Here is a 62,739-nt window from a genome sequence, read left to right as displayed (position 1 = left end):
TTCTAAAGAGTTAAAAATTATATTGGTAGAGGGTTTTCACTGTTGACTCAATGACTGCTGCCAGGCCTCCATATTCTTTATCTTTTAGGCACCTGGAAGGATGTTACTCAATGTAAGCAGGATGTAGAAAAAGATACATAGTAGTTTTGATGTTAGCAACATTAGACTTTTGAGTTAATTGCTTCTCTTTTGCTGTAAATCACTGTACTCCCTCTACTTGTTATAAGTTGCTGTATCCTTGTTGTGTAAGAATGTAACTTTATTTAGTGCTTTCTGAGAGTGGCACCAGACCTTGGGAATATCAACACAAATAAGTCTTCTGGTTGACAAACCCTTATCAGAAAAAAGGCTGTAAAATGTTAATTGGCCCTTTTGACTGGAAGATGATGTAAATTACCTAAAACTTGTGTATACAATTAGGTATGCAGAGAGAAAAGCCTGGTTTTGATAAGAGTCTGGACTGCTAACGCTGCATAACTTTGTGTTACCCATTGATCTCCATGTTTTATCAAAAGTATAAAAGGCCTTCTGAACAATAGGGGCCGGAGCCAGTTGCTGGACTGGTTTCCCCCTTGTGTCTCTCTCTCTCTTCTTTTCCCCCTTCCCCTCCCTCTGTTCTTTACTCTAATCTCAGGCTGAATTTCCATCTGGGGCGCGGAGGCTCGCCAAATCTACTTACTTGCCCTGGCTGTTAAGACCAGCACGAAAGGGAGCCTAAGGTGAGGCACCCTTAGATATTCCAGCGAGCGCCGGTGGCCCAACGTAGATGGTGCAAATTCCTTGTCTGGAATTTTATTGGTCTTCCGTGTAATCCAAGCTATTCAGCCCTCTTCCTCCACTTAATTCTCCTACTACACTATTTCTTCCTAATCTAATCTTATCTCAATCAATAAATAAGTTTTTCTCATGCCAACGCCATCCACCCTTCGAAATCCCTGGATCCACCAGGGCTGGACCCCAGGATTCCTTTCTACTTCTTACTGACCATCCCCACTGCTCACATATCAAAAGACTCATGACCTGTATGACAGACTCCAGGTTCACCCACACTACTACAAATGACTCAATTTCATTCCTTTTTATGACTAAATAAGATTCCTTGGTACATATGTACCACATCTTTACCCATTCATCTGTTGGTGGACATCTAGTTTGCTTCCTTGTCCTGGGTAAAATAGTTGCGGCAGTGAACTGTTATACAGAAAGAAGTCAGAAAGAGAAAATTAAATATCAGATATTAATGCATATATATGGAATCAAAAGATGGTACTGCTGAAACTATTTGCAGGGTAGGAAGGAATAGAGACAAAGGTGTAGAAAACAAACTTGTGGACACAGGGTGGAAGAGGAGAGGGTGGGACGAACTGAGAGTGTAGCTACCATGTGTCAAATGGTATCTGGTGCAAAGCTACTGCATAACACAAGGAGCTCAGCTTGGTGCTCTGTAATGACCTAGTTGGGTGGAATGGGGGGTGGGGGTGGGAGGGAGGCTCAAGGGGGAGAGGATATATGTATACATGTGGCTGATTCACCTCATTGTACAGCAGAAACTAACACAAAATTGTAAAGCTATTACACTCCAATTTAAAGAGAAAGAAAGAAAAAAAAAAAAAAAAAGAAGACTCATGACTTGGATCCCTGAGACTAACACTCCAGTGCTTTTACCTAAATCTCTCAATGTCTCAGTTTCCTCTTTGAAAATAAATATAGAATTTGCTTCAAATATTGTTTGAGGATGAGATTATCCATATATGTAAATTTGCTGAGAAGAGCATCTTACATGGAATTTTACACTCTACTTGTGCTTGCTGCTGTTGTCTGGGTAAATCCTCAGTCATCGCTAGACATCACTGCTTTGTGTACTTCAGATGAAAACGATCCCTTTACTGCTTATGTTATAAGGATATCAAGAAGACAAAGTTTACAGGTAAATTGTCACCAAGTATCTGGAGAGGATACTTGTCTTAAACCTAATGAATCTATAGACAGTCTCTGTCCTAGGTCCACAGGCTCCCCTAGGCATGGACTACCTTGTTCCCTGGAGACAATGGATGTGAAAGTGTCTTGGGACTTACAGGAAGGGAATTTCCACTAATTATTATTATTATACTAATATATTTCACTAATTATTATTATTAGTATACTAAAATTGGAGAAGGCAATAGCAACTCACTCCAGTATTCTTGTCTGGAAAATCCCATGGACCGAGGAGCCTGGTAGGCTATAGTCCATGGGGTCACAAAGAGTCGGACACAACTAAGCAACTTCACTTTTACTTTCATTATATATAATATAATAGTATACTATTATATTATTACTTTTCTACCACTTATCTACCATCCCTAGAACAACACCTTACCATAAAGCAGACTCTCATCAAATACATGCTAAATTAAAAATACTTTTACTTAATGTCTCATTTCTCACAAAAAGTAGCTCAGATATGTAAGATTCTTATCATTCTCTCCTTATAATAAAGACACCACTTAGAGTAAAATGAATTCTAATTTACTGCGGCAGTAGAAATCATTGGCCTCCTATACAATGTCAGGAACCTCAGTTCTTAGTTCTTCAGGCACTCTGTCTATCAGATCTAATCCCTTGAATCTATTTCTCTCTTCCACTGTATGCAAAAAAGCAAAATGGATGTCTGAGGAGGCCTTCGAAATAGCTGTGAAAAGAAGAGAAGCCAAAAGCAGAGGAGAAAAGAGAAGATATACCCATTTGAATGCAGAGTTCCAAAGAATAGCAAGGAGAGATAAGAAAGCCTTCCTCAGTGATCAATGCAAAGAAATAGAAGAAAACAATAAAATGGGAAAGAGTAGAGATCTCTTCAAGAACATTAGAGATATCAAGGGAACATTTTATGCAAAGGTGGGCACAATAAAGATAGGGACCTAACAGGAGAATATTTTAAGAAGAGGTGGCAGGAATACACAGAACTGTGCAGAAAAGATCTTCATGACCCAGATAACCATGATGAATATGTTATTTAGGTTGGTCATAACTTTCTTTCCAAGGAGTAAGTGTCTTTTAATGGTGAACAACCTAGACAGCATATTAAAAACCAGAGACATTACTTTGCCAACAAAGGTCTGCTTAGTCAAAACTATTGTTTTTCCAGTAGTTATTTATGGATGTGAGAGTTGGACTATAAAGAAAGCTGAGCGCCAAAGAATTGATGCTTTTGAAGTGTGGTGTTGGAGAAGACACTTGAGACTCCCTTGTGTTGCAAGGAGATCAAACCAGTCCATCCAAAAGGAAATCAGTCCTGAATATTCATTGGAATGGCTGATGCTGAAGCTGAAACTCCAATACTTTGTCCACCTGATGCGAAGCGCTGACTCATTTGAAAAGACCCTGATGCTGGGAAAAATTGAAGGTGGGAGGAGGAGGGGATGACAGAGGATGAGATGGTTGGATGGCATCACCAACTCGATGGACATGAGTTTGTGAAAACTCCGAGAGTTGGGATGAACAGGGAGACCTGGCGTGCTGCAGTTCATGGGGTCACAAAGAGTTGGACGTGACTGAGAGACTGAACTAAACTGAGATATCATTTAAATGAACCTGGAAGTCTCTTGTAAAAGATGACCTCAGAAGGAGAAGTTCCTTTAAGAGTGAGATGAGTGTGATTTTGTATTTGTTTCTTTATTTACCCTTGACCTGAAATTTAAATGGGAATTTCAATAAAAGGGACTTTTCTCTAGTTTTCTGCTGAACCCATAAAAGGAGAATAGCAAAGAAAACATAAGCTGTCTCTTCTGGTTTGCACAGCTGGCAGCTGGCAGTTCAATATAATAACCTGGAATAAAGGAGAAACAATGGCAAATTTTAGTAGGAAAGACTGTTTGTCTTCAAGACTCTTCAAAGTATTGTCATGGAGTTGTGTTTAGAGAAAGGATAGGAAACATTTAATAACTCTTTTGAGAAGAAGTACAATGAAGCCAGAAGCAAACATCCTTTGGCTGACATCATCCGTCAGCATGTGATGCAGTATTTACAAGTCTGAGTTTTATCTACAGAGCAGCTGGCATAAACCTCTACTGATTTCCTCAGTGGCAGTATTGCTTTCCACACAGATCGCACTGGTGGAAGATTTTTCCTTGCAGTTTTCTTTTGGCCCAGAACAACAAGGCTTTTTAACACAATGGTAAGATATTGGACGTTAGCTCCGGGATAATCAAGTTCAGTTCAGTTGCTCAGCTGTGTCTGACTCTTTGTGACTCCATGGACTGCAGCACTCCAGGCTTCCCTGTCCATCACCAACTCCCGGACCCTGCTTAAAATCATGTCCATTGCATCGCTGATGCGCAGCAAATAATGAACTGGGTATCTGATCCATCTCACTGAGTTCCAGACTAGTTCTCTTTAGATTTATTTTTAATTAGAGGATTACTTTACAGTGTTGTTTCTGCTGTACAACAACATGAATCAGCTATAAGTATACATACATCCCCTCCCTCTTTAGTCTCCCTCCCACCGCCCGCATCCCACTCTGCTGGGTCATCCCAGAGCACTGAGCTGAGCTCCCTGTGTTATACAGCAGCTTCCCACTAGCTATCTGTTTTACACACGGTAGTGTAGATATGTCAATGCTGCTCTCTCAGTTCATCTCACCCTCTTCTTCCCTGGCTATGCCCACAAGTCCGTCCTCTACATGTGCGCCCCTATGCCTGCCCTGCAAATAGGTTCATCAGTACCATTTTTCAGATTAGTTTTTAAAAAGTAAAAGGATAGGAAAAATAAAACCCTATCCTGCAAATGTAAAGAGGCTTTTTTTTTAACATGCTTTATTCAAACGCCATTAAATGTATGAAAAGAAAAACTTTAATAACATTTTAGATCCCCAAAATCTATTCATACAAGGAAACTTGTACCAGAAGTTATGTACACCTTAAATCAGATTATGCTGCTTTTTGTATTCTTTGAAAACTATAAGAATTCCATTAGAAAGTATCTGACTTCCAAATATTGAGGCCAACTCTGAGACAGCCTTCTAGATCTTCCTACATATTTCACAATCAGCTACTATCTCTAAAGCAAAAGTTCCCAGCACACGTCTCACATTTCCTGCTGCTACCGGGCTCCTGACCTGTTTCCTGTTGATAAGTTTTTAAGAGCGGTTCAATATCCTCAGGAAAAGAAATAGCTCATTGTGTACCCTGGGGAACTCAGATCTACCAGGAAAGGTCATGTTCCTCATTTGACTTTTCCCTGCAATTTCTTCAGAATTGCTTAAATGCACAAGAATCTAGAAAAAAAAAAAAAGTCCTCTTGTGTTAGAAAACCCATTCACAGGGTGCTACCTCTCTGATTTTTGACAGAAAATTGTTCTCAGAAAGTCATATTTTCAAATTCATGTTATGATTATTTCCTATTCTTAAAATTAAAAAAAAAGAGAGAAAGCTTATGGAAAGAATAATGTGTCATATTTATTTCTGTCCTTTTAAAATATTTTACTCACTTTGTGATCAGTATTGTGGATTTTGTTAGGCTGAGAAGAAATCGAGGAAAGGGTTGGAGAAGAATCAGCTCAAGAATTAGTAGAATTAGTTTCATATGGAATTCTCCAGGCCAGAATACTGTAGTGGGTAACCATTCCCTTCTCCAGGGGATCTTCCCAACCCTGGGATCAAACCCAGGTCTCCTGCATTGCAGGCAGATTCTTTACCAGCTGATCCAAAAGGGAAGCCCTTTAATCTATTAATGAATGTTAAATGAAAGCTATTCAGTGAATTAAAGTCATAATTGTAGCAACACACACAATTCTTGACTTCCCTGGTGGCTCATATGGTAAAGAATCTGCCTGCAAAGCAGGACACCTGGGTTGGATCACTGGGTTGAGAAGTTCCCCTGGAAAAGGGAATGGCAACCACTCCATTATTCTTCTCTGGAGAATTCAACGGAGAGAGGAGCCTGCTGGGCTAAGGTCCATGGGGTCGCAACAAGTCAGACACAACTGAGCTGAGTGACTAACACACTTTCAGTAAAGATTCAACAATATTTTCTAGCTCATAGAATCAGTGAAGATTTAACAGGTTTTTCTATCTTATATAATACACATTTTATTAAACAAATTGGTCGCTTTGTGCATTTTATGCTAGAAGTTTGGAAAATGCAGAGGAATAAAGTGTGGTTTGTTTTTTTCCAAAAATAAATAAATAAATACTATTATTTTTTTCTTCCTCCTCATCCAAAATGACACTTCCCCTTAGGTTGCAGATTTGGAGAGAAAACACTGTTCATTACCCACTAACCAGGCAGTTAGGCCCACTAAAGCAATGACATTTAGAGACACTTGTCATCTATGCTGAAGTAGTCTGTAATTGTGTAAGATGCCAGGGGTCAAAACCAAATATGTGCTAATTTTACTCAGTTCACAAAATCACTTGACTCTCTCATGAGGCAAGGCTTAAATAATACTTAATTGCTTAACTAAAAGCTTAATCCCCGTCTCTTGTTATGTGCTCATTATATTAACCATGTTCATTAAACATCTGTACTTGTCATAGAAAATATTTTGTAATATCCACAGGTCCCCAGTGTAGAGGTCTCTCTGCAATTTGTTCACGAAAGAAGGTTGTTTTTTTCTTGCTTTCACTCATCTATTTTTAAAAATTAAATCCCTTCCTTGCTTTGCAACATATTTTTAATATCCCTTACATTATATATTACAATGTAGATTATGAAACTAATTTCACATGTACCTCATTTCATCTAACAGTAACACCCTGAGAAAACTGTAAATATGCTCACTTTATGCCTAATGAAATAAGCTTTGTGAAGTAAAGGGATTTGTCTGATAATAAATTACAATAAGGGGTCTTTAACTTCCATTTTATGACCACAAATATAGTTCTTTCTGCACGACAGAATAAATTAATGCACAATTTGTTCAACAATGAAGAAATTTCCTAGCTAACCAATGGAAAACTGAAGGGAAAATTCATAAGAAAGAAATCTACAAGCAACGATTGGTAAGTGGCACAGTATTATGGGAATAAACACAACCATCTTCTCTTTATTGTGTATTTGCTAATTTTATGTCATTTCATCATGAGATAGATGTTTATGGAAAATAAAAGTGAAACATCCCAGCTTCCACTGTTGAAAAACAAAGAATGATAACAGATTATCCCTTCTAGTGTTAAACCCCTAAAATTGAATTCTCTCTAATCCAGTGAAGTCAGTGTGTCGTTGCCGGGAGCCACCATGGGAGATCCCACCCGTGGCAAAGGTCATGAGGAAGAGGCCTGACGGGCAAAGGCGAGATCAGGCCTTGAGGGACCCCCCTTCTCGAGCATCTACCTCCAAACCAGAATCTGTCTGTTTTACTATTTCATGACTTTCACCAACTCCTCTGACGTTAACAGGGAGCTATCCCCGACCACCTTTCTCTGGAGAAAATCAACTTAGGGCTCTAGCTAATAAGTCTCGTAGACATGAGAGGAATATTTCAAATCAAACCCCCTCTGTTAGCATTCTAGCTTGTCAGACAGGTTTATCCAGACTCTTGCAGCTACACATATGATTGTTCACAGCCTCCCAACTGTGAGAGACACGGGAAGCCTAAAACATAGAGCCTTTCAAAGAGTTAAAAGTTATTAGAGTAGTGCTGGTGTAGGATTTCATTACTGGGCCAATGCTTGCTGCCAAGTTCCCATATCCCTTATCCACTGTGCACCTGGGAGTGCATTAGTTAACATAGTTGGAATGTAAGAAAAACAAGTGTAGCCTTGGAATTAACCACATCAGACTTTTGAGCTAATTGGTTCTTTCTTGTAACTCACTGCACCTTTGCTCCTTGAGAAATGTAACTCTGTTTAACATTTTCTGAGGCTGACATAGATTAGAAATATAAAGAAAAAAACATTTCAAGGGAAAATAAGTTTTCTGGTTGAAAGCCTTTATCAAAAGAGGGTCATAAAATGTCCACAGGCCTCCAAGGCCAGAAGATAATGTACACAACATTGTCTATGGGAAAGGTTTGCAGAAAAAATCCTGGTTTCGATAAAGACAAAACAGATGTAATGTTTGGGCTGACTCTGTATGACTTTGCATCTTTCATTTCCCTCTATGTACAAGTTAAGGTATTAAAGTCCTTTTTGAAAATAAAATAACGGGCCTCACTTGAAGAAGCTTGGTCACCCAGTGTCTTTTTTTTTTTTTTTTTCCTTTTTTTGGGTTGATCCCTTGGAGCATAGAAGCTCCCTGCATTCACTTATCTGCCTGGGTTTCTAAGACCTGAACGGGAAGGCGTTCTTCATCTTCACTCCCTCGGGAGACCAGGAGGGCACCTGTGGCCTCCGTGAACAGAGCATGCTCCTTGTCTCAGGGCTTTATTGGCTTTCTATGTAAACCAAGGAATATCAGCCTCTTTTCTCTCTGCTATTTTCTTATCTACAACATTCTTTCTTTATCTCTCTCTAAATCATTCTCTTCTCCGATGCCGTTTCTCCTTCAGGTTCCCCTGGATCCTGCAGGGGCTGGACCCCGGCATGTCATGATGGTGTTATTTGGAATTTCTGATACATGTGTGCATATTGTTATTCTGAGCAGGGGACACCTGCACAAGAAGCCAGCTGTGTATATAGATGTCACAGTGTCCCTTTCATTTGCCACGATCTGATTAGATAACTTACCCTATCACAATTCAGTTGACTCATCCTTAACCATATGCTGAAGACATACGCATAACTAAGAAGATTTAAAATTTAGAATGTTAAAACTATCCTCCTGAAGAAATCATGCCTCTCCCAGACTTCTTAGTTTCCTCAAATAATGAAATAATCAGTACTATTACAAAAGCAAATACAAACTCTCAATAAGACACATGTAACCACAACACTGACTGCTATCATATTTTGTGGAAGAGCACCTTGAAGTTGAGTTTTTCCCTAAATCATAAGTCCATTCTAAAATCTCCAACACTTTCCATTATTTATATTTATTATTATTAAATCTTCAGTACCTGGGGGAGTACACGACTTCACGACTAAACCACAACAACACCTGGAAGGTATAACAGGGACTAAATGGACAGAAATAGGAACTGGACCCACACGAGGCCAGGTGCGCATAAAGAGTCTAGAGTTGTGTTCTGCAGAGCAGAAGCTTCCAGTTCTCTGAAGGGGGCCTGCAGTTGTGGTTGTAGGTGGAGAACCGTTCACCTCCACCTCCGACTCAGAGGCTCATGGAGACTCTGCACTTTCACTGTGGCTGCGGCTTTTTCACAAGCGCATCGTCTCAGCTCTCTGCAGTCCTTGGAAAAAGCCTTCCCATTGAGGATGGTCACACAGTCCCTGCTTCTCAGGCTGGTCAAATCTATCATAAGCTCAAACCTCAAAAAAGAAAGAAAAAAGTTATTTTATCATAGTTTATTTCTAAAATAAAGAAAGTACATAGGGAGGGTCCTAAGCTAGGTAAAGTTATAGAATAGACACCCAAAATGAGTTTACTGAGAAGATGAGGTCACCAGCCTCTTTCCTCTCAGCCCCTCAACTTCCACATACATTCCAGGGGCATCAGGTCACTCAAAACAAGAAAAACTATTTCTGACTAAAATTAAAATACATGTTGTCATCCAACTTATCATATGATTTTACTGCCATCTGAAAAATTATCTATCTCAGTTTACTTAACTGTAGAATAAAAAATAATCACATTGAATATGTACTCTCTCCTGGAAAAATAAATCTTATATAGGTATATAGGGGTTTCCCTGGCAGCTCAGATGGTAAGAAATCTGCATGCCATGCAGGAAACCCGGGTTTGATACCTAGGTTGGGAAGATCCCCTAAAGAAGGGAATGGCAGCCCACTCCAGAATTCCTGCCTGAACAATTCCATGGACAGAGGAGCCTGGGGGGGGCTACAGTCCATGGGGTTGCAAAGAGTCAAACATGACTGAGTGACTAACACTTTTCACTATAGTTATGCAGAAAGATGTCTGCTCAAACATGGCTTTAAATTGTTATTTATTTTTTTTAATTGTTGTATATTTTTAATTAATTTTTATTGGAGTAAAGTTGCTTTACAATGTGTGTTAGTTTCTACTGTACAACAAAGTGAATCAGCTATGCATGTGTGCATGCTAAGTCACTTCAGTCATGTCCGACTCTTTGCAACCCCATGGACTGTAGCCTGCCAGGCTCTGCTGTCCATAGGGATTTTCCAGGCAAGAAGACTGGAGTGGGTTGCCATGCCCTCCTCTAGGGGATCTTCCCAGCCCAGGAATCAAACCCACATGTCTTACATCTCCTGCATTGGCAGGTATGTTCTTTACCCACTGAGCCACCTGGGAAGCCCAAATCAGCTATATGCATACATATATCCTTTCTTTTTGGATTTCCTTCTCATTTAAGTCATCACAGAGCACTGAGTAGAGTTCCCTGTGCTATACAGCAGGTTCTCATTAGTTATCTATTTTATACATTAGTATCAGTAGTGTATATATGTCAATCCTAAACTCCCAATTCATCCCAATTCACACCTCCCATTCCCCCTTGATATCCATATATTTGTTTTCTATGTCTGTGTGTCTATTTCTGCTTTGCAAATAAGATCATCGGTACCATTTTTTTTAGATACCACATATATGCATTGACATATGATATTTGTAATATATTTTGATGATATAGATATTACACTTACCAATCTCAAAGAATATACCATACTCATTCCTATCTAAAGGCACATATAAGTTAAACTAATTTTTGATAATATAATTGTTTATATTGTAAATCCTCAGAGACTGTATTTTGAAAAAGTGCTCCCCATTTCATTGCAAGAAAACCAAGAGATCTAAGGTTTTGCTTTATCTCTAGGTATTGACAAGTTGTAGAGTTGTGTGACCTTACACAGGTCACAATTACAACCTGGGCTTCAGTTTATTCATCTATAGCAGAGCTTCCTCTTTCTCTTGCTCTTTTTTGCTCTCTGTCAATGAATCCCATTTGGTCTCTCTCACTGATTTATGAGCCATTCTGACAGTAAGGACTATATTCTGTATGTATCTTTGATATCCTCCTACACAGTATCTTGTCACTCAAGAAAAATCTATTAAATGCTTTTCCCATGTAACGTGCTAAAGGCTTACAGTTCGGAGGAGTAAGGGGTTCCATCCATCCACAGCCAGGCCTTGCCGCTGCCGTTGCGGGATAGCCCTGTCCAATAAGAGTAGAAAAACTCAGAGTAGCTCTGAGGCATGGCAAACTCCTGTGAAAGGCACACAAGAAAACCTTTAGCTTTAGAGATGTTATATGGGCTGGCTTGCATTTTAATACAGGAACAACACATGAGTCCTGCCCACATAACTAATAGGACATTTACAAAAAATGGTGTGCATCCTGAAGTCAGCTAATTTGCTCAGTTCAGTTCAGTTCAGTCGCTCAGTGTGTCCGATTCTTTGCGACCCCATGAATCGCAGTACGCCAGGCCTCCCTGTCCAAGTTAAAGAATTATTTTGCCTTAGTAAGCATGGACTGAATACTGATGTGCTAAAACCAAGAAACACATCAGCCAAGATTTAGAAATGATCCACTATTTTCAAGTCACAGGATTAAATAAGATTGATATAAAAAAATGTGGGAGACAGATTTGGAGACATTTGGGAAATGGAAGAATCTGGAAGGAAAAGTGCAGGAATGTGAAGAATCTTCACAAATATATGTGACAGGGACCGACCAGGAAGGAGAAAAGAATAATGCAAAAAAAAAAAAAAAGGTAAAAGAGGAATTTATAAGGATGATTTATGTCTCAGATGAAGAAGAAAAATGTTTCATATATTTGTACATACATTTTTGTGTATTTATATATAGAATTCCTTTTCTACTGTCCATATTGATTATTTCCCTCTATCTATTCTCAGTCTCATCTATATCTATTCTCATTCTTTAAAATGAAATTTATCTAAATCTATTATAATTATACATTTTTATGTCCTCTTTTCCATAATACTATGAATTCCTTAAGGACATACACTTCATTTTATTTATTTTCACATTCTTAACCCCTCAGATAATTAATGTCACATAATGGTTCAATAAAAGTTTATCACAAATATAAATGAAGCTATTGTTAAGCAACAGTCATAAAACAGGCATATCAAAGGAACTGTAGCTGAAAATATTATCACCAAATAAATCGTGACCCCTTCATGTTAAAAGTTCTATAAATAAATCATACGAAAGTGATTTAAATATATATAAATATACAAAGTACATGAGAGAAAATTTCTATATATCTTTCATAATAATATTTCCACCCACTGAATATAGTGTTCTTCAGTGGTATATCTGAATCCTCAGTATATGCTGGAGGTGGAGAAAACAAAGAGAATAAGAAAAATTAACAGAGTTTATGCCAGGTTACACTGGCTTGGCCAAATAAACTACCTCATTTTCTGCCTAAACTAAGCCATCAAGAAAGGATGAAAAAGATTATTTTAGTAGATGAGAGAGACTGCAGAGTTTCATCCATCACAGATTTCAAGAAGTGGAAAGGAATTAAGATGCAACTAGAAAGATGTTCTTCCCCGATGGCTCAGCGGGTAAAGAATCCGCCTGCAATGCAGGAGGAGACCCGGGTTCAATCCCTGGGTCGGGAAGATCCCCTAGAGAAGGATATGGCAACCCATTCCAGGCTTCTTGCCTAGAAAATCCCATGGGCAGAGGAGCCTGGCGGGCTACAGTCATTGGGGCTGCAAAGAGTTGGACACGACTGAGCATGATGCACAAAGACAAGTTTACAGAAAGATGTTAAGAGTTTGCAGACTTAGTTGAGTATTAATTTTAATTAAATAACTCTGTTGATAAACTACTCTGTGCCATGACCCCTGCTGAAACAATGATAGATAAATAATGGTCATACTGCTTGAGGAATTTAATTCAAAGTCAATAACAAATGTAAGAGAAAAGGGAACAACCACAGCATTTTAATAGTGAATTTGAATTGTATGTACCTATCAATAAATGCCAATTTTATTTTCATATTTTCCTTGACCACTCTATGTTAGGGTTATAAACTTCCAGAAAGCAAGGTATTTATTTGCAGATTATGATTTAATTACATGGTTTTCAATCAAAAGTTTCGCCACTTTCACAGAAAGACAGGAAGTGCTATTTTCGTTCCTCTGATATGGCACCATTATTGCTCCCTTCTTACATAAGCCAAAAGAGCTCAAGAAATTGAGACATTCTTTATTTGAGTCCTGACTGATGGTGAATTTGAAAGGCTTTCTTTCATGTTTCTAAGGGGTGGATATTTGTGGAGATCGTTCTACAAATGATGACCACAAGGGATCACTCAAAGCAATAAAAATAAGATTAAGCCTTCATTACAATAAATGAGAGAGTCTGTGGACCTTGATTGCTTAGAATCTTTTTATTAAATTAATTTTTATTGGAGTATAGTTGATTTACAATATTGTGTTAGTTTCAGGTGTACAGCAAAGTGAATTAGTTATATATATATATATCCACTTTTTTTTAGATTCTTTTCCCATATAGGTCATTACAGAGTACTGAATAGAGTTCCCTGTGCTACAGAGGGATTTTTATATATAACAGTGTGTATATGTTATTTATTTTATATATAACGGTATGTATATGTCAATCCCAATACCTCTTTCTGAGACTACTTCAAACACTCACCAAGCCTCAGGACCTTACCAGCACTTCCTGTGTGTTTATCTTCAGCATAGTCGAGTTCTCAGCAATGCAGAAATATTCACAGCCCTGCCAACTCTTACTTTCTTTATAGAATTGGTAGCATTTGTCCCCATGCCATTTCCATTTTTCTGGGCAAGGGCTACATCTGTGTTCTTGAAAAGAAACCACATTTAGTAAGTTATTTTCTACCCTGTCTTCCTTCTCTCAAAATCACATCATATTTGATGACCCAAGAAACAATTGACTCTTTCTCTCTCTTAGATATTTAATTGCCCAGGCAATGATAATTACAAATGTTTACCGAATACCCACTGTACGCCAGGAATTATAGTTGGGTTTACAGCAGGAACAAAAACAATACAGTGGGAGTTAGAACAGACATGATCTGCTTTCATGGGCAATGGACTGTAGTTATAAGTGGTTAAAACTTCAAATTTCTTGCCCTGTGTAATTCAGCACAAAAAACTATATTCAATTTCATAAAGAACCTTTTCATCTGTTCAGAAACTCAATATGCATTGGATTGGAGAAACCATTGGCGTTTCTATAATTTTCTTCCCCAATATCCTCTTATACAGTAGTACAAGGATTTTTTAACGAAATATATAGCAATAGGACATGGATTATTTTCTCACTCAAATATAAGTAAATAAAATTTTAGAAAAAGACCACATAAATACTAAGCCAAGCATGAATTAAACCAGCAAATCTCCATGAGTCCAAAGTTAAGACGGACATCAAATTCAGAGAAGCAAGTGCACAGACCAAGGGTGAGATGGACAGAGTGGGTAGTGAATATAAATGCAAGAACTAGGCTCTCAGAGCCATGGTCTAACACCTATGTGGGCACATGGTCCTGGGCCTTTAAGAGTTGGGTATCTGAAACCAGGTCCCTTGTGGGTATGCAGTGAGATGAAAATTCCATCATTTCACAAAAATATCTTTATTTTAAAAGCAATCCAACGTCAAAATGTTGACATCTTAAAGTCTGAGGTCAACACGCAAATGGTTATTATATTCTTGTTTGTATTTTTCTATTTGAAATATTTCATAAGGTAATCCTGTATTTTATTTACTTGCATTATTTTGGTTATCCAAAGTTAATTGTACTTATTATTTAAAAATGTCTGAACTTGATGAATCCCGTCCTGTATTGTAGACACAGTTGAACTACATGATCTTGATAACTGGGAATGACCTGGCTGTTCAAACCCTTTATTAAGTTTGCCAGATGACTTGCTGAATAATACATGTTTCCCAGGTACACTGATGGGAGAATCAGCTCTGTATGGACAGATGTGCTGAGAACAGAGAGAAGCTCAGTGATCAGGACTCACCTCCAGTTTTGTTGTAGAGCTCACGGCAGAGCTTCTCAGCCACGTGATGCAGAGTTTCTGCAAGTTTCCTGTTTTGGCTTCGAAGAGATTGCAGCTGTCGGGAGAGATTCCCCAATTTTTCCTCTTTTTGCAAAATGCTGTCTTGCTGAGTGTTAGAGAGCTGGTAGAACTGAAAAACTAAACCAAATTACCAAGTGAGGCTGGACAGCATATTTCTTCACTTTTATTTCTATTGTCTACACCTGGGGAAAACAAAACAGTACGTTGTTTGAGATCCCAGGCTCGGAGATCTCATATTGCCTACATTCAAGTTTGGGCTCTAGTCTATAATAAATTGCATATCTGAAAATGTAGAGTTACAATAACTGTTCCCAGCTTCAGGGATAAATTCCTTAAACATATTTACTGTTCAATAAATCTTTCTGTGTATACTGTCAAACCATTATTCAACCTAAAAGTATAAATCATTTATCTATTAATCATTATATTGAGTATTGTCAATATATCATATATTTTTTATCCCATTCATAGTAATATTATCATTTCTATATTTCATAGCTTTGTAAACTGGGTTCAGTGAGAACAAGTAATTTTCTCAATATGACTAGGCTAGAAAATTTCAACTTAGCTTTAAATTCCAAGTTTCTAAATCTAGGTAGAAACATCTCCATGAATCATGAGAGTCACTTTATATCACTGAAAAGAATATTGCCTGCAAAACAACAGTTATATCAAAATTGGGGATCCATGGTAGAAACATTAAGATAACCTTTGAAAATTTTTTTTTTAATTTAAGATTACAAACAAGTTCTAAAATTTCCTATAAAAATACAATTTGTGACATTAAAACCTGCTTTTACTGTTAACAATTTTCTTCAACTGTTCAGGACACATTGTTAAAGGGTCCCATCTGTTGAAATAAATTTATCCTCTTTCTTTTTTGAGTTTTAAACTTAATTCTTACTAGTTTGAAAATTAAAGACTTTTACACAGGAATTCTTCTTTATTTGATTTCCACAAGTCTCTCCAAAATGATTCTATAACTTCTTGGACTTCTTTATTACAATAGTGTGTGTGTGTGTGTGTGTGTGTGTGTGAGTGTGACTGTGTATTAGTCACTCAGTCGTGTCTGACTCTTTGCAACTCCATGGATTGTAGCCTGCCAAGCTCCTCTGTCCTTGGAATTTTCCAGGAAAGAATACCGAAATATTCTTGGAAATAGGTTGCCATTCCCTTCTCCAGAGGATCTTCCCGACCCAGGGACCAAACCCAGGTCTCTGGCATTGCAGGCAGATTTTTTACTATCTGAGTCACCAGGGAAGCACCCCCTCCTTTTAAAAATAATATTTAATATTAAATATTATAGTGATTAAAGACTTGGTCTATTCTCTGTACCTTGAGGAGGTTGGATATAAATTAAATCTTTCCCTCTGCATGGCCCACTGAGCCATAAATGCCAGAAACAAAAATCACTGTAGCTATAGTCTTTTGTGAAATGGAAAAGAGCTGATGTGTATATACAGTAAAAATTGCTGATGTTAAACATTGATGTGAGTGAGTGAGTGAGTGAAGTCGCTCAGTTGTGTCCGACTCTTTGCAACCCCGTGGACTGTAGCCCACCAAGCTCCTCTGTACATGGGATTCTCCAAGCAAGAATATTGGAGTGGGTTATCATTTCCTTCTCCAGGGGATCTTTCCAACCCAGGGATTGAACCCAGGTCTCCCGCATTGCAGGCAGACGCTTTAACCTCTGAGCCACCAGGGAAGCCCAGACAAAAACCTTCTTATCTCAAACAGAATGTAAACATTTAGCTGGAAAGTGATTGTCGTATTTTAATGCTTCTTCCACTATACGCATCATTTACAGGGTTTCATCCGAATAAGGACTTATTCACAGGCTCCAGAATCAAAGTTAAAAAAATAATAAGTATTTCTCATCCTAGACAAACCTTGAAACCAGGATCCTCCCCCAAGTCAGAGTGCGGACTTACACACAAGCCCCAGAGCTGCCAGGCCAATCAGCAGCACCAAACAGAGAGTCAGCAGGATCAGGGCCACTGGACGCCAAGCAGAAGAAGGACGCTGGTGCTCTGCAAAGACAGGGAACAGAAGCAAAGACAAGGTTTCACTTTTTCTTCCCCTTAGATCTACATCAGTAGCAAGGGAGTAAGAGGAGTTGGTTCTAACAGGTTTCAGGGTCTAGATACCATTCCCTTGGTCCTGGGAAATAGTAACAAGGGTCCAGGCCAGGCCTGACTTAATCTCTGCTAGATTCTTTCATAAATCCCGCTCACTTCTACCTTCCTCCTCTACTCAGTCCTACTTTGCATTGAATCAATTTATGCATTACTGTTAACCTTCTTTTTGTCAAAATTAAAGTTGCAAAAGACTCTCATAAAAATGCCTTAACAAAGAACAATTTTTCACATCATCAGAAAAGAAGTAATGCGTTGTTACTTTTTGCAAAACACTCCCTTTCCCAGTTCGGAAAAGCAAATTGCCTATCAGTAGTGGGGCACTGTTGGTAAATAATCCTCCTGCCAATGCAAGAAAAGTGGAAATGGCATCCTACTCCAGTGTTCTTCCTTGGAAAATGCCATGGGCTGAGAAGCCAGGCAGGCTACAGTCTTTAGGGCAGCAAAGAGTCAGACACAACTGAGCTACTGGACACAGGCACGCACAATGAGAAGTTATTGTTTTACTGTTTCATTTTGGAATTTCTTTGTTGAAAGTCCTTATTTTTCTTGTTCATTCATTTGATTTTATAGCTCCAAAAATAGATGATAAATGCAACATGATCATCAGTTTTTCAATGACGGGTTTAAGTAATCTCAACCTTGTACCCATTAAGGAATGTAAACAAAACAAAACTAGCCAGCATCTTTTCCTTGCCTACAGCCCACAAGCATGCCTTCTGGTGATTGCATAGGTTCTGCTGAGTCAGGGATAAGCTCATCACCTTGTGAGGTCAGCTATCAATCTGAATAACCAGCAATATCTGACCAGGAAGACCCACAGTCAGATCCAAGTATCCTCTAGCATTGTGATAAAAATGAAAGGGGAGTTAAACTCTCAAACCCTGGTTTCTTCGTGACCTGTGAGTTTCACTTCATTGGGAATTCAAATTAGGTTCAAAATCGGAAAGATTAAAGACATATAAATTCATTTCCTCTTTAGCAAAGCCCCCTGCATGATAAATTTCAGATACAGAGATTTGTACTATGCATTATTTCCAAATGGGGAATGATAACTATTAATAGTAAAGATAGTACAGAAGTAGAAAATACGATCAATATCCTCTTAGACTTACCACCAAACAGGGAAAATAAGTAAAAATCAGAATCCAGACATTGAAATATTTTGAAATGCGAATCTTATTTTAATTGTATGATCATATCTTTTCACAAAAACTTTCAATGGTGTGCATTATTTTCAGGACAAAATCCATTATCACTTTTCCTAAAGATAGAATGCCCACTTTTAAAAAGTGGGCATTTTATTATTGTACTTCTCAACTTAAAAACTGCCAGTAGGGAAATTCCCTGGTGGTCCAGTGGTTAAGAATCTGTCTGCCAATGCAGAGGACACGGGTTTGATTCCCTGTCCAGGAAGATCCCACGTAAGTGGGGCAACTAGGCCTGAGAGTGTGGCAACTACTGAAGCCTGGCATGCCCTAGGGAGCCTCTGCTCTGCAGCAAGAGAGGCTACCACAGTGAAAAGCCCATGCACCACAACTAGAGAGTGGCCCCTGTTCAGTTCAACCAGAGAAAGCCAACACCCAGCAATGAAGACCCAGCACAGCCAAGATAAATAAAAATTTTTAAAAAACCAACACCTGCCAATAGCTTTATTGCACTTAGAATAAAATTATACAAGCATCTTTTTCATCTGGAGCCTATCTAGGTCTCTCATCCATTTCTGAACTATCCTCTTCTCACTCAAACAGTCTAGTCACAGTGACCTTCTGTTTATCCTTGATCCAAACCACTGTGTCCCTGTCTTAGTACCTTTGTATTAGCTCTGTTTATACTCCTGCATTAATCAATCCTCAGGTGGGTTACTAATAGCCTACCTGCAATCCAGCTTCCCATTTAAATGGTGCATCCTTGTAAGATGTCATTGGGAGTTCATCTCTAGCACATCATCCCATTATGTATGTATGTCAAAAAAAAAGAAAAAAGATTACTAAGTGATATTCCATCACCTTTCTTTGCTTTTGTCTATTTCCTCTGCTTGAATGTACGTTACATTAAAACAGTGATCTTGTCGGGACTTCCCTGGTGGTCCAATGGTTAAGAATCCACCTTGCAGTACAGGGCACACAGGTTTGATCCCTGGTCAGGGAACTAGGATCCCACATGCTACAGAGCAACTAAGCCTGGGGGCTGCAACTCCTGAGTCTGCATGCCACAACCAGAGGGTCCGTGCACTGCAGTGTAAGATCCTACATGATGCCTGGGTGCCACAACTAATACTTGAAGCATCCAAATAAATAAGATAATACAAGTAATAAAAACAATGATCTTGTCTTTCTTGTTCATCAGTGTATTTCCAGCACTGAAAATAGTGTCTGGCCTCATAAGGCCTGAATACATATTTGAGGGCTTCCCTCATAGCTCAGTCGGTAAAGAATCTGTCTGCAGTGCAGGAGACCCAGGTTCAATCCCTGGGTCAGGAAGATCCCCTGGAGAAGGAAATGGTAACCCACTCCAGTTTTCTTGCCTAGAGAATCCCTGGATAGAAGAGCCTAGCAGGCTACAGTCCCTGGGGTCGCAAGAGTCGGACATGACTTAGCGATGAAACCACCACCACCATATATTTGACGCAGCAAATGCATGAAGGATGAAATTATGAAAAACTAATATTATCTAAACTATTTAATTTTTACAGAGGCACAGAGCATCATCTAACATTAAGCTTTACAGGTTGATTTTTTCTTTTTTTAATCTATTGACTTTTCAGCAAGACTTCTGTCAGCAGAGGGCAGACTCAGCTAAATTCATCTCCTGGCCAAACTGGTTTCTAGACACTGACTTAAGTGACATGCTGAAGCATAAGCAGATAGAGCAGTGACTTGCTTTCTCCTCTGTTTCTTTCAAGTGGCTGGTCTATCAGGTTTGGTCTAAATTTTTCTGGAAATTGCTAGCTACTCATGACAGCATCCTTAAGCATATCTCAAATAAGCAGAGCCTGAAAGAGTAAGATCAGAGATACAGCTTAAGCTAAACATCCTCCTGCAAACCCTGTCTCTTTAAAGTTCTATATAGCCTATGTAGCTCAAGAAAATTAACCAGATGGATGTTTCTAGATTCCAGAGGCAAGTATATATGTAGACCCACCACCATGGTAGCTTTATTTTTCTCTCTTATCTGTTCAGTTTAGTCATGTCCAACCCTTTGTGACCCCATGGACTGCAGCACGCCAGGCTTTCCTACTATCAAATATATTATATATCCTACTTACTTGGGATAGCGGGGAGGAACTGTAGGAGAAGAACTTACCCAGCACTAGGAAACCAGACTTCCATGATGGTGAGACTATAGTATTGAAAGTTTTACTTATTCCTTTTCTTTGAAGTTATTTTTCCTCTAGGTATGTTTTTTCTCTAACTGTGAATTTAATTTTCCCAAGTTTTGTTCCAAGCACCCTGATTATAATGAAGTCTCTCTCTCTTGGGCCACTCCCACCTTAAAATAAGAAAAATAAGCTGCCTGGAGGTGCGTCGGTTTAGCTTGGCTTTATTTTTTGGAAGACAACTCTGATGCTGTCTCCTGAGGCTTGTTTAGAAAAAGGTGCGGTCAGGCCAAGGAATGATACCAAACATCCCTAGGAATAATAAGATATATATAGGAAAAAACCCACCTCTTTCCTGTAACCTCTTACTATAATATGCTATAAAAGACTGTAGTGCTAAGGTCAAGTTTTGAATACTTTTTAAAGGCCTTTGAAATAAGAAGGGTGCTAAAAGCTTGAAAAGACACAAAGAATTTAAATAATTTGTATAAAGTCACATTGCAAAATGGGCTTCCCAGGTGGCTCAGTGATAAAGAACCCGCCTGACAATGCATAAGATGCAGTTTCACTCCCTGGGTTGGGAAGATCCCCTGGAGAAGGAAATGTCAACCCATTCCAGTATTCTTGCCTGGGAAATGCCATGGACAGAGGAGCTTGATGGGCTACAGTCCATGAGGTCACAAAAGCCAGACATGACTTAAAAACTAAACAACAATTTATATGTCCAATAGAGTTTCGTTTCTGAAATATGTTTCAAAAATAACATTACTGTATTGGTGTTTTTCTTTCTGGCTTACTTCACTCTGTATAATCGGCTCCAGTTTCATCCATCTCATTAGAACTGATTCAAATGTATTCTTTTTAATGGCTGAGTAATACTCCATTGTGTATATGTACCACAGCTTTCTTATCCATTCATCTGCTGATGCACATCTAGGTTGTTTCCATGTCCTGGCTATTATACTAACACATATATATGGAATTCAGAAAGATGGCAATGACGACCCTGTATGCAAGACAGCAAAAGAGACACAGATGTGTAGAGCGGACTTTTGGACTCAGAGGGAGAGGGAGAGGGTGGGATGATTTGGGAGAATGGCATTGAAACATGTATACTATCATGTAAGAAACGAATCTCCAGTTTATGTCCGATGCAGGATACAGCATGCTTGGGGCTGGTGCATGGGGATGACCCAGAGAGATGTTATAGGGAGGGAGGTGGGAGGGGGGTTCATCTTTGGGAACGCATGTACACCCGTGGTGGATTCATGTCAATGTATGGCAAAACCAATATGGTATTGTAAAGTAAAATAAAGTAAAAATTAAAATTTAAAAAAAAATAACATTACTATTAATGATAATTGCTAACATTTCTTGAGTTACTGAGATAAATACTGTATAGGAATTAATATCATCCATCCTTACAACTACTTTATGAGGTAGATACTATTATCATCTCAGTATTACGGATAAGCAGCTGAGTCCTAGAGAAGTTAGTAAGGCAATTAATTAGTTAGAAGTTAGTAAGGCAAGGATACACAGCTACTGATAATAGTACTTATTGAGTGTTATATATGTTTTAGTATTTCATTTGAATCTCCCAATAATTATTCAAGAGGGCACTACTTTAAACTTTTATTTGGATAAGAAAACTGCAGTGCCCAAGAACTGCTTAATTTTCTTACAGTTGCACAGCTAGTAAATGATGGAGCCAGATATGCTATCCAAGCATTCATTCTAGAGCTGAATATTTTTTAAAGGTGATTTTATTTTGTTATTTATTTATTTATAGGCCGAGCAGCATGTGTGATCCTAGTTCCCTGACCAGGGGTTGACCCTGTGTCCCCTAGAACTGGAAGCACAGAGTCCTAACCACTGGATCACCAGGTAAGTCCTGGACCTGAATATTTTAAATCATTTCCCAATCCTCTCAACAAATCCCACATTAATATTTTCCTTTATAAGGGAGCTCCATATGGAATTATAGAAGCACTAGCATTTCACCACTTGTAACTTTTCACATCTGTGTTGTGAATATCTTAATAAGAGCCACCTTAAATTCATATATTCTCTACTCTACCGCCAAGGTGAACTTACTAAATTTAAGTCTCCCTTAAGGTTAAAATGGGCTTCCCTGGTGGCTCAGAGGTTAAAGCGTCAGCCTGCAATGCGGGAGACCTGGGTTTGATCCCTGGGTTGGGAAGATCCCCTGGTGAAGGAAATGGCAACCCACTCCAGTATTCTTGCCCGGAGAATCCCATGGACGGAGGAGCTTGGTGGGCTACAGTCCACGAGGTCGCAAAGAGTCGGACACAACTGAGCAACTTCACTTTCACTTTCACTAAGGTTAAAATGTTCCTCAGCTATAAAAGGTCCTGCATAGAAGCATTCCCTCCTACTCTTCAGCCTCAGTTTCCCCAACCCCTCCCTCATCACTCCTTCCCTTTGAGGACCATACATTCTTCAGACCAACAGTCTACCCTGCCATCCTGTTTGACTTTGCTAATGATTCCCACAATTGTCTGGATCTAAATTCCAATCTGACATCAACGCCTCATCTCTTCTCTTTGTAGTTCTGTCTTCCTTCTTTTATCCACGAATATACTGCACCAAGCTAGCTCTTATCTCTGTGCTTTTATCTCTGCACATGTGGTCGTCACTCTGGAAAGACCACCCAGAGCCAGAGTTGCTTTTCCTGGAAAACCTGAACTTAGACTTACAGACTAGATCAAATGTCACCTCGTTCAAAGATACCCACATGTGTAAACACTGTCAGTAACTTATTCATTCCTCTTTGCTTCCATGACTTCCTACATATGTTCAATAGCAGTACATGACATACTCTTCTAATCAGCAATTAAGATCATTCCTTCCACTTCTCCAAGCACCTAAAAGTAGAGCCTCCCCTGTGCCTACCATAATGTTTGACTTTTAGTAGGCATGAATTAAAGATGTATTGAAACAATTAGAAGTGGTTTATGCCATGACTCTTTTTCTATACAGTTTTTTCTTTTATTTATGTTATCATGGAGCTCTTTGCTTTTTGGGGGGGAGGGAGGCTGCAGAGCATATGGGATCTTAGTTCCTCAAGCAGGGATGGAACCCAAGCACCCTGCATTGGAAGAGCAGAGTCTTAACCACTGGACTGCCAGAGAGGTTCCTCTGCCATGTCTCTGTGCTGTGGTTCAGGAAATGAAGCTAAAAATCTTGGAAAAATTCAAAAATGTTATAATTAATATGAGTAAGGGAAAAATGGAACTTGGATTTAAGGTTCTCTTCTTACTATCATTTTCCCCTTAAACACAAATACAGTTTCATATTTTTTGATAAGGCTATATTTAGACAGGAAATCTGACCCATAGTTATTTCATTCTTTGTCTCTGGTACGTTATTACTGCAAAGTGCTATAGTTGCAACTCTTTCCAATCTATAATTGAGTTAGAATCTCCTACACTGTAAAAAATAATTTTAGAAAGCACTCATACAACCCCACAACACATTGGCTCTAACATTCTACCTTTTCTCTTTACAGCCAGGCTCCTCAAAAAAGAAGACAGAAAGGTGGAGGGAAAAGGAATGAAGAGAAATTTATTTATTTATTTATTTATTTATTTATTTTGTATTTTTAAAATTAATTTATTGTGTCAAAGTACAATACTCACATTGTTTACAGAGTGAACAGGCTTGTTACGAAAAAACTTGCCCCTCCAATTCTGCTTCCCCACGTTTCACATTCCTCTCTACCACGAGGCAAACACTTTCACATGTTGTTGGATATTCTGTTGTGGTTATTCTACATATGGACACCCTGTCCACCCAAACCACATACATGCACTTCCCATCCACTCACTCTTCCATTCTTTCAGTAAGGCTTTGTAGTATTCAAAAATCTCAAGCGTTCCACATGCAGCATTTAAACAATTGTAACTATATAAATGTTTGCTACACTTGAGTAATGCGGTATACTGTAATTATTTTTTCTTTGCGTGCATACCTTTCTTTTGCTGATAGTAATTCTTTTTAGGTACTTTTCACAAATTCTCATCCTGTTGAAATCTCTTATTAACACATTGGATATTCTATCAATTTCATCTTTTGGAGATAACTTTCTTTCCCAGGGACTCCTAACCCACTAAAATTTAGATAGTGTCTTAAAATCTGCAATCCTTCTAGGATTGCATCTTGGGATTTCCTTCATCTCTTTTTTGTGTTGAAGCCTCTGTTTCTTTAGTAATGAGACTTTTTCTTTATTTCCTCTCTCATATTAGTGGATCATATCCTTCAGTAGTTTCCTGAGAAAGAAAGGATGAGTGGTCAATTTTTTGAGACTTGCATACTCTAAAATGTATTTATTCCTCCTCCACACTAAATTAACTGTTTGGATTGGTAGTTTGCTGGGTACAAATTCAGATGGCAAATCATTTTCCCTTACAATTTAAAGACGTTGCTCTGTTGCCTCATAGTTTCTGCTGTTGTTAATGAAAAAGACAAAATATCATCATTATTTTAATTATGTATTTTCTTTCTTAACTACTAGTTCCTTGCAAATCCCTGCTATGAAAAATGACCAATAATCCATTTTGCTTCCTATTTCTAATAAATTGTTTTTAACCTTCCTCTTGCTTGAACTCTCTGCCATATTGTTTATTATTTTTAAAATTTGCTCTTTATTACCATTGGCTTTTCCATTTCTCTCAAAGTTAGTGTCTCTTGGCTTCCTAGAAGCCTCTCTCTCCTGCTCCACATCCATTACTGCCTATCACTCATTGTTAGTGGGTCCTACTGGGCCTCTTTCTCAGCCTGCCCTTCAATTATATTCCCCAAGATTCTCTCCTTGGCATTCTTCTCCTGTGTTTTGTCTTACTTTGTTTTCATTTTACATTCCTCAGTGATCTCACTCAGAAAGTTTAATCCCTACCTGCTGCTGCTGCTGCTAAGTCACTTCAGTCGTGTCCAACTCTGTGTGACCCCATAGATGGCAGCCCACCAGGCTCCCCCATCCCCGGGATTCTCCAGGCAAGAACACTGGAGTGGGTTGCCATTGCCTTCTCCAATGCATGAAAGTGAAAATTGAAAGTGAAGTCGCTCAGTCGTGTCTGACTCTTAGCAACCCCATGGACTATAGCCTACCAGGCTCCTCTGTCCATGGGATTCTCCAGGCAAAAGTTCTGGAGCAGGTTGCCATTGCCTTCTCCGTAATCCCTACCTATAAGCCATCAATTCTCACGTGTGTTGGGTTGGCCAAAATGTTTCAGTTTTCCTGTAACATCTTATGGAAGAACTCAAATGACCCCATTTTTGGCCAAGCCTGTGGGCTTCCCCTGTGTCTCATCTGGGAAAGAATCCAAGAGCCCCTGGAGAAGGGAAAGGCTACCCACTCCCATGTGCTGGCCTGGAGAATTCCATGGACTATATAGTCCATGGGGTCACAAAGAGTCGGATACGACTGATCGACTTTCACTTCACTTCATACATTTAGCTCAGAATCATTACCTCAGACCCACATGAGATATATACAAGTGCCTTTAGGCAACTCCAACTGCTTGTGCCTTCTCTTACAAGCATGTCACACTCACACTGAATCCATCATCTTCCCCAGTCCTTCTGTAGCTTTCTTAGTTGATGGGAGCACCATCTACATGACGTCAGATGAAACTCAGTCAACCTATGCTCGCCTCCTCCTTGCCTTCCCCCTTTGTAACCGGTCACCAATACTTTAAACACTCACTTGTCAATATCTTTCATATCTAATTCCTCTTCCTCATTCCCACACTACTTTAGCTCAGGATCTTCTTACCTCATGCTCAGACTAAAGTAAAGGCTTGGTATTAGCTCATTCAGCTTCATAGTCCTTCAAAACATCCCCCTCCAACTCTACCCTTCAGCCATAATATATTTCATTCTCCGTAATAAGTTACATAAGACTTATTATGGCTTTCCTCTTATGTATCTGGCTGCCTGTAGCAACCCCAGCCCCTTATACCCTCCCATTTCTGTTTCCATGTCACAAGAAACATCTTAAAGTTAAGTCCACTCAATGGTCACTCCCTCTTTCAAATCTTTCCTGATCTCTACCCTTACCAGACAGAAAGGACCAATTCCTCTAGGAGAGCATGCCCCATCACAGCACTGAATCACACATGCTGTTCACTTAACAACTTTCTTATTCTTTAAATTTCCTCATAAGCAGGGATCATATCATATTTGAAATTATATCCTCAGTATTTTGCAACATGCCTGGCATGGCACGGACCTCAAGCATAAGTTTAAGGAAAGGAGGTCTGAAAGCATTGTCTTTCATTTCTATTTTGTATCCTTTGAATTATTTGGCATGTTTTAAACACAAATGTAAATTTTATATCAAAAATTAAAAACTAGAAAATAAGTGAATGTGGATACTTTATTTTTATTCATTCTAAAGAAAATATTAAATTTTCCCAGGCATAATTGTCTCACAATCTTAAATTGAATCTGAATCTTCTGCATTGCTGAAAAACTCCCAGAGTAGTTGTTGCTATTATTTTTAGCAGCAAAATGATATCAGATCTGTTTTTCTAATAAATAATGAGGCTTTTATTGTGACATTTCTCTAAATACTTGCATTATCATGAGATGGAAACAAAATATCAGACATGCAGGGTAAGACAACTATTATCAGATGTTTGCCTTCAAGACATTTTGACCTCCACTCCTCCTGCTCCAATTGCCATTCTTACAAAAAGGTTGCCAGATGTTTTAGCTGGTGTTTTATCCTGCTCCACCCATCTCTCCACCCTCTAACCTCAGCAGAACTTACTGGTACACCCTGTTCCTGATCATGCTGATCACTGAGGTTTGTGCAAATTCCCAGTTCTAGTCAAAGGTGAAAATGAAGCTGTATACAAGCTACTTGAAACCACAGTCTTGAGAGCTGACTCTTCACAGGATTTGTTGGAGGAACATACCATATCCTATTACACATATCCAGTGGCTACAGAATCTGACATCTCAAAGTTATCGGTTTGTTTCATATCAAGGAGGCTGAAAATTTCCAGGATCTAGGACCAGAAACTAGATACATTAGTATAAATAAATCAATGAATAAAATCTAAAAAGCTGCCACAAGAATCCCAGGTGGCACAGTGGTAAACAAACCACCTACCAAGGCAGGAGACATGGGTTCAAACCCTCCGTCAGGAAGATCCCTTAGGAGAAGGAAATGGCAACCCACTCTAGTATTCTTGCCTGGAAAATCCCATAGACAGAAGAGCCTGGCAGGCTAGAGTCCAAGGGGCTGGCAAAGGAGTCGGGTACAACTGAGCGGCTAAATAACACCCTGTGGTATTAGAACCTATTCCCGTTTCTACTACAGTTTGAGATCTTTTTACCAAAATGCAGGTCACATTTCTGCCTTGGATTGTCTGAGTTTTCTAGGAAATAGAATCCTTCTTCTCTGGACTGAGAAAAATATATATGGATAAATGTGTGCATCCTAAACTGCTTCAGTTGTGTCTGACTTTGTGTGACTGCATGGACTGTAGCCTGCCAGGCTCCTCTGTCCATGGGAATCTCCTAGCAAGGACACTGAAGTGAGTTGCCATTTCCTTCTCCAAGTGATCTTCCTGACCCAGGGGATCGAACCCACGTCTTACGTCTCCTGCATTGGTAGGCAGGTTCTTTACCACTAGAGCCACGTGGGAAGCCCATATGTATATATAGTTATGTATAAATGCAAATATAAATATCTATATATACATTATGTGAAAAAGTGAACTATCAGAAATAGCATAAGATATGACTAAAATTACTTTCACATTTTAATCCAATTATTTCAATAATATTCTAGGAGTCAAGAGAACAAAAGGGAATGAGATGGGATGCAATTGCAACAGCAGCCATTATTTATACCACCAAATCATGGAATTTCAGAGGTGAAGGGATGCTAGAAAGCATTTGTTTTGATCCCCTCTCATTTCACAGATAATAAAACCAAACCCCTGATGTTGGCATGACTCTCCCTACGCCTCACAACTTCAAGAAGCAGAATTATTACAATAAACTATCAGGGTTGCCATATCTGCTTGGAAACGCCTCTCTAAAGTCATGAGTTCAAAACTAGCAGAAAGGTAGCCTTTATCAATCTAAATTTCCAGATCAGATCACAGATGGTAACTAAAACAGCATTGGATCTGAACACAGGAAGGAGAAAAGACGTTGTTCTAACTGTCCATTCACTCTCACGTTTGCCTGTGTGCTACACAAAATGGTAAAATTAACACACCCTCAAATGCAAACCACTCTGCCAGAAACAGGCTCTTAGAAAAATCTCTGTACATACACTGAGTTTAATTTTTTCACGTGATCATATATGTGGCATACAAGTTGTAGAAAAGTGCACAGATATGCATCCTTGTAAATCACAGAAACATTTTCTCTCTTTCCTCCACTTCGTACCCTCCTAGGCTAGGAAGCTGGTACCCTAGCTCATCTCCTGCATTTCTCAAGGGTCTGACCACCTTGGACTACGGGTACCTGTATGGCCAAGCTCTGGCCGCTGGGATGTAGCAGAGGCTTGAGAATGCAGGCTCATCGTGGTGTCTCCATCAGCATCCAGCATGTCCCGCGTGCTGCTGTACTTGGCCAGCATCTGGATTCCTGCACGGGTGACCGTGGGCTGTGGCTGGATTTCCCCGAGTGAGGCAGTTCAGAGACCGAGGCACTGAAAGGCATGCCTAAGGTCCTCCTCCCTGAGCAAGTAGTAGGGGAAGCCTCCGACTCCAGTTCCTGCCACGAGAGGCCCGGCCCCTGTCCTATGAACTTGAACCCTGATTGCCAAATCCGTCAGGCCGAGGGGAAACAGCGTGTGTTTTCTATTTGGGCGGTCTCCGTCTGAACAATCATCCAAGGGGTTGCCCTTCTCGGCTCTCTTTTGTTTATTTGTTAGTACTTCCTGTGTAACTACAACCTAAAAAGACGGCAAGAATTTACAATCGCCAGAAGGAAGGTTCCCAGCAATAATCCCAGAGGGACTTCACAAGGCTCTTATCCATCACACACTCCCTGAGTTACTCAGATCTAGTTTAGTCGGCCTGTGCTTTTGTGAAAGGAAATTATTGGACTGGCCTCTTCCTTTCTCTGAGGGCATAAGGTAAAGCAGGGTCCCCAACCTGCTGTCAGATCAGCCTTGGCATTAGGTTAGAAATAAAGTACACACCTGGTCTTAGATCCCTGGATATGTTCCAGTATCTCCCAGTTTATTGTCTATGGGAACTTGAATAGAATTTGTATCATACCGTTGTGTAAAAATTACATAAATCTTAATTATGCTGAATTGGTTCATAGTGTTTTTCAGGTTTACTATATCCTTCTACTTCTCTGTATATTCATGCTATTAATTTTTGAGAGTTTGATATTGAAACTCCAACTAAAAATCTTAATTTATCTACTTAAAAATAATTGCGATATATGACCTTGTTTTATATTTTCCAACTCTCCTGTAAATGTGTTATCATATTTTCATAATTTAGAAAAGAAAAAAGAAAGAAAATAGTAAAATGATTTTAAAAAATAAATAAAGTGCACAATAAACATAATGCACTTGAATCAGCCTGAAACTACTCCTTGCACCCCTGGTTCATGGAAAAATTATCTTCCACAAAATTGGTCTCTGGTGCCAAAAAGGTTAGTGTGGGAACCAGTGTGTACATGGAAAATGGGGAGACTTCACCCTATAGGCTTTACATGGTAAAGCATCAAATACAGCAAATGTCAGCCTAGGAGGGTCCTTTCGTTGCTGTTTTAGTCGCTGTTGCATCCCCACAGACTGTAGCCCACCAGGCTCCTCTGTCCACAGGATTTCCCAAGGAAGAATATTGGAATAGGTTGCCATTTCCTTCTCCAGAGGATCTTCTTGGCCCAGAGATCAAATGCGTGTCTCCTGTACTGGCAGGCAGATTCTTTACCATCTGAGCCACCAAAGAAGTCCTATGAATTTAATGTGGCACTAATCTCAAAACTTCTCCTTCCAATTCTGCTTTTCAGGGTTAGCGTTAGAGAAAAAAGATGGAGATTGACTTCCACTTAAATTGGAAAGTGGAAGTCTTCCACTTTCATTTTACAAAAAGGGAGATTTAAGTCCAGTAAGATGAAGCGATTACTCTAAAGACACATCGCTGGTGAGTTTTAAAAATACTCTGTTGTAGTAGTCAATTCAGTGATCTTTCTTCATAGCATACAGTGAAAGTGAAAGTTGCTCAGTCCTGTCCGACTCTTTGCAACCCAATGGACTTATACAGTCCGTGGAATTCTCTAGGTCATAATACTGAAGTGGGTAGCCTTTCCCTTCTCCCGGGGATCTTCCCAAACCAGGGATCAAACCCAGGTCTCCCACACTGCAGGTGGATTCTTTACCAGCTGAGCCACAAGGGAAGCCCTTATATATACTATATGGACTCAATTAAAGATTTCATTATATAATTACACATTTGGTACCTGATGATCTTGAACATTCACATATTTTACTGGAAGTCAGAAATTTTATGTCTATTACTACCTAGGACTTTAGAAAGCCAGGTAACCTTTTTTTTTTTTTTTTTTTTTTGCCTAAATTTACTAAGCTGAGAAGGAAACAAGAAGATTGGTTTAGATAATATCCAAATTGTTTCCCCAAATAAGTACAATAGAATTACATTATTCTACCAATGCTTTTCTGTATTTGGGGGAAATAACTTGGTTAAATCAAACATACTAAATGCAGAGGAGAGTGGAAGACAATTGGGCTGGGACAGCCAGGAAACATATCTCGTGAATTCATTATGTGTCTCCAGCTGTGTATTGTTCATCAAGTTATTTTAAATTGAACAAATCTAAAGAGAACTTTCCCTTGCATAATGCCCTGTAAGAAGCAGAAAATGAAAAAATTATTTGGCCATTTGAATTGGACAAATGTAAATATTAGAAAATGTTACAAAAGAAAAGACACTAAAAAAAAATGGAAGGGAGAGGTAATTGAAGCTACATATGAAAATCAAGCAAGAAGACAGAATATCAGAAATAGTTGCAGTTGAGATGTTACAGTTTAGGAGATGCTGATAATTATGATTCTAATGAAATAGTCATTAGAATTATTTCCTGAACTTCAGTTATTCAAAGGCTTCACTGGTGACTCAGACAGTAAAGAATGTGCCTGCAATGCAGGAGGCCCAGGTTCAATTCTTGGGTTGGGAAGATCCCCCTAAAGAAGGGAATGGCAATCTACTCCAGTAGTCTTGCCTGGAGAATTCCACTGACAGAGGAGCCTGGTGGGCTACAGTCCACAGTGTTGCAAAGACTGAGCGACTAACACGAATTAGTTATTCAAGGAGATCCTTAATAATTTTACCAAATAACCTACATTAATTAACATTTTTACTACTTGTCCTCAAATGCTTAATATTTTTCAGCCATGACAAAGATTCTTACTTCATTGTAGGTTCTATTCTCAGATTCTGAGGCACAACAGTGGAAAACAAAACTCTGTACTTTTAGAGCCTACATTATATGGAGGAAGTCAGATGCTATACAAGAAAGATAGTAAGTAATATCGAATATAGAATATATTACACTATGATTATGGAAAAATACAGAAAGTGAGGAAGATTAAGAACATACAGGGACTTCTCTGGTGTTCCAGTGGCTGAAACCATGTGCTTCCAATGCAGGGGATCTGGGTCCCATTCCTGGTCAGTTTCCCACATGCCTCAATGAAGACTTGAGAGCCACAACTAAGACCCAGCATAGCCAAAATAAATAAATGTTAAAAAGAAAATAAAATGTGCCAGAAAGGAGTTGGAAATTTTCAATAAGGTAGTGAGAATCATCCTCATTGAAAGAACCCACAGAAATCTAGGGTAAGAATAGTTCAGGTAAAGGGACCAGGAATCTCAAAGACCCCGAGAGGCAAGCATGCTGGCTGTGACTGAGTAACTGTAAGGAAACCATTGTCATAAAGCGAATGACTGATGAGAAGAGACCCTCGGCTTGAAGGAATAAAACTTTTTAGAGTAATACTCAGCTATTTTTATTTAATATTTTTGATGCATTAAATATTCAGTCTCTGGGTAAAAATAAAATCTATATATAAGACAAAAGACATAAGAAGACATGGCCACCTAAGCTCAATAAAGGTTTAATAGCAAAGAACATCAGATTATTCTTGCCTGGAGAATTCCATGGACAGAGGAATCTGTCAGACTACAGTCCATGGGGTTGCAAAAAATCAGATATGACTGAGAAACTAACACCCTCCTTTCAATCAAGATTATGGCATCCTATACTGGCCAGCAATTGTCTTGGTCAATATACAAAAGGTCTTTAGTTTTTTGGTTAGATTTTTTCTTTTTTTTAACTCAGATATGTGGGAAGTCAAGGAGAGTTTTAGTAGAGGGCTGGTATGACTTGTTTAAACTGAAACTCCAATATTTTGGCCACCTGATGCGAAGAGCCCACTTATTAGAAAACATCCCTGCTGGGAAAGATTGCAGGCAAAAGAAAAGGATGATTGGATGGCATCACTAACTCAATGGACATGAGTTTGAGCAAATTCTGGGAGATGGTGAAGGACACGGAGGCCAGGCGTGCTGCAGTCTATGGGATCATGAAGAGTCAGACACAACTTAGTGACTGAACAACTGCTTTGTAGGTGCTAGAAGACTACTTGGAAAATTATTGCAATAACTCAGGCAAGAGGAGATGGTGATCCTTGAAGAGGTAAGTGTTTTCTGGAGCATGATCATTCCTCATCTTGAATTACCCTTGAGACATAAGGTCTACTAGCTGCTCTTTTCACTTTTCTGTCACTTGGAAAAGCATAGATGTTTTCTGTTCATTCTCATGCACGATTCCACGTTGGCTGTAATAGTAACAAGAAATGTAAGGCATATTTTAGACAGCCTAGTTCTTGTTAAAATCATGCTTTCAGTTTTCACTTATAGGTTACAAGTACAGCTGAACATTCAGCATCCAAAATTGTTTTCTTTGATTATCGTGATTTCTTCAACTCATGCGCTCCATTTTAAGGACACAGGAGAAAAAATTAAACCAAAAACAAAATTAAAATACATGGCATCTTTTCAAAGTCCCACTTTATGCCTTAATTTAACTCAGCTTTAATAACCTTTCCATTTTCACATTTCTTTCCAGATAGTGACAACCCCAGTTAGTGTATTAGAAAAGTAATAGTCACTTCGTGAAAATTTTTTCTCCTTCTCTTAGATTTTTAAATATTTAAGATCTACAATTTATTCTTCAGCACAAAACTACCTACTATACTACTTCCTCCCCAGTGCCAAATTCATCGTCATTTTGGGGGAAAAGGCAAACAATAATAGTGTTAATTATACATGGCACATAATTTAAATGCCAAAGATTCTTTAATTAACATTTTTAGTAAAGTGAAATCGCATAACAGTAATGACTTTAAAGTGAAAAATTCAGTGAACTTGACACAGTTTCTGTTCACATATTAATAAACACTAGAATATCTCTCTAGTAATTATGGAAATCCCCACTGGAAATATAAATAACACCAATGGGAAAGTTTAAAAGAAAATAAGAGACAAATCATCATATGAGGAAACTTATTTATGTTCCAATAATACCTTTTACAGTAATTTCTGAGAAATTGCTGAAAACTGCAAAATAGTCATCATAAAAATAATAAAATGTTTTGCATTACAAAACATTAATACCTTAGCCAATAGGACAGGTTACTTTTTTATATTTATTAATCAGATCTTTTTTTGATTGATAGTATTTAAAAAGAGAAATCTTTCTTACCAAAGCAGATTCCCTACAGTTTCACATTATACAAGATTCTTTTAGAGATATGGCAGACATGTTATCTTGGTTATTGAATTAAGGAAAAAAAGATGCAACTAATGGTTTTTATGATGCTTTTGGTCATAATCATGACCATAGAGATGAATAAAATAATAAAATGGCTCTGATTTTAGTAAAGCTTTTTTTTTCCATTTTTTCATTTAGCTATTCAAAATCTATTTCTATCTGTGTCTGATACACTGCTAAAAGTGGGCGAAAAGTAGTGGAAACACATCACATGAACTCCAGTGGCACTTTTTAGGACAAAATACAACTCTGGTATAGTCAGATATTAAGATCTCCTGAAACACCAAGAATTCACAGCTAATCCCAGATAAACACAATGGCAGAATGAAAATTCTCCCTTTGATAGAATGAAAATTCAAGGTCAGGTGTTCTGACTCCATTTCAAGGACTCTGATAAATAGAACACAATACAGATTACCGGATAGACTTGGGGGGTATGGAAATCACAGCCAGCCTTCCGTCCTGTTTCTCAGCTGAGATTGAAGTTGGCTGAGCTCTCTTGAAATTTTTTTCAGCAATTATTTTGACCTCAAATATGTCTCTTTTCTGTTTGGATTTATACCCTCCTTAGTATCTTACATACATCTCTCTGCTCCTCCACCATTATATTGACAACTTCTTCTCACAAATACTGTATGAATGCACACTACAAAGTTGGTCGTAAATGTCTGACACATGGATCCATGCACAGTTGTGAGACGAGTCTTTTTCAGTAACTGTACTTCTGATTTGAAACCTGTTAAAATAAAATGCAATGTGATAATTAGTACAAGCATAGGGAATAATATTAATATCTACTGTCTCCACATACTGGCATAGTTGGTAAGGATATTGGTGAAAAAGAGTTTCTGAAGTGCATATTATTGAAAAAAAAAGAATTTAAATTCAAATTTTCCAAATGGTAGCATAACAACCTTCACTATTAAGGCATAAAAAGGACTCAAAATTGTTTTAAGAAATACTACTAGTTGAAAATAAAATTAAATACAACTCTGACAAAAAAGAAAAATCATTTAATACTTTATAATATTAAATTATAATACATAATAATTCTTTACTTATCTTTCAACCTTTTACCTAGAGGTGTACTTATTACTTACTTCTTGGAAGGAAAGTTATGACTAACCTAGACAGCATATTCAAAAGCAGAGACATTACTTTGCCAACAAAGGTCCATCTAGTCAAGGCTATGGTTTTTTCAGTGGTCATGTATGGATGTGAGAGTTGGACTGTGAGTAAAGCTGAGCACCGAAGAATTGATGCTTTTGAACTGTGGTGTTGGAGAAGACTCTTGAGAGTCCCTTGGACTGCAAGGAGATCCATCCAGTCCATTCTAAAGGAGATCAGTCCTGAGTATTCTTTGGAAGGAATGATGCTAAAGCTGAAACTCCAATACTTTGGCCATCTCATGCGAAGAGTTGACTCATTGGAAAAGACTCTGATGCTGGGAGGGATTGGGGGCAGGAGGAGAAGGGGATGACAGAGGATGAGATGGCTGGATGGCATGACCAACTCAATGGACATGAGTTTGAGTGAACTCCGGGAGTTGGTGATGGACAGGGAGGCCTGGCGTGCTGTGATTCATGGGGTCGCAAAGAGTCGGACACGACTGAGCGACTGAACTGAACTGATACTTATTAAATAAAGTAGCAGTTTAGTAAAATATTATTGGGTATATTTAGTGAGTAGACCAAGTAGAAGAGTTCTTGCTAACGGTGACTGAGAACTAAGTGAAGAATCACAGATATCAAGACCATTGAAAAGCAATTCAAACAACTTTCTATATTTTAAAAAATATTTATTATTTTATTTATTTGGCTTCTCTGAGTCTTAGTTGTGGCATACAGTATCTTTGGTTGCAACATGTGAAATCTTAGTTGAGACATATCTAGTTCTCTGACCAGGAATTGAACCTGGGCCTCCTGCACTGGGAATGTAGAGTCTTAGCTACTGGACCACCAGAAAAGTCCCAAACAACCGTATATTTTTTAATGCATCCTGAAGGTTGTATTGTATTCCAATATAATGATAGACAATGAGAATTGGCCTTCCCTGGTGGCTGAGAGGGCAAAGTGTCTGCCCACAATGCAGGAGACCTGGGTTTGATCCCTGGGTTGAGAAGATCCCCTGGAAATGGAAATGTCAACCCACTTCAGTACTCTTGCCTGGAAAATGCCATGAAAGGAAGAACCTGGTAGGCTACAGTTCCTGGGATTGCAAAGAGTCCTGAACGACTAAGCAACTTCACTTATGAGAATTACCATGAGTAAATAGAAGCATGGCTCTGTTCTATTTGCCCTTAGTTTCCTAAAGGAGGAGTGTTAGTTATTTAGTCAAGCTCAAAGGGCATTACTGAGCCTCAGTGTAAAAGCTAAGGTCTGGTACTCTTCATCCCGTACATCTGTCTCTTCTTGGTCCTGAGGATGGAGGAATGAGAGAATTCTTCTGTTGAAATAATTAGGCCAAGGTCATGAAACAGATTTGATCCAGCCTCAGGGAAAATTCTGGCCAGTGTTCTTCTCCAAAATATCTTTTTGACATCTAAGAGATTTTGGAGAATGTACAAAGCCAGATTAAAATGACTGTCACCGATGAATAGTTACACATCAAAATGTTAGTTTGGACCTACTCTTACGACTTTAGGGAGTCCACTTGTCAGTTTTTAAAATAGCAAACGAAAACTCAACACAAACAAGTGCTATAGAAAAATAAGTTATATATTTTGTCAAGATCGTTCATTAATAAATTCAATGTGCTTGGCCAAAATGAGATAGTTCAGTGGTATAAAATCAAAGTGTGATCATACTCAGCAGTTTGTACTATTCACACCCAATAGTGCTTGCCAGAAGCAAATGAAAAGCCACTCTGTAAAATTCAAATTAATTCTACAAAAGTTTAATATATGTTAAGTGCATTAACAACAACAACAACAAAACAATTCAGGCATAGACAAAAACAAATAAATAAATGAATAAAAATTAGAAGAAAAATGCGACTTCCCCAGTGGTCCAGTGGCTAAGCCTCCACACTCTCAATACAAGGAGCCCAGGTTTGATTCCTGTTTGAGAAACTAGACCCCACATGCTGCAACTAAGTGTTCGCATGCATACTGTAACTAAAAAGAACTCGCATGTCACAACGAAGATCCCACCCAATCAAATAAATAAATGTTTTTAATTAGAAGAAAAAGATAACAGAAACAGATACACGAGTGTAAAACACTAGGTTATCAAACACAAATATTAAAGCAACTATACAGTGTATTCTAGGAGTTAAAAGACAATACTGAGAATGTTTTGGAAAAGCTAAGAATTATAAATTGCAACTGGATAGATTTGAGAAATTATAAAACTTAAACATTTATTAAACAAAGTTAAAAGCTTAATTAGGGCTTTTAACAGCAGTTTAACTGAAGAAGAGGAAAAAGAATGAAACTGAAAGATGTATGACAGGTAAATAGGTTAAAGAAAAAAGACAAAACTATAGGAAAAAGTAAATGAGACATATAGGATATTGTGAATGGGTCTATAATACATTTAATTGGAATTATAGAAGGAGGGTAGAAAGTCAGGAAAGAGCAACATTTGAAGCAAGTATGGCTGAAAACTTCAAAGCTGAAAAAAGACATAAAACTTATATTGCTTTCAAATAATTGACCTTTCAAAAACAACAATAAAAATAGAATACATTATAATAATATCTTTGAATGCCTAACAGAAAAAGGCTACAGATTTCTAATTTTATACTCAAAATATTTTTTAGAAAAGTTGAAATAAAGAGTTTTAGACAAGCGCAGAGAATTCAACTGTAAAACTTCAACTCTAAAGGAAATACGAAAATGTATTCTTCAGATTTAAAAAAATGATTCAAAATGGAAGGTAGGAGAGGCAGAGAGGAATAAGAAGCAATGAAAACCATGAATCTGTGGGGAAAATCTAATAAAATGCATAGATCTCTATTGTTTTCTAGGGCTATCTTTTTACTGATTCCGAGACGCCATCAATTGTTGGTTGGTTGCCATTTATTTAATTTAATACTGTGAAATAAATGCATCTGAAATGAGAATTTAGCAGAAAACCTAGCAGAAGCTGGAAAACAAAGGACTATTTTGGTGCAGGATTAAATGGAAAATAAAACTGCCAAACAGAAAAAAGAGTAACAAATGAAATGTGCATTTCTCAATCTTGCCACCAGGTGGAGTGTTGTTGCCAGTGTTAGTCACTCAGTTGTGTTTGCCTGCCACTCGCCGGACTGTAGCCCACCAGGATCCTCTGTCCATGGAATTTCCCAAGCAAGAATACTGGAGTGGATTGCCATTTCCTTCTGCAGAGGAGCTTCCACACCCAGGGATCGAACCCGGGTCTCCTGCACTGCATGTAGGTTCTTTACCATCTGAGCCACCAGGGAAGGTGGAAGGTGGGAGGAAAAAATTATGTCCCCAGGATGCTGAACCACAGGCTGCTTACGCATACAATTTCTCTATCTGAACCCATGATAAAAAGCATGTGCCAGACACTGTGCCAAGTGATTTTACTTTTATCTCAAAGTCTTTAGAGGTAGGAATTATTTTTATTCTCCTTTACAGATTTGGAAAGGGGTGGGGGGGGGGGCACAGATAAGATTAAGCAACTTATCCAGTTCCACACAGTGAAAGGACCAGACTTAGGCTGAAAACTGACTTCAAAGCCCTGCTCTTAACCACAGATTTATACTGAGTGAGTGCTCCTTCCTGGGAATCTTCAAACACATGCCCTCCTGGTAAGAAAGCTGAGGGACCACTTGTGTTGATATCTTGAAGTGACCACTCAGCACTTTTTGACCTGTAAGTCCTCCTCTATCCTCTTGTTTTACTTTTTTTTTTTCCTGGCTCGGTGTCTCTTCCCATCACGGTGTCTCTTTTTCTCTCTCTTCCTTATTATGGCCAACAGACTGGATCCTTAACTGTGTGACATGCTCTTACCTCTCTAAGAGAAGGTATGAATCTTTGTCTCTCCGGATACTTACAAGTTAGACAAGGTGGAGCCATCCTCCCAGAGCCATGGTTCGTCTGTCCGATGGCGAGAAAGCCCTATCCAAAATGAATGATCAGGCTGGGAAGACACTCGCCTTGATATAAACTCCTGTAAGGAAACATAGATACAAGTCAAGGAGAGAGAAAGAGAGACAGTGAAGGACAGAGATGATAGAGACAGAGAAGATACAGAGAAAGACTGTTAGGAGATTTTGAGAGACAGAGATTGAATCACCTTGATGGAGGATGCGTGCATATACTGGCATCAGCCTAGATAGACGTGCCAATTCTTGAATGCCAGCCACTGTCTCCAAAAGCGTATCTCATTTTTTCAGAGTCCTTATCGTTTAATTTTCCAACAAAGAATAGATCCTTCTTTTACGTATAGCTGTCCAGCTTTCCCAGAACGACTTATTAAAAGATTGTCTTTTCTGCATTGTATATTCTTGGCTCTTTTGTCATAGATTAGGTGACCATAGGTGCATGGGTTTACTTCTGGGCTTTTATCCTATTCCATTGATCTATATTTCTACTTTGGTGCCAGCACCATACTATCTTCATGACTGTATAGTCTGAAGTCCGGAAGCCTGATTCCTCCTGCTCTTTTTTTCTCCTCAAGATTGCTTTGGCTATTTGGAGTCTTTTGTATTTCCATGAGAAGGGCTTCCCTGGTGGCTCAGATGGTTAAGCGTCCGTCTACAAAGTGGGAGACCCGGGTTCGATCCCCAGGTCGGGAAGATCCCCTGGAGAAGGAAATGGCAATCCACTCCAGTACTATTGCCTGGAAAATCCCATGGACAGAGGAGCCTGGTGGGCTACAGCCCATGGGGTCTCAAAGAGTCAGACACGACTGATTCCATTGATCTATATTTCTACTTTGGTGCCAGCACCGTACTATCTTGATGACTGTATAGTCTGAAGTCAGGAAGCCTGATTTCTCCTGCTCTGTTTTTTTTCAAGATTGCTTTGGCTATTTGGAGTCTTTTTGTATTTCCATACTAATTGAAAAAATCTTCTAATTTTGTGAAAAATGCCATTTGTAATTTAATAGGAAAATTTCATTGAATCTGTAGATTGTGTTGGGTAGTATAGTTATGTTCACAGTACTAGTCTTCCAACTCAAGAACATGGTGTGTCTTTCCATCTGTTTGTGTCATCTTTGATTTCTTTCATCAGTATCTTATAGTTTTCTGAGTACAGGTTTTTTTGCCTCCATCAGTTCAGTTCAGTTCAGTCGCTCAGTCGTGTCCGACTCTTTGTGACCTCATGGACTGCAGTACGCCAGGCCTCCCTGTGCATCACCAACTCCCGGAGTTCACTCAGACTCACATCCATCGAGTCAGTGATGCCATCTATCCATCTCATCCTCTGTCGTTCCCTTCTCTTCCTGCCTTCAATCTTTCCCAACATCAGGGTCTTTTCAAATGACTCAGCTCTTCGCATCAGGTGGCCAAAGTATTGGAGTTTCAGCTTTGACACCAGTCCTTCCAATGAACACCCAGGACTGATTTCCTTTAGGATGGACTGGTTGGATCTCCTTGTAGTCCAAGGGACTCTCAAGAGTCTTCTCCAACACCACAGTTCAAAAGCATCAAATCTTCTGCACTTTCTTTGCCTCCATAAGTTAGGTTTATTCTGAGGTATTATCCTTTCTATTGCAATGGTAAGTGAAATTAGAACACTGCCTAACTCTATACATAAAAATAAACTCAAAATGGATTAAAAACTTAAATGTAAGGCTGAACACTGTAAATCTTAGAAAGAAGCATAAGCAGAACACTCTTTGACATAAACAGCAGCAGGATTTTTTTGGACTCACCTTCTAGAGTAATGAAAATAAAAACATATGAAAACAGATAACAAATGAGACCTAATTAAACTTAAAGCTTTTGTACCACAAAGGAAGCCACAAGCCAAACAAAAAAATAGTCCTTAGAATGGGAGAAAATATTTGCAAACAAAACAACTGACAAGGGATTGATCTTCAAAATATACAAACAGCTCATGCAACTCAGTATCAAAACAACAGACAACAAAATAAAATGGGCAGAAGACCTAGAGAGACATCTCTCCAAAGAAGACATACAAATGGCCAACAAATCCATGTAAAGATGTTCAACATCACTAACTATTAGACAAATGCAATTCAAAACACACTGAAGCATCACCAGTCAGAGGTGACACCAGTCAGAAGGGCCATCATCAAAAAACTACAAACAATAAATTCTAGAGAGGTTGTGGAGAGAATGGAACCCTCCTACACTATTGGTAGGAATGTAAATTGGTACAGCCACTATGGAGAACAGTATGGAAGTTTCTCAAAAAACTAGAAGTACCATGTGACCCAGCAATACCAATGCTGGACATACACTCAGAAAAAAACAGTGATTCGAAATGACTCATGCACCTCAGTGTTCTTTGCAGCACTATTTGGGGTAGCCAGGATATAATCGCAACCTAAATTTCCATCAACAGAGAAATAGATAAAGAAGACTGGTACATAAAAACAACGGAATGTCACTCAGCTATAAAGATGAATGAAATAGTGCTACTGGCAGAGACATGGATGGACTTAGAGACGGACTGTCATACACCATGAAGTAAGTCAGAAAGAGATAAATAAATATCATGTAATGTTGCTTTATATGGGGAATCTGGGAAAAGTGATACAGATGAACTTATGTGCAAAGAAGAAATAGAGACATAGACATAGAGGACACATTTAAGAACACCAAGGCAGAAAGGAGAGAGGGATGAATTGGGAGATTGGGATTGATATATAAATATATACTTGTGTTCAATGCTCGTGCTCAGTCACCCGGTCCTGTCTGACTCTTTGCCACCCTATGGACTGTAGCTTGCTGAGCTCCTCTGTCCATGGGATTCTCCAGGCACGAATACTGGAGTGGGTTGCCATGCCCTTCTCCAGGGGATCTTCCCAACCCAGGGAACCCAGGTCTCCTGCATCTTCGGCATCACAGGCAGATTCTTTACCACTGAGCCACCAGGGGAGTCCCATACATACAAGCCTATGTATAAAAGAGATAACTAATGAGAACCTACCGTAGAGCACAGGGAACTCTACTCAACCCTCTGTGGTGATCTAAACGGGAAGGAAATCTTAATAAAAGGGGACTCAGTTTGTTTTATAGCAGAAACTAACACAGCATCCTAAAGCGACTATACTCCAATAAAATTTAATATAAATAAATAAATAAATACTTGATGTCAAAATTGTTCTTCCTGCATCCAATCTACCAGAATAAATCCAAGAACGACAGAGTCTGCAGGCCGTGTTCATGGATGACAGGCTACTATCATCTCCACAATTTTAATTGAAAATATAAGTTTATATAGCCTTTGTCAAGAAATGCTTCGCAGAGTTAGATGACTAGGTTAAAACAGTTTGGTTCCACTGCACGTTTTATGAATAAGTAATCTACAGGTTAATGATCATATTTGAATTATTGACAAATATAACTCAACAACGTGGCAATTATAGCGAAGTCTAAAAGCCAGACAGACTTCCAGTCCCATGCCCCCTTTTTTTTTTTTTTGCCATACATCTACTTCCATTAATTTTTATGTCAACCACAACTGTGGGGAAAACAAAACAGAAACACAAAAATTGCGAGCAGTAAAAGTAAGTATAGAAGTTGTAGGCTGTTCAGATTATAAGGTAGAATAGTCCCTGGCTATTAACTCCTCATAGCTCATCTGAGTTCTATCCTTCAGGCAAGATGCATTGCAAGTTGCTCTTTTTCTGTGCAATTTTTACGTCTACAGGAATTTCTCTCTCTGAATTTCTATGGCATTTGGTGCCAATACAAGATATTTAACTTATAACAGCTGTTGAGTCGTTTCTATTTTCTTAAAAATTATTTGAGCATGGCTAGAGGTTTACTTTTAAACCTCTTGTCTTTCCAGGTATCTTGCAAGGAATAAATTATTTACAAGTGTATATTATCATAGCTTGATAATTATGGCGATAAGGGGAAGAACCTTCTATTTCACCACAGGGAGTTCAGCATTGGGAACGCATGTACACCTGTGGTGGATTCATGTCAATGTATGGCAAAACCAATACAGTATTGTAAAGTAAAATAATAATAATAATAATTAATAAATAAATAAAACCTAAAATTCAAACCCACAAAAATGAGTGTGGCTTGATTAGTAGAGTCAACTTGGAGTTCTGTTTAAAGGATTTATTTTAAAGTGTAATGTACTGGAGTGGGTTGTCATTTCCTTCCCAACCCAGAGATTGAATCTGGGTCTCCTGCACTGCAGGTGAATTCTTTGTCAACTGAGCTAGCAGGAAAATCCAAAATGTGTTCATATTTTAATTAAAAAGAAAAGCTTGTATTATATGCTTTACTCAATATATGCTATTACTATAATTATAGAGAATATGTAAAATTACTTTCTTTTAGGGAAAATAGTTATCTGGAACCTACCTCTACTTTTCTGCTCAGTATAGATCACAGATACTATAACCAAAATCTACACTTACCAACTCTTTTGAGCTGTCTATCTTCAGAAGATTAGAGCCCAGTTGAAAGCATCGTCTTTTACTTGCATCCCAGGAATCTAATAGTGTGTTAAATAGATAACAGCTATCTTCACGTGTGATCCAGTTAGGGGGACAAGTGCTAGAGAAAACTCCTGGAAATAAAAGATAAATACAATGAGGTTCATACTATGAATGGTACTTCAGTACCATTCATCCTAAGGACATAATAATCAATAAACTGCCATGAATATCATTTTCAATTCAAATTGTATAGATATGACTTTACAGAAGGGATCATACTAAACCCCTTATTCATCTACTGCTAAAAAATAACTGAGTGACTACAGTGTTTTAGACTATCAACTCTCCTTTCTTTCTTGTCTTGTCTTCCATGCCTTTACTGTCAGCTCAGAACTCCTTTTCTCCATGATAACTCTCAAAATAAATCAATGCAATATCAGTCATTGAGATATACAATCATTTCATGTTGACTTATTTTACAAGTGTGACATCTATTTCAGAATGCAATTCATCATATAAGAAAAGTATAAGAGCACTCATTCACGTTACAGAGTAATGTGATAAAGACAGTGAAGAGGTATGTGTTCAGAGATGGAAAATTGAAGTCCAAATATTGGGATTAAAGTCTACTGTATACAAAATGGTAATTAAATCGATTAATTTACATGATTAAAGAAAAACAAGCTTAACTGGTTTTCAGAAACATATTTATTAGGTTTATAGATATTAAACATATCAATGAACCTTTAAATTCTTAGCAACATTTTCCCTTCTTTCCTTTTTCTATTCTTTTTTTTTTTTTTTTTACCTTTTCTGGTGTCCTATTTCCTATCTTAACTATATCACTTTAAAATGTCTTTTCCCTATCATGTGAGAACCCATTCTGTTCCTTCAAATCAAATTACACAAACCTCTAAAAGCTTAAATATGTGAAAAATTAGTGATTTGAAAAAAATCCAACTAAGTTGGAGATTCAACTAAGTTCATAAGGTATTTATGCTATCACTTTGCAATCTGGATCTCCTGCATTGCAGGCAGATACTTTATTATCTGAGCCCCTAGGGAAGCCCTTGTATATTACAGAGGACTTATTTTACTGAGATAATATTGCTGTGGGCTTTATTTGAATGTAGCATCACCACATGCAAAAGTACTTTCTTCATCCCCTGCTCCAAGCCTTAGTACCAAAAGTTAACCCTTCTGAATCAAGGATCTTATTAATCCTTGACTCTGCCCTTGCCTGTGGTCGTGAGAGCCTTGGTAGGTATCACACTATCTTCTAAAGATGATTGTGTGGGTTGACTCTGGTTGTCTTTATCTCTTGATGGAAAGCTGTCACTCTTCAACAGGTTGTTCCCTGAACTGGATCTCCAAATACCTTCATATACCAACAACAATAGTAATGACAGAAGAAAAAAAAAGTCATTTTTACTATGTTTGAGAATTAAAATCCAAAAACTTACATTTTTGTTGGAATTTAAAGGGATGTATTCTTGATTAGTGAGAAACAGATAATACATTGCTGATGGAGAGGCAGAGATAGATGGTAGATAGATAGGTGATAGCTTGAATAGATGGAAAAAGAAATAACTTCCATAAAGAAGATTTAATACAAAAGATAAAAATGAAGTAGATAGGAGGATGGGGGAAAGGAAGAGGCAAGTGGAATATAGTCCTTTAGTACCACGATGGATTTGAAATAGTAATAAATCTTCTTTATTATATTATTTTAAAAATGAGAGTTCCTTGAGAATCTGCCAGGTGCCTATATCACAGAATGTATTCAATAAACACATGACTACTTAAGAAATCTTTCATACTTTCATATGCCCTTCTCAAAGGCACAATAATACTTTATCCAAAATGGAATTCATGAACAATAAAATCTAAGGAAACGTATTCATCTATTACAAAATAACTACTCAGAATTTCATAAGTGCTTTGAGTATTTCCTGATATTATCCAAAGGAGTTTAAAGATCAGGTGTAAAACAATTTCCTTAAATCATGAGATGCAAAAAATGGCTTAAATTCTTTAGGGAATTTATCTCTTAGGAAAATAAGCACCAAGTGCACTTCCCTCACCTCCACTGGTTTCCTTTCATTAAATTTATCCTAGGAATTCCACAGCTTTGAAACCAGCTATGCAAGGAGATCTTGTAGATAAGAGTATGAGTTATCAAGACAGATCGCCTGCATTTCTAATCACGGTCCTAATGTTAACTAGTTTATGACCCTAGAAATAAAGTTAGAACTCATAACATCAATTCAAAGGGTTGGTATTCAGATCCAGCTAGATTATGTTATACTCTTAAAAGAGTGCCTGGGGGACTTCCCTGGTAGTCCAGTGGTTAAGACTTCACTTTACTGTGTAGAGGGTATGAGTTCTATCCCTTGTCTGGGAACTAAGATCCCACAGGCCTTAGGGCCAAAAAATCAAAACATAAAACAGAAGTAACATTATAATAAATTGAATAAAGAAGTTAAAAATGGTCCACATTAAAAAAAAAAAAAAAACTTTCCTTAAAAGCATGCCTGAAACATTATAAATGCTTATTAAATGTCTGTTGTTGTTCATCTTCCCCACCAATACTTACCCAAGGTACTCAGGACCACAGTTATCACCAGCAGCACTGAGCATAAAATGCCCAGAGTCACAGCAATCAGACGCCAACGAGAGGATGCAGCACAAAGCCCTAGAAAGCCAAAGGGAGCAGAAAGGGAATCAAGAAACAGGATGGTAAATCACTGAGCACGCCAGTTTGCAGTTCATCCAAATCTGATACCCAGATAACCTACTCGTCTAGGGTTAGTCTGAATTTTCCTCCCTCTTTAGTGTACTTCTTCTGGGTCAGCAACTGTACTTTGAGCACAGTGCCTTGAGAGCTATGCACTCCTAATTTCAGCTCCACATTGATATCTTTAGGTCTTGACATTACCAGGATTCCCATCCAATCTTAGAAGAGACAGCTTAATGCAGCAGAAATAACACTGGGTAGGAAGGGTAATCTTCCTCTTTCACTTATTTCTTGTCTGTCACTGGGCAAATTACTTCCTCCATTTTTCCATTTCTCTTTGTGAACAATTAGGGTAATGATGCATCGAAGAGTGATTGTGAGGATCAACAGAAGTAAAAGCACCTGGTTTAGAAACTACTAGCACATGATAGGCAACTCACAGTTTGTCCACACACACCTATAAACACACACACGCCTTCCTATCTCTTGCTTAACCATGTTTTTCCATTCTTCCCCAAAAGGTTGCCCAAGAAAACAAAACTGTGTGACAAGAGGAAAATAATTGCACAATGGGAATGACCAGAAAGCAGAAGAGAGCAGATGTTGATGTCAAAACCTGTGAATAATCTCTTTCTTGATAACAGGAAACTCACTTTATATTAATATCACCACATCAAGACCGAGAATCAGCAATAGGAGCATGTCAGAAAACTGTCAAATAGAAGACTTGTGGAGGAGATTAAATTGCTCACTCAGTGAAGAGAGAAATGTTTTAACACCCTTCTTCAGATTTCACTTTTTTTACATAATGTCTAAGATTCATGTCCTGATAATGGAATCTTTTATCTAACACATATATATTTCTTCACTGTTATAGAAAAAACTTTTTGTTTAAAATTTTTTTTCCAAATCAATCTCATGATAAACATAAAAAAGTCAGATTTGGGATTCTAAACCATATGACTTCTTTTATTTTGAATTAAACTTTTTATTTTGTATTGGAGTATGGCTTCCCTGGTGGCTCAGTGGTAAGTAGTCTGCCTGCAATGCAGGAGCCATGGGAGGCATGAGTTCGATCTCTGGGCGGGGATTATTCTTGTCTGGGAAATCGGTGGGATTTATTCTTGTCTGGGAAATCCCATGGACAGAGGAGCTTGGTGGGCTACAGTCCATGAGGTTGCAAAGACTCAAATACCACTAAGCACAAAAAAATGAAGTATATTGAAATATAGTCAGTTAACAATGTTGCGATATTTCATGTGGACAGCAAAGAGACTCAGCGATACCTACACATGTATCCACTCTCCCTTGAACTCCCTCTAGTCCAGGCTTCCACATAACGTTGAACAGCATTCCCTGTGCTATACAGTAGGTTCTTATTATCTAAACCCTGATTTCTGACCTCCCTTTGGCCTTTTCCACAAAATCCTGTTGTTTTTCCTGTCTTCTTTCTTTTGTTTTCTAACTCCAATATCCTGATGTTGTCCATCTGCACTTCTTTAGGTTTCCTTAACCTTCATTCTACAATTTACTTTTTTCTGTCAAACAAGTCACTCTTATTGAAATTTCTTCATCTTTGCATTTCATCACATTTATCACCAACTCCTTACTTTTGAAGTGTCTGTCTCTATAGAACAGAGAAAGTGTGAGTATTTTTTCTATCATCATAATAATTAACTTCAATGCAGTTGATCCTTGAACAACACAGGGTTTAAGGGCACTGGTCCTCCCCACACTATACCTTATAGTTGGCCTTCTATATCTACAGTTTCTCCATATCCACAGTTTGACATCCATGGATTCAACCAACTACAGATCGTCTAGTAGTGTGCTATTTACTTTTGAAAAACATTCATGTATAAGCGGATCTGTGCAGTTCAAACCCATGTTATCCAAAGATCAACCGTGCTAGTGATTAGCCATTGAATGGTTGCCCAGAGAACAGTCTTAGTCCTCATTCAAATTATCTTCAGTGACTTCTGAAAACCTTTAAAAATATGTTAATAAAAGCCTGGAAAACCAGAAGTCTGTCCAGTTTTTTCCACTTCTACTTTTAGTTATAAGAGTGTGAATGTTGAAGTCAGAAAGAAAAAGATATACCTTTCTCTGAGACTACAGATCTCCTGGTGATGCTGCGAGAGCTGAAGTCTAATTGAGTATATCCATCTTCATCCAAATTTTCTACCGAAGATTGGTATTCCATTGTTCTACTGAGTTCCTGAATTGACACAGCATCTGAGAGCTTTCTTCTCTCTCCTAAGACAACTGCCTGTGGACAAAAGAGGATCTGTGAGTCAAGTCATGTGGGAGACGCATTTACTAGGCTTAAACAAGTTGAGCTAAAGTAGTCCAACCAGATACCCAAAAGCAGGAAATGAAAAACTATACTGTGGTAATTTCCCATTGGTACCTTTAGATTCTGTTTCAGAGACTGATGACTCTTCAGAAAATTATAAGGTAGGACTTTCCTAGTGGCTCAGTGGTAAAGAATTGACCTGCCAATGCAGGAGACATGGGTTTGATCCCTGATCCAGGAAGATTCCATATGCTGAGGAGCAACCAAGCCCACCCATCATAACTGTTGAACCTGTGCTCTAGAGCCTGTGCTCAGCCACAAGGGAAGCACTGCAATGAGAAGCCCGCACACAGCAACTAGAGAGTTGTCTCTGCTCTCTGCAACTAGAGAAAAGTCTGTGCAGCCATGAAGACCCAGTGTAGCCAAAAAAAAAAAAAAATTAAACTAAATTTTTAATTATTTAAAAAATTATAATGCAACAAAATAGATAGATCTTTGTTTCAGATCAAACATAAGAAAAATAAACAAATTAATGTTTTATGCTGCTTTCACTATTCTCACATCTGAATTGGACATCATTAAAGGATTTGACCTATGTAAACCTAACTTATATGCAGAGGACAGCATGAGAAACGCTGGACTGGAAGAAACACAAGCTGGAATCAAGATTGCCAGGAGAAATATCAATAACCTCAGATATGCAGATGACACCACCGTTATGGCAGAAAGTGAAGAGGAACTAAAAAGTCTCTTGATGAAAGTGAAAGAGGAGAGTGAAAAAGTTGGCTTAAAACTCAACATTCAGAAAACGAAGATCATGGCATCTGGTCCCATCACTTCATGGGAAATAGATGGGGAAACAGTGGAAACAGTGTCAGACTTTATTTTTGGGGGCTCCTAAATCACTGCACATGGCGATTGCAGCCATGAAATTAAAAGACGCTTACTCCTTGGAAGAAAAGTTATGACCAACCTAGATAGCATATTCAAAAGCAGAGACATTACTTTGCCAACTAAGGTCCGTCTAGTCAATGCTATGGTTTTTCCATTGGTCATGTATGGATGTGAGAGTTGGACTGTGAAGAAGGCTGAGTGCCGAAGAATTGATGCTTTTGAACTGTGGTGTTGGAGAAGACTCTTGAGAGTCCCTTGGAGATCCAAGGGATCTAACCAGTCCATTCTGCAGGAGATCAGCCCTGGGATTTCTTTGGAGGGAATGATGCTAAAGCTGAAACTCCAGTACTTTGGCCACCTCATGTGAACAGTTGACTCATTGGAAAAGACTCTGATGCTGGGAGGGACTAGGGGCAGGAGGAGAAGGGGACGGCCGAGGATGAGATGGCTGGATGGCATCACGGACTCGATGGACGTGAGTCTGAGTGAACTCCGGGAGTTGGTGATGGACAGGGAGGCCTGGCGTGCTGCGATTCACGGGGTCACAAAGAGTCAGACACGACTAAGCGAGTGAACTGAACTGAACTGAACTGAAACCTAAAACAATTTTAGTTCCTTGAGTTCACTAATACTGTGTTATAACCATTCATTCATTCATTCATGCACCGGCTCTATCAATAAACTTTTATCAGATGCCCATATTTTAAATTGACAGTAGCTGGGGGGCAAAAGGATCAATGATACCTGTGAAGAAGCTCACTGAGTAATAGAGCAAACCCACAGATGGGTGTACGGAGGATACCACAGATGGGTGTATGGAGGATGCCATAAGGAGGTACATTGTTGTAACAACAGAGAGAGGAAGCAAATCTCTTCAGCGCTGGTCAGAGGTTAATGATACAAAGTAGAAAATTACTTATTCAATAACGAGCTTAATACTATCCATTGCACATGTGTTCTTATATAATTTCAGTTTTCCAATAAGTCTAGGAGGTAGGCACCTATAAATTAGTACTATTTTCTTTTTTTAAAAGCATAGTTGATTTACAATGTTGTGTTAGTTTATCATTTACAACAACTCAGTTATATATATATAAGATATGCATATAATATATATTATTTTCATAATATTTTCCATTACGGTTTATTACAAGATATTGAACATACTTCCCTGATCTATACTGTCAGACCTTGTTGTTTAGTCTTCTTTTCAAAACTGAGACATAGAAATTTTATGACAAAACTGAGACATAGAAATTTTAGTCCCTTGTATAGTTTTAAGAAGCTAATAAAAATATTGATGCAAGGAATCAAACCAAACTTTACTCTTACTGTAAAACTCATGATCTTTCCTGTTATGCTACACTGCCTCCTTAACCATTCTGTACACTTTTATTGCAAGTGACTGACAGCTTATGGAGAATTCAGGAAATGAAATATTGTGTTACATGCTTAATGTTTCCTCTTTTCCAATTTCCACAGAAATGCCCAAGTTAATGAGATATGGAAAACACTTGTCATTGCTAGAAACTAGAGAGGTACCATCTGTTCACAAGAGTTGGAAGCAGGCAGAAAGAAGCAGACATCTGGTTGTTATCAAAGATAAAGCCAGACTTCATTAAAGCAGTTGGGACAGTAATTTTTTCAGTAGCACAGTTGCAAACAGAAAAGAGGGCCCAGAATAAACTGAACTCAACTTCCCCAAAACAGAAGACAAGAGACTTTTTAAAGGCTGGAGTGTGCTACGGAACAGGCTCTGAGGGTTAATCCATGTGACTAGACCATTCAGATTTGTTAATTGCTGCTTCTTCAGAAGAGAAACAGACTTCCCTTTTTGACAGGAGACAGTGGTTGGTGTCGAAGCAAGGTGGTGTCCCTACCCAAGTTAGACACTTTCCTCCCTCCCATGGGGACTGGGTGTGTCATCTCCCTAAACTTCCTGGATATTTGCTTTCAGAGATGGCTGTAACAACCCCGAAGAATGTTTTAGGTGGTAGATTTACATCTCAAAGGGCAGAGAGAGGACTTTAATTGCAGGATTTCTGAAGTAACTGCTCTGTGAGGGATTTCAGGGGTCTATCTGTTTATCACCAAGTTTTAACTGGAGCAAGTAGTAAATTCTCCTGGAAACATCGAGTTTTCTCAGGCAGGCATTTTAAAGGGACCTGGGATCATTCCAGGACACAGTATTAAACTGCTGGAAACCAAGTCAGAGTCTGTCAAATTCCTTAGTGCAGATGTTTGGATAGAATTGTTCTATTCCAAGAGTTCTACAGTTCTCATCAATACATAGCAAAATAGAAGAGAGGTTAATGGGAAAAGAAAAAAGAGAGACATTTCTCCCTCATACCTACTTGCCATGAAAGTTTTATTAACTTTTCACAGACACATTGCGAAGTAGTGGGATGGAGCTAATCTCAACCTCCAGCTCCATGATGCAGCCCTTGAGAAAACAGAGGAGAGCTGGAGAACAGAGGATTTTTCTGAATGAATAAATTGGTTCAAAGAAGAAAGTTCAGTTAACTAAGTAGAGCCAGAGCATGGAAATGAGGAGAGACTCTTCTAGACAGTAACAAAAAGATTTTGCTATTGATTCCGACACCCGCCCCCCATGCCGCACATGCACACTCAATGGGAGAATCTTTACAGATTACTTCTAGATTCTGTAACTGGTACTCTGTTCAATCACAATCCCACAAAAACAACTGGCTTTCTAAATTGTCAAAGAAAATTTTCCATAAATGTAAACATTAGTCTTTTCGTTTGTCTGGGACTGAAACAATTAAACAGTGAATATACAAATCATTGACAAATTAGGAAACAACAATCCCTCATCATTTTAAAAGGCAGAAGGGGAAATTCCCTGGCAGTTCAGTGGTTAGTATTCAGAGCTTTCACTGCCATGGCCCGGGTTCAGTCCCTGATAGGTTAGCTAAGATCCTGCAGGCTGCAAGTCATGGCCAAATTAAAAAAAAAAAAAAAAAAGAGCAGGAGAGAGTAAGAGTTTGCATGTGCTGTGTGTGTTTTAGTGGCTCAGTCGAGTCCGACTCTCAGCCGTGCACTCCTCCGGGGATTTTCCCAAACGAGCGATCAAACACAGGTCTCGCACATTGCAGGCAGATTCACCATGTCTGAGCCACAGGGAAGTCTGAGTGTTTGCATATTCAGAGAAAAATACCCCTGGTCCCCTGGTTAAACTTTAATGTAAGAAACAGGTTAAACATTAATGTAACAAAGCGCCTAACCAATAAACAAACAAAACCCAGCAAATAACAAAAATCTTAGTGAGAGTTAATGAAAAACTGTATTTCTACACCAAGTTTTTTCTTCGAAGAAAAATGAAAAATCTGAGAAAAGTTCTTAGAAGTGAAAAAATATATATTTTATAAAATAAAAAGACAATTAATTGAATCGAGTCAAATTGAAAACTGCACCAAGAAAACAACATACATTCAGTACAGCTGAGTTAGCCTGGGAATGGCAACCCACTCCAGTATTCTTGCCTGGAGAAGCCCATGGACAGAGGAGCCTGGCTGACTACAGTCCATGGGGTTGCACAGAATTGGACACAACTGAATCGACTTAGCAAGCACGAGAGTTCTCTCATTTCTACATATGTTAAACTGTTGTTAACCCTAGTGTTTGCTCACAGAACTAAATCTCGAAAATAATAACCTTCCTAAATAAATACCTATTTTGATAGGTTTACCAGAATGAGTGTTACATCAGGAAAAGGAAACATAGATCCTGAGGCATAAGTCCAACGTGACTTTTTGGAAATTTTATATAAATAAATGAGTAAAGAGAAATAAATATATAAATATGTAGAAATAAATGTTATATAGAAAACAAGATTATTAAAAATAAACTAGGCATTCACTTAAGAACCATTGTAGAAGAAGAAAATATGTCTTCAGGACACATTTCAAATAACTTACCTATCACAAATTTAAAAAAAAAAATCCTCAAATTTCACCTCTAGTTTGAATGCAAACTTGGGTCTCCTTCTTCCTTTCCTTCCTCCATTCATAGTAATTAAACATGAGCTGAGCATTTACCATATTTTCAGTAACCAGGATACAAAGAATCATAAGCCCCAGTCTCCATCCTAACTGGTTTCAGATTATATCTGGAGGGTGAAGACCTAAAAAGAAGTTACTTAAATTAGTTAAGAATCCTCTGGTTTGGGCAGACCATAAAAATCACTTAACTTTATTCACAACACTCTTTCCAGTGTTAAATTTATGCTTACTTAAATAACATAGAATGCTTTCTAGATTCCTTAAATTTTTCAATTGAGGCAAAATTCTTTTTTTTTTTCAATTGGTATACGATTGCTTTACAATGCTGTGTTAGTTTCTGCTGTACAACAAAGTGAATCTGCTATATGTATACATATATCTCCTCCCTGAAACAGAAGAAGACCCTGTGGTCCTTGTTTCGCATGTCTTCAGCCTGCCTCTTGTCTGTGGAAAAACTTTAGCCAGAATAAGTTTAATAAGAATAAGTTTAATCAGAGAAGTGAAAACACGCAGAAACAAAGGAAAACAAAGAGACCAAACAATAATAGTTCAGTCTGTGAGCAAAGTCAAGGACTTTTAGTTCCTTTTCAAGGACTATAGATAATATTCTGAGCCATATCCTGTGAGCTATCATATATAATAAATCCTGAAACTCCCACCACGTGAAGAAGTTAACTACATAATGATTGGACTGTAACCATGACATAAGCTTCCACAGTTCCTAGAACTGGCCTCAAGGAAATGGGAACAAACCTAAAACAACCAAGATGATGCTGGGCAGACTACCAATTGCCAGTTTCAAGACTGGTCTGTCTGAGCTGACTGTGCCGTTTCTGCATGTAGCCCCCTCCCTTGGGTGGGGGTGGGAGGAAGACTTCTAGACAGACGTCTGTCTCACCACTCCTCACTCCTCCACCCACAATTGCTGGCATCCAAAATTAAGCAAACTTTCCTTTCCCCCAAACTGACCTCTTTATTAGCTTTTGGCTAGCAAGCAACCAGACTCTACTTTTGGTTACAAATTTGTTGATTAAAACGTTGTAAATAGACACTCAGAGGAAACTAATCTTGTGTTTCCCCTGGAAACAATGGTTCTTCAGTATTCTCTGTGGCTCTATACAACATAACAACCATGAATAATAAGAACTGTGTAGATAAATAGACAAACGGAAAGCTAAAATTCAACTGTTATCACCATAATTGTTTAAAACTTTGGACAACAAAAGACATTTTCAGGGAATAGTTTATCACTGACGTTGTTTAGTGTTGCTGATACATGATAATTATAAAAAGCAAAGTGACTTCTAGAAAATGTTATTATTTTAGTTCTCCTCAGACCATTGACCACCTCCTTATTGCCTGCTGAACACTCATTGGCTTTATCTTCTCTGTTCAATAAGGGTCTAAATAATCTGATGTCTGACTATCTTTTTAACTTCATGCCTTAGCTGTCTCCCCCTCATTAACCATGGTCTTGAAATACTGGCTTAAAAAAAAAAATAAGTATAGTTGATTTGCAATGCTATGTAAATTTCAGATGTATAGCAAAATGATTCATATATATGTGTGTGTGTGTGTGTGTGTATGTATATATTTGGTTTTTTATTCTTTTCCATTACAGATTATTACAATATATTGAATATAGTTCCCTGTGCTTTACAAAGTCCTTGTTGTTTATCTATTTTATATATGATAGTATGGATCTTTTAATCTCATATTCCCAATTTGTCCTTCCTCTATCCCTTCCCCTTTGGAAACCATAAGTTATTTTTCTATGCCCATGAGTCTGTTTCTGTTTTGTAAATGAATTCGCCTGTGGTATTTTTTAGATTCTACATGCGAGTGATCACAAAAACACATCAAGGTCAGGGACTTTGCACATATATGTTGGCTGAACTGCTTTGCCTTGAGAACATTGCATGGTGAGGGTTTTCTTGATAATGAAGCAGAATACAGCCAGAGCGCCTTCCTTTCACTCTTAATCACAACATATAGCTTTTCTTTTTCTCTTCAAAATACTTACTGATGTTGAATATATCTCGTCTGTTTATACTTAGACTCTCCACGTCCAGATGTTTGTAAGTCGCATGACTTAGGATTTTGTTTGTTTTGTTTTGGCCACACCACACAGCATGTGATCTTAGTTCCCTGACCAGGGATTAAAACCTCATTCCCTGCATTGGAAGGCAGAGGGAGTCTTAACCACCAGACCACTGGAGAAGCCCCCATGAATTAGAAATGTGCTTGTCTCATTCATACATATAGCCCAAGAAACTAGACTTGTTTCTGATTCCCTGTAGGTTATCAATAAATATATGTATAAAAGATTACGAAGGGGAGGGTGGGACAAATTGGGAACATAGCACTGATATATATATATATATTTATATGTAAAACCACATGTAAGATGGCTAATGGGAGGCTGCTGTATAGCACGGGGAGCTCAGCTCAGTGCTCTGTGATGACCTTAAAGGGTCGGGGGTGGGGGGTAGGGGCGTTCCAAGAGGGAGGGGATAGATATATACATATTGCTGATTCATTTCATTGTACAGCAGAAACTAACACAACATTGTAAAGCAATTATACTCCAGTAAAAAAAGATTATAAGTAAACAAATACTTTAAAAATAATAAAACATGTACAAACATATATAAGGGCCTTCATATACTATAGTCTAAAACTACCTATATAAACCCCCCAAAAATAAGCATTCTGTCTTCATCTGTGTTCTGTGTCCATTTTCTAAGCCAGCATCTTAACGGTCCTGTCTACTGGGGGAAATAGATAAGAAAGCTAGCAATTATGATTCTTACGAACTAAGAGCTAAGCTATTGGTGATTCCAATTTCTAATCCCAATCACAATCAAGTTGTCTTTAAATTGCCTTTGGAGAGCAAGGAAAAACTAAGTATGAGGGGTGTTATTTTCAAATGGGAGGTTTTTCTTGTATGTGTGTTTGCTTGTGCGTTTTAGGATACATATGGCATTGTCTCTTTTTTTCTACCCACTGTGGCTCTTCTTTCTCCACTGTATTTGTTTTTGTTAATGGGCCATTAATGTTTTGGTTAGCTATGTTTACTATATTTTCTTTTTTCCCTATACCTTTAAACTCAGTATCATCTTTAACAAGAAGAGAAATATAGCAAAATATGATTTAGTACAAGTCAAATAGGAAAGTGTCTAGACTGCCCCAGTACCGCTACAAACAGAACATCTCTGATTTTACTGTTTAATATTTGGAAAGTTAATATATAGTTTTATCTAGAAAAAAAAGCAATTGAACTCATCAAATATTTGGAAGTTCTTCATCTGTTATATGGGCTTTCCAGGTGGCTCAGTGGTAAAGAATGCAGGGGGTACAGGAGACGCGGTTTCAATCCCTGGGTCTGGAATTTCCCCTGGAAGAGAAAATGGCAACCCACACCACCACACCAGTATTCTTGCCTGGGAAACCCCCATGGACAAAGGACAAACTGTGGCAGGCTATAGTACATGGAATCGCAAGAGTTAGACAGGACTGAGCGACTGAACGCACACACATCCAGTGTATTCCACTCATTTTTTTTTTTTTTTAAGAGGGGAGGCCACCTGAGATAGGGCAACTGAATTTCAGAGGGGAAAACAATCTCCAAGTTTGGGCAGAACTACCAGATTCAAAGTCTGCATTCCATCTAATGAATTAATCATCTTACCTTGTTGCTTTTTAGGTACCCTTAGTTACAGGGTAACTAAAAAATGAAAATAGATTCCATGTGGTGTATGATCTGAACTGCGTCAATATGAATCGATCAAAAAAATTTAGCAAAATCAGGCAGGGTGCATGAGGTGATGGTGCCCTCTGCTGCTTTGTATTATGAATTTCAAGGCAGGTTAGGGGAAGCTAACGTTTTACTCATTTGTGAGTGAAATTGAATTTTTGCAGGCTGCATTGGATTCCTAACAAAAATGTAACTTTTCAAAAAAAAATGTGGCTTTCAGTCTGCTTAAAGTCATCCATATTTCTTTATTCCTAAGAAGTTATGGCTTTGGGATTTATTCTATTGTGAGCAGTCACCCCATGGACTATAGAGTCCATGGAATTCTCCAGTCCAGAATACTCGAGTGGGTAACCTTTCCCTTCTTCAGGGGATCTTCCCAATCCAGGGATCAAACTCAGGTCTTCCTCATTGCAGGTGGATTCTTTACCAGCTGAGCCACAAGGGAAGACCCAGTAATTACCAGATATGTTTATTGTATATTTAATTTTCAATGCCTGACAATGTGTTAGTCCCTGGAGGGCAGGAAGGTTGTCTTGTTCACTACAAATTCCCAGCATGTAAAGTAGTGCTTCATATATTAAGAGAATAAAACTGTATATACGTAGCTATTTTTATTTTCTTCCTACACACTAGATTATAAACATCCTGGGAATAAGCTCTCTCTATATTAATTACTACCTACTCTGTTAGCACTAAAGAAAGAAGACATATGAATGAGACTTGTTAAATGAATAAATTCTCACCCACAAGTGAGAATAATTTCTAATCGACAGCTCTTTGTCACAGTAAATTAGAATAACTCAGGGAAAGCAAAACAGCCTGAAACTATTATTCAGATGTTTAGGTCACTTAGGTATATAAGCAGGTATTTTGAAGTTATATATTAGGCATCCTACTTCATTTCTAATATATAACCCACATGCTTAATAAGATAGGCATAATATTAAAGCTGTTCACTTAATTTTTTTAATGTTTGGGGTTTGTTATAAATAAATAAAAGACAGTGCTGTTGAAGAGTATCCCAGAAAAGAATTTAATAAACACAAATAGTTTGATGCTTATGAATATATTCAGGTAGATTCCTGCTGTCAGCCTTATAGGATGCTTTAGTAAACTTAAATTATTTATGTTCTCTAAAAGGAAAATTATAAATTATCTATCAGTTGTGCTCTTTCTTAATGGAGTAAAAAACTAGGGAAGAGCTGAGTTATGTTCACTGGAGTATAACTTGGACCCATTAAGTTTAAATGGGTTCTACAAATGTCCAGTTTAATAATTGTCAAAGTCCCTGAGATTTTCTTATGGTCCATGTAAGTCAAATGCCTAACACTCTTACTTAAAATTCTGAGTTATCCCAACTGTGTATATGCTTAGGACCATGTACTTCTGTCTCATTTTAAAAATTTGCTTCCAGGAAATGAGTGGTTCGCTAATTTTCTGGTTTATGGCATCCTTCACAGATTAATACCTTGCACACCACTGGAATGAGTCTGGCTGATCATGGGGGCTGAGTTTGAGGGGATTTTGGAAGTAAATAGAGGTGCAAAGAAGGTACATTTGGAGACATAAGGTATAAAGATTAGATGTTTTATTTTAATCATTTATTTTAAAAAATATTTGTTTATTTATTTGGCTCTGCCCTGGTCTTAAGTATAGCATGTGGGATCTAGTTCCCTGATTAGGGATCAAACCTGAGCCCCCTGCATCGGAAATGTGGAGTCTTAGCCACACCAGGGAAGTCCCAGGATTAAATACTTTAAATTTGCTCATTTTACTTGTTAAAATTTAAAAACTTGAACAACAGAGCTAGGAAAGCATATATATTCTGCTCATCTCTCCAAACCAGAACAGTCTAACTCTGTGAAATACTCTAAGGTAATTCTATATTTGAAATTATGTTCATTTATATGCCATCTATTCCCATTAACCCAAATGCCCTGTAAGCCCTAATAACTCAGAAAATCTCTACAAATAAGAAACAGAAGAACTGTTAAACAGTACTCATTATGGTTCAGGAAACAAATGCCAAGTCAAGAGAAGATCCACAGGACACTATTTCAACAACAACAACAACAACAAATAATTCTAAGCAATGTTTATAAACACAGTTAAACCTAAGTTAAGAAGTTATTTGGTCAATTTACTGTATGAGATTAAGAACCTCTACCAAAAATAGAAACACTTGTAGGAGCCTATTAAAACAACAACAACACTAATAGTATAAATAGTTAACATTTCTTGAACTCTAACCAAATCCTAGGCACTGTATGAGTTATTACATAAACATTATTTCATTAAATCCTCACATATCTATGAACTATTAGAGAATTTATGAGCTACTGGAGTTATTCCTATTTTTCAGTTAAGGAAAAGATGCTAAATAACTTTCCTTATATAGCAAAGATATATTTTTTAAAAAAGGGATTTGAAATCAGGTAGTCCAAATTTAGAGTGCATTCCTTTGATGAAAAATAAACATGGCGTAAACATAAAGTTATTTACATCAGGAATCAGCAAGCTTTTCCAACAAAGGGCAACAGAGTAAATATTTCAGACTCTGTGAATCACTTACAGTCTGTTGCATAATTATTTTTGTGTTTTTTTTTACACTTTGTATTTTGTATTAGGGTATAACTAACAATGATGTGATAATCTCAGGTGAACAGTGAAGAGACTCAGCTATATATACATGTATCCATTTTCTGCCAAACACCCTTCTCATCCAGGCTGCCACAAAACATATTTGTTTTAATAAAACTTAAAAAAATGTAAAAACCAGTCTTAACCCTCAGGGCATACCCAAATAAACTGCGGGCCAAGGCTGTAGTTGTAGCCCTAATTTAAATAATGACAAAGATAGGAACATGTATATGTTTGGGATTAAGAAGCAGTAATTAAAGTGAGAGACATATCCCCAAAATAGATCAGATTAGGGCAATTTCCTCCAAATCTAAAGTTTAGGAAGACAAGTTGCCAATGTCTGGAGGAATTGGAGACAGAAATAGTAGAAGTGACTGAACATTGACTCATATGCCCTGTCAGCTTGGCTAAAGAAGATAGCTCTGTCATCAGCTTTGAAATTTCTATACCAGACACAGAGGCAAGAAATTCATCTTCCAATCTTGACCATATCCCCCCACCCCCACCCCCCGGCCCCCGAAGATCCTTTCAGCTCAACATGTTTTTGTTCAAAGATACCAGTAGTTCCAACAGAAAGAGAAACTAAAGTCCCTACTTAGGAAATCCTTCTCTTGGACATTTGCCTAAAGCCAAATGGAATAACAAATACTATGCCAACTATAAGTTGGCACTTGCCATTTACCTCAACAAGGTTTAAATCATGAACCACTGCAGCCGCTGACCTTCAACACCCCCTGAAAGGAATTCAGAGTGGAGATCCAGAATAAGGCACTCTGTGTTCTGGGTGAAACTAGCAGAACAGGGCAGGAGAAGATTTTATGACTCCAATTCTTGCATCTCCTTGTATTTAGAACAACACTAAAATCATTAATGGTGACATCTGTTCTTCATGACTAGCAGCAAGCATCTGCCATAATGTGTGCTTGACTGCACGCACTCCTCTTCTCTAAAATCATGCATAACATTGATCTTCACTCCCCACCTCTTTGAAGCAATTTCTCAGAGCTGCCCGAACTGCTGCCTCCTAGGCTATAGTCCTCATTTTGCCCCAAATAGAACTTAAGTCTCAACTCTCATGTTGTGCAATTTTTTTCAGTGGACAGCAGGATTTACCTTCCAACCTGATAACAAACACAACAGACAAAACGCATGATCAGCAGTTTTTAAAACATTGGATATCAAATGACAAAGAAGGACGGTGATCCATAAGAGATGGAAACAAACAAGGTGAGTACCAGGACTGGCCAGTTTATCATGTTCATAGAGTTTGCAGGCCACACACAAGGGAAAGGGGAACTGAGGCATTTGCTGGAAAACCCCTGAATTGAGAAAGACTAAAAGGCAGCAAGATTTCAAAGGAAAGTACAAGAGAAAGGAGAGCTGCACAGAGAGAACCCCACAGACTTGCAGAGAATCTCCTACATATCAGAGCATAATGTGAGAGAATTACCAGAGGGATTGGAGAAGTGAAGTGAAAGTCGCTCAGTCGTGGCTGACTCTGCAATCCCATAGACTATACAGTCCTTGGAACTCTCCAGGCCAGAATACTGGAGATTAGCCTTTCCCTTCTCCAGGGGATCTTTCCGACTCAGGGATTGAACCCAGGTCTCCCATATTGCAGGTGGATTCTTTACCAGATGAGCCACAAGAAAGAACTATCAAAAATAAACAGAAGAGGACTTCCCTGATGGTATAGTAGATTAGAATTCACCTGCAAATGCGGGGGACTAGGTTTGATCCCTAGTTTTGGGAGATTCCACATGCTGAGGAGAAGCTGGGCCCGTATACCACAACTGCTGAAACCCTGGTGCCTTGAGTCTGTACTCTGTAACAAGAGAAGCCACCACAATGAGAAGCCCAAAGGAAGAGTAGCCCCTGCTCACTACAACTAGAGAGAGCCCAGGAACATCAATGAAGACTTAGTGAAACCAAGAATAAATGAATCATTAAAAAAATAAAGAAAGAAACAAAGGAAATAATGCCTGAAGTTCACATGGGGCAGGAAACACTGCCCTTTCCCAACAACAAGACTAGACAGGATCACAGCTCATGGATTGTCAGATAGGATACTCAGAAAATTTTTCCTTCATAATGGAGAATAATTAACCCCAGACTGAGAACTTCTCTGATACTGCCTGATAATCATAAAGGCAATAGCCAGAAGCATATCACTGTTTCTATGTAACTTAAATTGTTCCACAATAAAACTCAGGAAGATTTATAAGAACAAAAAAAAAAATATCTAACTTTGACCTGATATAACATCATAAGTCAATTATGCAGTAGCCCCTTGAATGACACAGATTTGAAATGCATGAATCCACAAATACATGCAATTTTTTTTTCACTAAATTCATACTACCATACTACTCAATCTGCATTTGGAATGGAGGATGCAGAAGGCTGACTATAAAGTTATACAAGGATACAGGGGACCCAAAGCCAGTGCTTTGTGACAACGT

At 38.3% G+C, this 62,739-nt stretch overlaps 2 protein-coding genes across 10 annotated transcripts; both read right to left on the bottom strand.

Annotated features, from left to right (window-relative positions):
- Positions 1-4,864: 4,864 nt before the first annotated feature.
- Positions 4,865-29,371, bottom strand: CLEC1A (C-type lectin domain family 1 member A). Of its 3 annotated transcripts, XM_068970366.1 has the most exons (6): positions 29,035-29,371; positions 17,001-17,099; positions 15,010-15,186; positions 13,673-13,824; positions 11,101-11,219; positions 4,865-9,344 (listed from the first exon to the last, which is right to left on the bottom strand). In XM_068970366.1, exons 1-6 carry the CDS (start codon positions 29,147-29,149, stop codon positions 9,170-9,172), a joined length of 837 nt encoding a protein of 278 aa, XP_068826467.1. In that variant the 5' UTR covers positions 29,150-29,371; the 3' UTR covers positions 4,865-9,169. The 3 variants fall into 3 exon arrangements, with proteins under 3 accessions (XP_068826467.1, XP_068826468.1, XP_068826469.1); XM_068970367.1 differs by lacking the exon at positions 17,001-17,099; XM_068970368.1 differs by lacking the exons at positions 15,010-15,186; positions 17,001-17,099.
- Positions 29,372-32,842: 3,471 nt separating this feature from the next.
- CLEC7A (C-type lectin domain containing 7A) lies at positions 32,843-48,874 on the bottom strand. 7 transcript variants are annotated; one of them, XM_068970948.1, is made up of 7 exons: positions 48,769-48,874; positions 46,528-46,626; positions 45,172-45,309; positions 43,911-44,062; positions 39,391-39,506; positions 34,970-35,122; positions 32,843-33,391 (listed from the first exon to the last, which is right to left on the bottom strand). In XM_068970948.1, exons 1-6 carry the CDS (start codon positions 48,869-48,871, stop codon positions 34,990-34,992), a joined length of 741 nt encoding a protein of 246 aa, XP_068827049.1. In that variant the 5' UTR covers positions 48,872-48,874; the 3' UTR covers positions 32,843-33,391; positions 34,970-34,989. The 7 variants fall into 7 exon arrangements, with proteins under 7 accessions (XP_068827049.1, XP_068827048.1, XP_068827052.1 ...); XM_068970947.1 differs by lacking the exon at positions 32,843-33,391 and having other exon boundaries at positions 34,354-35,122; XM_068970951.1 differs by lacking the exons at positions 32,843-33,391; positions 39,391-39,506 and having other exon boundaries at positions 34,354-35,122.
- Between the last annotated feature and the right edge of the window lie 13,865 nt (positions 48,875-62,739).

Source organism: Capricornis sumatraensis, chromosome 4 (assembly GCF_032405125.1).
Source record: "Capricornis sumatraensis isolate serow.1 chromosome 4, serow.2, whole genome shotgun sequence".
Classification (NCBI taxonomy): domain Eukaryota; kingdom Metazoa; phylum Chordata; class Mammalia; order Artiodactyla; family Bovidae; genus Capricornis; species Capricornis sumatraensis.
Note: the sequence above shows the minus strand (reverse complement) of the source record. Positions and strands in the feature narration are given on the sequence as shown.

Coding starts and splice junctions, on each gene's coding strand:
- CLEC7A (XM_068970948.1), bottom strand. CDS start 48,871: ATGGAATACCAATCTTCGGTAGAAAATTTGGATGAAGATGGATATACT. Junction 44,063..45,171: donor CAAGGCTCTCACGACCACAG/GCAAGGGCAGAG, acceptor TTTTATTTCCAG/GAGTTTTCTCTAGCACTTGT. Junction 35,123..39,390: donor GGCTCCACCTTGTCTAACTT/GTAAGTATCCGG, acceptor TTATTTTAACAG/GTTTCAAATCAGAAGTACAG.
- CLEC1A (XM_068970366.1), bottom strand. CDS start 29,149: ATGCTGGCCAAGTACAGCAGCACGCGGGACATGCTGGATGCTGATGGA. Junction 15,187..17,000: donor GGCAGCTCTGGGGCTTGTGT/GTAAGTCCGCAC, acceptor AATTTGGTTTAG/TTTTTCAGTTCTACCAGCTC. Junction 9,345..11,100: donor ACCCCTTACTCCTCCGAACT/GTAAGCCTTTAG, acceptor TTCTTTTTTGAG/GTTTGAGCTTATGATAGATT.